Source organism: Theropithecus gelada, chromosome 1, assembly GCF_003255815.1.
Source record: "Theropithecus gelada isolate Dixy chromosome 1, Tgel_1.0, whole genome shotgun sequence".
Lineage (NCBI taxonomy): Eukaryota > Metazoa > Chordata > Mammalia > Primates > Cercopithecidae > Theropithecus > Theropithecus gelada.
In genome coordinates, this window is record NC_037668.1 from 164,504,240 (window position 1) to 164,575,421 (window position 71,182).

General features: G+C 49.6%; 1 protein-coding gene across 1 annotated transcript; it reads right to left on the reverse strand.

Annotated features, from left to right (window-relative positions):
- Nucleotides 1-24,714: 24,714 nt before the first annotated feature.
- IGFN1 (immunoglobulin-like and fibronectin type III domain containing 1) lies at nt 24,715-60,007 on the reverse strand. Its single transcript, XM_025397102.1, has 23 exons — nt 59,875-60,007; nt 57,671-57,790; nt 55,615-55,754; nt 54,272-54,371; nt 52,192-52,236; nt 51,918-51,963; nt 51,169-51,343; nt 49,698-49,811; nt 47,485-47,653; nt 46,026-46,298; nt 39,587-45,265; nt 38,918-39,033; nt 38,063-38,204; nt 37,405-37,704; nt 36,516-36,815; nt 35,799-35,972; nt 34,624-34,752; nt 31,637-31,939; nt 30,559-30,647; nt 28,522-28,717; nt 27,493-27,792; nt 26,383-26,709; nt 24,715-25,192 (listed from the first exon to the last, which is right to left on the reverse strand). The coding sequence occupies exons 1-23, from the start codon at nt 60,005-60,007 to the stop codon at nt 25,179-25,181; spliced, it is 9,384 nt and encodes a 3,127-aa protein (XP_025252887.1). The 3' UTR covers nt 24,715-25,178.
- Between the last annotated feature and the right edge of the window lie 11,175 nt (nt 60,008-71,182).

Genomic DNA, 71,182 nt, shown 5'->3' on the forward strand with positions numbered 1-71,182 from the left:
GAAAGAGCCTGAGACCTGGAGATCTTCAGGGAGGCCTGGAGAGCTCCTCCTTGACCAAAGAGCAGCTCCCAACTGCTCAGGCCCCCGTCCTCTGCTCCCCACCTGCCACTCCGGATGTCCTCAGTCCACTGATGCCCTGATTTTCACCACATCCCATCATTCCCATTCCCCCTCCGCTATCCCCTCTCCCGGCCACTCTCAGGCCCCACCAGGAAAGCTGGCCTGCCTGGTCACAGAGTTCCTGAAAGAAGATAAGCTCCCTCCTGCTGTCCTGAGGGTGGCAAAGCACAACAGTCAGGCTTCCTGGTGACAACAGCTGCTGGACAAAGACTACCCCTTCCTACCATGACACAGACTCCTCACCTCATGCCTGGCATGCTTGCTGAGTGACTGTTGGGTAATGTAAACCTCCCAACTCAACACAGACGCCCATCCAGACCAGGATTCACCCACTCTCCTGGTCTCCTCACCGCAACCTGATATTCTTAGAGGGCGCGGGGTTTCTGCTACTAGCCAGTTGCATAATCCCAGGTGCGTTCCTCTCTCCTCTCTCAGTGTACATCCTCATCTATAAAATGGGGTGGTAACCCCTGCTTTTGGGATGGTTGTGAGAATGAACTTAGGTCATAAAGACTCATGGCACACGGTGAACGCTCCATGCTGGGGAGAGCCTACCCGCCATCACCCCCTTGCTCACAGGGACAGGTCTTTTGGGGTGCCTGGCAGAGCCTGGGATCCATCCAAGGCTCCACGACCAGGAACTGCAGAGTATGCATCGTAGAACCCAAGGATCTCACTGGAGCTACTGGTGGAAGAGAGAGAAGGTTGCTCCTGGTGGGTGGGGTTCTGGACCCTTCTTGCCTAATTCGGAGTGGCTTCACTTTTGTCTGCTTTATGTATTCAGGTTCCAAATAGCGTTGTTTGAAATTTCTGACACCTTGAGAGTTTGAGGTCACTTCTTTCTAACTTCATCATTTTATATATTGGGGAAATGGAAGCCTTGCCCAAGATCATGGAGAGAAGGAGGTGCAGAGCCTAGCAATGGAGCCAGAGCTCTGTGGCTACAAGCGGGTTCACTCCAGTGCTGTGGGAAGGGGGCTGCTAACTACTGCCCCACAGCTTCCCTGGGCGGAGTTCAGACTCAGCTATCAACACCCCTGGCTCAGGCAGGGCACTCAGCTCCCGGCTCCTTACCTTCCCGGATTCTGTGGGCACAGGGAGGCATCTCAGTCAAGGGTGAGTACGTATAGAGCTCAGAGGCAGGGAGCGCCAAGATCACGGGGAGTGGATTCAGCCTGGACTCTCCAAGTGCAGTGGGGTTGTCCTACGCTCACGGAAGTCTCTGGACACAAGCCTGAGTACCCAGAGATCCCCTCTAATAGGAAGAGAGTGTGAGCTGCTCTTTGGGCTCTTGGCCTCCAATCAAGAAAAGAGTCTCCATGCACAGACTGGTGCCCGGTGCCAGGTGCTGGCGGGATGCAAAGGTGATCACAACACAAGTCACTATTTACAGAGAAGGGCTTTCAGGGTATGGGAGTGTGCTGTATTTTGATTTTTATACATTCATCAAAATTCATCAAGACATACACTTACAGTCTGAGCATTTTATTGTATGTAAAATGTACGTCAATGACTTAAAAAATCACCTGAGGGAGACACTAGGAAAGAGGAAAATTTGAGTGGGGCCACCAGGTAGGTATGTGCCTCCTGCACAAAAGCCAGAGAAGAAAGGACTCCATCACACCGCCCAGAGATGGGTGTGGCTGCCCGCCCCAGCAGGGGGCCCCTGGAGTGCCCGGATGGGTTCTGTGTCAGGAAGCCCAGGTCAGACGCGCCCATCTGCGTGTGCACATTTTTACCAGAACCCTCCCTCCGCACAGGCCTCTCTTCAGTGTGGAGTACACACCAAGACCTGCCCCCAGGCTGGGCGCAGGCCAGTTAGCTCTTGGTCCCTTTCCCGTCCTCAGCCACACCCTCAGGGTTTGGGGAAGAGGCTGGGAGAATTCGCCCCTGACTTGGAGGAGGAGGATCTGTCAGCCTGCAGCTTCATTTCCCTCCAGTCCACCAATGGACCTCCCTCTTGCAGAGGGAAATTGGGGCAGGCACAGGCCATTTGCAGAGAGGGGCTCTGGGAGCACTCTGCGGAGCTGCCGCAGATGACAGGGTGTGAGCCGCCAGCGGCTTGGGGTGGCTGACTGGGAGCCGTGTCTCATCGCTTGGGAAGCCAGGTGCAAGCGCCAACAGCTCCCCTGACGCGGGAGGTGGGGGTGGGGGGCAGGTGCTGCTGCAGAGAAACAGCAGCCCCCACTCCGCCAGTCTTTCAGTCCGGCAGCAAGTCCCCCATTAAGCATCCCACGCACCTGGCGCATTTTCCCTGGGGGCCCACACCCTGGTGGAGCCCGTACCTGGCCTCCTGGTGGGGAAGGGGCAGCCCTTCCTGGCTCCGGAGCAGGAGGTTCCCGGAAGAGGGCGACTCTCTGGGCGAGGCCAGGCCTGGGGGAGGGGCGGATCCACCACCGCAGCCCCCAAACAACCAGGCCACACCCCTCTTACTATAACAGGTGAGAGCTCCCCACCCAGGCCTCCCTGGCCAAACTCGCCTTCTGCCCTCTCTAACCTTGTAACTGCCACGAGGAGGCATGACTGGCCCCTGCCATCTTCCCCTGCTGAGCTGTCCTGGTAACGTTCCCAAGCCCAGCCTTTCCCAGCTGCAGGAGGGAGGCTGACGCTGTCGACCTCTATGGGGAAAGCCACCAGAGAAGGAGGAGAGTGGCCCAAGGCAGTACCCAGCTCCTGCGGCTGCTGAGGATTCGGCAGTGCCTGTGATACTGCCAGGTCGAGCCAACACAGACCAACTCATTGATTTTTTTTTAATCATTTAAAAAAAACAAAAAAAACCTTCCTCCAATGGTCAGGAAGGAGTTTGAAAACTGTAAGCTCAGCAGAACTGGGGGCCTTTCCTCTTCCCAGTGTCAGGGAGTGGCAAGTCTAGAAAGAGGAGAGGGTTGGCCCGGAGCCTCTAGGGCCATCTTTGTGCTGTGCAGTGCCCTGCCACCGCCACTGCCCCCACTGCAGCCCTGCATCCCTCCAGCTCTGCCCCCACACCTTGCCCAGTGCCCACTGCTCCCAGGCCAACACACACGTTTTTCCAGCTTTTGGGTTACGAGTGGACTGCACCGGCTGAAGCCAACATCAGAGACGAATGGGATAGCAGAGCAGTGGTGGGTACTCAGCCCCAGGTGGAGGTGCCCAAAGTCCACTGCACTGTGGATGGTAGAACTGCTCCTCAGCCAATATACAAGTGGCCCTCAGAACAGAGAAGTAGCCAAGGAGGGTGGGCTTCTGCCTTAGGATCTGTCTCCTCCACAGCCCAGCCATGAGCTATAAGGGTGCCCTGGAGACCTCAAGACTGAGGAACAGGTCCCTGGGTCTGTGAAACACTCATGGATTGAGAAGAGGACGGGAACAGAGGGTCAGGGCTGAGCTTCCTGGGTAAGGGGGGATGTCCACACAGGGACAACAGCTCTATAGAGAACTATTGGGGGTGGGAGTGCAGGCTGGCAGGGCTTGGCTTTGCTGTAGGGGTCGGGGCTTTGCTGGGCACCCTACTCCCCAAAAGTGGAGATTGGAGACAGCAGGCAGCAGCCTGAGGGGGTGAGACAAGCACTCCTCACTCCATCTCCATCACTCCATCACTCCATCACTCCATCTCACTCCATCACTCCATCACTCCATCACTCCATCTCACTCCATCTCACTCCATCACTCCATCACTCCATCACTCCATCACTCTATCTCACTCCATCACTCCACTCCATCTCACTCTATCACTCCATCCATTTCACTCCATCACTCCTTGATCACTCCATCTCACTCCATCTCTCAGGGTTCGGAGTAGCCCTCCCCAGCAGCTGGATGCTGGTCTCTTCCAGCCTGGCGGCTTCTGCAGCATTAGCGGCTGCCAACTGCTGAGAAGAGTGCCTGTCCCTTCCCTCGGGGCCTCTCAGTGAGCCTGTGCCCCACATCCCAGGCGCCTCACCCAGTACACATGTCCTAATAGTGCGACAGCGCTGTCAGCAGCCGGGGCCGCGCCCCTGAGGCCGCTTGCCTCTCTCCTGGCCACCCCCACAGGCTCCCCTGTTGAGAGCTGCAGGGTGGAGGGAAAGGGTCCAACACCATCTTCCAGGGAGCGTCTTGCCAGCGAGCCCAGTGCCGGCTCCTGGCCTCAGTGTCCTCTGTTCCAGCCCCTGTCCCTTGATTGGACGCTCTGCAGTTCTGTCCAGGTCATCTGAGCCATGTCCCATGCTCTCCTTGACTCTCAGGGAGACTCCCAGCTGTGCATGCTGGGAAGAAGAGGTGAGGCCTGATGTGTGGGCCCGGCCTCTGTTCCACCCGCTCTGTCCCCAGGGTCCCCCAGGGTCCCGCAGGGGCCGAGGAGGAGGGAGTCTAGAGGAGGAGGGAGTCTAGAATCCCGCCAGCATACCTGAGGGGAGGAAGTGGAAAGAGGGGCGGCTGCGCGGCGGTGGGTAGGGAGAGTGGGGTAAGGAGGCCAAGCGGGCCAGGGGCACGGGAGAGAGCGGGTGGCGCCAGGCTGGGGCACCGAGGGCCAGTTAGCCCCTCCCTCACACACACCTCGGGGCTTCCCAGGGCCCGCGCCACCGACCTCCACCATGCAGACCCTCTGTGATGCCCAGAGTCTGAGTCCTGACCTCCAGAAGACCCCAGGCTGAGGACCATGCAGGACAGTGAGGAGGCGAAGGTGGCACCCCTCACCTGGGGCCAGGTGCAGGCCTCCTGGGGACAGCATGCTGTCTTCCCCAGAGAGACCTGGCCTACCGGCGCCCACCACTCCAGCCCCAGCCCACTTTCCACCCCACTCACCTGTTCCCTGCCCCCAGGTTGTCCCCAGAGGTCTCAAAGGGCCCACTGTCCTCGCCCAGGCTCCAGCCCCGCCGCAAAGCCTGTGGTGCCACCTGGTGGTCATGTCTGGGATGGCAGGCTGACTCCAGGGACTTGGGAAGGGGTCCAGGCCTCTCCTGCTCCCTCCAGCTCTGTCCAACCACTCAACCCCTGCTTTGCTCTCCTTGGGACTTTTGGTCCTTATGTTCCTGGCCCCACTGATTCAGCCGCAGCGTTCACAGCTGCTTATTGGGTGTGCCGGAGAGCCACGCCATGCTGACCTCACCTGGGGTGTGAGAAGAGATCTGGAAATAACAGCAGCCCCCTGATGTGGAGTGACTTTGAACCCTCACAGCACTCTGGGGGAGGGCCTACTATTATCTCCATTTTACAGACGAGGAGCTGGCCTCCAGATGTTAAGTCACTTGCCCAAGGCTACGCAACTAGTAAACATGGCACCGCGTTGAACCACACACCCAGGAAGCCCAGAGCTTCCCACAGCAGAGGCCAGTGGAGTCCACGCCTCCATCCCAGCACAAGCGCTAGCCTCGGATGGGGAGAGTGGAGAGAACGTAAACTAGGAGTTTGGTTTTAAACCCAGATCTAGCACTAACTCACTGTGGGACTCAGGGCAACGCCCTTTCTCTGTGGGGCCTCCTCTACCCTGAGGGAGTCACACCAGGCAATCCCATGTATTCCTGAGCCGTAGCTGGGCCCCGGGCTCAGAGGTCCAGGCTGCTGCCTGCAGGGCTGGGCTTGGCTGGGTGGCTGCAGCTCCCACAGGAAGGTATTAAGTGAAACTCTGAGTTCTGACGGTGGTGTCTGAAATGGGCCCTCACAGACTGCGGGTCAAGGCTCCATGACACCTTCTTTGTGCCCCACCTCTCCTCCTTCCAGGAAGCACCTCCGCCAATTCCTGAAAGCCCCTGGCTTCCCCCTTGGAAGGCAGCCTTCAAAACCCTCCTCTCACTCCCCATGCACCGTGGGCTCCAGTCCCCTCGAGCTTCTTTCGGGCTGTCAGAGGTGCTCTCCCGGGCCTCCCACTGCACAGGCCTCTCCGCCCTGGAATGCTCTCCCCTCACCACTTAGCCTGGAAGCCTCTGCCCCGCCAGGCCTCAGTCCAGGCCTGCTCGGGTCCCTGTGTTATATGGCCCAACGGCACCCAGCACTTTCTGTGGAATATGTACTACTTTGACTGGTACAGTCAGTCCTCTGGGAAGCCTCGCCGGGAGCATGTTGCCGCACCCTGGGTCCGGTGCTGCACACGGCATGCAGCAGATGCTCCAGATGCTTAAGCACTTCAGTGTGCAGCCTGCTGCAACTCTCCATCGCCACCTGCTCGTGGCATCTGGCCCCACACTTATTTTCACCCATTTTGTACCCCCTGCACGCCCTGTCCACCTACAGGAGCTCTGCCTCTCCTGCCTCCCATAGAGGAGGGGAGAGGCTGCTGCTTGGGGTCCTCCTCCAGCCCTGGCTTCAGCCCGCTGTTATGCACATCACAGGCATCCTGGGAAGGTGACTGACACATTGCCACCCCCAGCCCAGGCCGTGCTCTCCTCTCCTGGGCAACAGAGTGCACACCTGGGGAGTGGACACATGTAGAATGCCAGGAGGAGGGAGGAGGCCCAGCCCCACTGTGGCCAGAGAGTGTCAGCAGCACAGGACAAGCAGGAAGGAAGCCTGGGGTTGCCTAGGCCAGCCTTCTCATGCACAGAGAAGTGACCAGAGGCAAGATGAGGTGGGGACTTGCCAGCCTCTCAGAGCTGAGGTTGGAGGTCAGGTGTCCTGGCCCAGGGTTCTTGCACTGTCTGTGGTCCTGGGTGCTACAGGAAAGGTCCCCATGGAGGCAGGAGAGTCCCTGACCCACCTCCCAGCATAGTTGGGTCCTTTGAGACACAGCGCTGTCACTTACCTGGTAGGGTAGGACTGAAGGACTGGATTCCTCCAGCCAAGAGACAGGAGCAAAGCCCTCCTCCCGCTTGGGTTCTGTTCTCCAAGACCAACACCTTGCTCCCTGGGAAATTTAAATTCCTAGCAACCTGGCATTGAAGCCTGTTATTACTGCTATTATAAATAGCCTGATACTAATAGCCTGTTAGTAGCCTGACAGCAATTGAATGCCTGCTAGATACTAAGCACTTCCCACACATATTTCCTCATTTAATCCCAACAACTCCAAGATACAGGTATTATTACCTCATTCAACAGATGAGGACAATGCGGTGTGGGTGACGAAGGGGCCATGAGAAATTGGCTGCCTGCTGCTGTTCCCTCCCTGCAGCCCCTTCAGACTTCTCTCCCTGCCTGGCTTCCTCACCGTCCCTTCCCTGTCTCTCCATCCTAGCAGCACCCCCAACCTGTGTCAGGCAGCACACAGGATGGTTGGAGAGGTCTCCAGGATGATGGCCCTGCTGCCCGGCTGTGCACTCTGCACCCAGTGGCCCTGCGGGGCAAGCTGTGTCTGCTGCTCCCGGGCCGGCTTATTGGCCTACAGCTTCTGTAGCAGGGGCCTGGGAGCTGGAGGGCATGGGGCTCTGTGGGCTGGGCCCACCAGCAGCCACTTCCTCCCGAGGTCTGCCCTTGTGGGCAGAGTCTCCAGTGCCCCGAGGAAACAGTACCATCTCCCCCATGCTTTGGCTTTCACGCCTCCTTCTCTGCCCAGAACGTCTCACTCAGTTCTGCACATCCTCCCACCTTGGCACTCCATGATGTCCCTCCCACCAGCCTTGCTGCTTGGCCCCTGGCTGCTTCTGAACCCTCTGTCCACCTTGGAGCCCACCGTCAGCTCACCCCATTCTCAGTCAGCACCCTATCCTGGGGCGACCTCAACCCCTCCCACATGCTCCTAACTAAAGGGATGGTGATGTCTCCCAAATGCACATCTCCAACCGCAACCCCCCGACTCAACTTCCCACCAGTAAGCATGCCGTGTTTAAAATGACCTCATCTCTACCTTTCCCATCTCTCAGGGAGTGGCACTTCTCAGCTGACAGCCAATCACAAAGAACCATGAACTTTACCTCCTTCTCTCCCAGAACACCCACTTCTCAATGGCTTTTCTATCTTGAACTTCCTCCTTGCCTTTATGACGCTCTAATTTCTGATTTGTCCTTTGGGATGCTGCTCAGGTGCCACTTCCTCCATGAAGGCTTCCTTGATTCCTCTAGGCTGAGTTGGGTATCCCACTGAAGCACCCCCATGGCACCCTGTGCTTATCTAAGCTAGGATTGACCTGCTAATAATGCAACTGCCTGGCCGCTGGCCAGTGTCCCCTAAACTGCGGCTACTCTAGGTCATATTGTGTTCTCTTAGCACCCAGATGATCCCTGGCGCATAGTAAGCACTCCATCACTACTGAATGAGGGAATGGATACATTAATAAGAATAATACTTGGGAAACCCTGAGGCTTTGGGGCTCAGAAAACATCCATAAGGGAAGAAGTGAGACAGTAGGGTCTCCTCTACCCCATCAATACTCCTCCCTACAAAACCCAGGGGCCTGCTGGCATTCGCCAGTATTAGCAGGACAACAAAGGAGATCCAGCAGGAGCCGGTTACACATCCCCCGGTATTAGGAATGCTCGAAGCAAGTTCATCCTCAGGACCTTGCGAAGCAGGCAGGACAGCATCTCATCTCATTTAAGGAAAGCCTAGGGCTCAGGGTGGCTAAGTGAGGTGCCCAAGGCCTCCCCACAGAGCAGGGCTACCCTTCTGACTCTCCATGCAGTCCGACTGACCACCCCTGTTCTCACCAGATGTTCTCTAGCTGCTACACCCCAGAGCCTCCACTTGTCAGCTCTGCCATACTCTCACCTCCCTCAGCTCCTGCTGGTTCCTGTCCAGCTGTAGCTGCAGAGCTTGGGAGAGCGGCTCACCTGGTCCACACCCTCTCCACCTGCAAGGTGCTCTGGGCTACATCCCCCAGCCTCTGCCCCAGCTGGCTCCTGTGCCTCCTATACTCCTCTCTCCAGGGCTTGGAGCATCTCCTGGGTCTCCCGGAGGCTCATGGCCAGGGTCTAAACAAGGCACACAAGACAGGAGCCTGATGCCCAGTCCAGTCCTCGGCTGAGCAGCCTCAGGCCCTTGCCCCAGGCAGGCCTGTCTCTCCTGCAGCGTGGCCAGCTGGCCCTGCACCTCCACCTTGCCCCACAGTGCCTAGGCAAATCTCTCTCGGGCTTTGGCCAGTGCCTGCTTGGGCACCCCTGTTTCTCGGAGCTTCAGCTTCAGCTGGGCCTGCACCATCCAAAGCTCATCCGGTTCCTGCTCCAGGACTCTCAGGCCAGGGCCCTGTAACCCAACAAAGCAGGGGTCACTCTCCCACTTGAGAAGCATCCTGGACCATTGCTGCATTCCTAATCATTTATAGTCACAACAGGCTCACCTCACATTCTCCTGCCAGCCCCGATGGGAGGCATTTTACATACCTTTATTTCTCACAACTCTGAAAGGAGTGCTGTTTTGTCCTCATTTTGCTGATAAGGAAGGTGAGGTTCAGAGAGGTTAAGGCACTTGCTCAATATCACATATCCGGTCAGTTTATTGAGTTGAGACATTAGTCTAACTCCAAAGCCCATAACTGAATTACAGCCCACGATGGTTTGAATGTTTGTCCCTTCCAAGACTTATATTGAAACTTAATCCCCAATGTGGCAGTATGGAGAAGTGAGGCCTGTGAGAGGTGGCCGGGTCATGACGACTCTGCCCTCATGCATGGGTTAGCCCATTCATAGGTTGGTGGGTGAATGGGTTATCACGGGAGCAGGGCTGGTGGCTTTATAAGAAAAGGAGGAGAGACCTGAGCTAGGATGCTCAGTCCCCTTGCCATGGGATGCCCTGGGCCCAGGACTCTGCTGAGGACCCACCAGCAATAAGGCCCTCACCAGATGCAGCCCCTTGACCATGGGCTTCTCAGCCTCTGTAATTGTAAGAAATAAGTTTTCTTTCTTATAAATTACCCAGTTTCAGGCATTCGATTGTAAGCAACAGAAAACAGACTAAAACACTACCTTGTTCATTATTTATCAAGTCTTTGAGTATTGGTTTTGTGCCAGGTACTATTTTAGCCCTGGAAATAGAGTAGTGAACCTAAAAAAAAAAAAAAAAAACAAGTCTGTAAAAAAGCAAGTGGCAGGTAAGGAATCTTACATTCTCATAGGAGTGATACAGATATAAGGCAAACCAATAAAATCAACGTGTCATATAGTGATATTGTGCTTTGGAGAAAGATAAAGCAAGGAAAATGGACAGACATTGATGACAGGGAGGGAGGTTGCCATCTTAGATAAGGTGGTCAGAAAAGGCCTCATGGAGAAGGTGCTTGAAGGAGGCGTGGGAGTGAGCCCTGCAGGTATCTGGAGGAAGAATGTTCCAGGGAGAGGGACAATAAGGAGACCATTGAGGCTGGAACAAAGGTGACCAAGACCACTCGCTGGGCTCAGAGAGGTACAGGCGCGCCAGGAACAGCTTCCCTAAGACAATGAGACTGGATACGGTACCCAAGCGTAATGAAAGATGTCAATTCTTTGAAATACCCAGAAGTTTACCCAGCTGTGGGTGGTTTGACACCAGGTTTCTCATTCACTCCACATCCACCAAGTCACTTCATCGACCCAACAGTGGCAAGTGGCAGGTAAGGGAGGGATGGCCCAATCTTACAGGAGGAGAACATTGACGCCCGGAGTGGTTCCTTGTCCAAAGAAAACAGTGACTTCCCCACAAGGAGGATCTGTTCTTTGTGTCTTTAGGGTTTGGAGGGTGAGGGAGAGAGAGGACAGAGATGACGGTGATCCTCTTTCTTGTTTGCACAGGGGCAGAGGGATACGCTAGTCTGGAGCCAGAAACTACATCCTCCCCAATCAGTGCTCCCCACAACACCAAGCTCCAGGAACCTAAGGCGCAGGCACCCCACACCCGGCCTTGGTGAGCCCAAGCTGTGAAGCCTCAGAAGGAGGCGTGAGGGTCCTCAGAACAACCGGCTTCTGGTTAGCTGCTGCCAGGCTCCACTGGCCAATGAAAGGAAAGAGAGGGAAGGCTGGGCTTGCGCCCTCCGGGTAGAGATGAAGTGGGCGGAGCCAGGAGGGCGAGCGAGGCGGTGCGCATCGGATGATGTAGGGTCATCATTGTTCACCACCGCAGACGGTTCCCAATAATGCAATATTATCTTTTATATGTCAGTGCAGGTGTAACAACTTTTATCCTGTGCAGAGTCTAAAATTAGGAACAGAAAACACATCACTCGAATACATCTGCAATCAAATCCAGTAAATTTAGGTTTGGAATCTAAATTAATACACTCAACAGCACTCTTTCAACTATCATATATTATATATCTAATTCAGTTAAGGGGAGTCAGGAGAGGTGAAGAGAGAAAGAAGAGGGAGGGAGAGAAATGTTTTGTGCAATCGTTTATACTTTTACTTATTTTATTGTTAAATATATCATCCCTATGAGAATTTTTAACAAGTATTTTTTTGGCTTAAAAATGATCATAAACTCCATGTTGTATTACCCATATTAAGAAATAGACCATTACCAGTTCCCTAAAGGCCTCCCCTTAGTTCCTTGCCTATCTTTCCCCCTCAGGAGCAACCACTATCCTGACACCTACCTTAATTACTCATTTGCTTTTCTTTATAGCTGTACCGCCTATGCATGCATCCATCCTGCATGTATGGTTTTACTATGTTTAGTTTTACTTAGTTTTGACCTTTATGTAATGGGCTTGGACTGTTTGTAGTTTATGTTATTTGTTTCTCTCAATCAAGTTGTTTTTGTGATACATTCACATTGATGAATAAAGCAGTTGCTCATTCTTTTTCAGAACTTTATTACATTTCATGTTTTTATCTATCCTACCATGGAGGGTATTGGGTTATTTCTAGCTTGTGGCTATTGAATATCCACAGTGCTGTTATGAACATTCTTTTACACAGGACACATATGCAAAAGTTTATCATCTAGCTTATATAGACATATAATCGGAGTTGCTGGGTCAAAAGACATAATTCCTGGCCGGGCACAGTGGCTCACGCTTGTAATTCTAGCACTTTGGGAAGCCAAGGCAGGTGAATCATGAGGTCAGGAGTTCGAGAACAGCCTGGCCAACACTGTGAAACCCCATCTCTACTAAAAATACAGAAATCAGCTGGGCATGGTGGTGGGCGCCTGTAATCCCAGCTACTTGGGAGGCTAAGGCAGGAGAATCACTTGAACCTGGGAGGTGGAGGTTGCAGTGAGCCGAGATTGAGCCACTGCACTCCAGCCTGGGTGACAGAGCTAGACTCCGTTAAAAAAAAAAAAAAAAGACATAACTCCCATGGTCAACCTGATCAGGTAACGGCAGACTTTCTCCAATTTACACTCCTATCAGCACTCCTATCAGTGGGTGAGAGTTCTCATTTTTTCACAGTTTTACCAAAACTTGTAACAGACTATTAAGTTTTGCCAATGGAATAGAGATGAAATATTACACAATTGTAGCTTAAATATGCACTTCTAGAGTTACAAATGATGCTAAGTATCTTTTCACAAGTTTATGGGCCAATATTTGTATTATCTCGTTTGAAATGTCTTTATTTTTTGCCAGTTTTTTTCTTGAGATTTTTTTTCTCAATGATTTGAAGGATTTCTCATGAATCTTAATTATGTACAATAATTTGACAGATATTTCTGTGGCAAATATTTCTGTTGCCCTGTGGCATATCCTTTGACATTCTTTATTGTCTTTTGATGAAAATACATGTCTAATTTTAACATAGTCAAATTTATAATCTCCTTTATGGCTTTGCTTTTGGAATCTTGTTCAGAAATCCTTCTCTAACCTGAGAAGAACAGAGATATTTTCCTATAGCATCTTCTAAGATTTATAGTTTTGCCACCTGTATATAAACGTTTAGTGCATCTGGAATTCATTTTTGTGTATGGTGTAAGGCAGCGATTCAATTTCACTTGGATAACCAATTGTCCCAGAATAATGTATTAAACAGTTTATCCTTAAACTATTGACCTGTAATAATCACTGTGTCATAAATTAAGCTTCCAAATAGGCATGGGTTTATTGTTTTCTACTATTCTATGTGTCTATTGATACACCAATATCATACTGTTTTAATTACTATAGAGATAATAAGTCTCGATATCTAATAGGGCACATTTTCTCCCTTCCTTTTTCTTCTTCAGCAATGTCTTCCCTATTTTTGATTCTTGGCTCATTCACATCAATTTTATAATCACTTTGTCAATTTGCATGAAAAACCCTGTTGGGATTTTTATTGAAATGCATTGCATCTACAGACTCAATTAACATCTTTGAAATATTATCTTCCTATCCTGGAACATAGCATGTGCATTTATTTATGCCTTTTAAAATTTGTTTCAATAAAATTTCATAATTTCTTCATGGAGTTTTTGCACACTTTTTCTTAGATCTATTTCTGGGTGTTCCATATGTTTGTTGCTATCCAAAACGATATTTGTTTAAAGTAACATTTTCTAATTGACCATAGCTGTTCATGGAAATACAAATAATTTTTTAATGTAGATTATTTTATTCAAAACTTTTGTTAAATTCTTTTATTAATTTTCATAATTTGTAGATTATTTGGCAGTTTTATGTTGGCAATTATATCATCTGCAGTAACGCCAGCTTTGCTTCTCTCTTTCCAATTCTTACGTGTTCATTGCACTGACTAGTAGCCCCAGTACAATGATAATTTCTGTAAATGATGACAGTAACAATTTGTCTTGCTTCTGATTTTAAAGTGAATGTTTTCAACGTTCCAACATTAATTATGACGTTTCCTGCAGGTCTTTCTAGATGCTCTTTCCAGGGTTATGGATGTTTCCTTCTTTTTCTAGTTACCTAACAGTTTTTAAACATCACAAATGTAAACACAAACATGTATTACCAGAAAAGATTGTTCTAAATGGTTTACATATGTAAATTATTTTAATCCTTACAACTTCGTAGATAATAACTACGAAGAAGTTATTATTAATCTTATCTTGTTATTTTTAACAATAATAATTTTTATCTTGTTAATAATAACAAGATAAAATTCTTCTTGTACAGACAAGAAACGAAACTGAAGCTCAGAGAGATTAAATAGCTTGCTGAAGGTTATAAAGTTTCTTAATAGTACAATCAGCATTCAAAACCAGGCAGTTTGGCTCCAGAGTCCCTCTTATAACACTCTACTACCTCTCACTGAATGTTGAATTTTATTGAATCCTTTACTACATCTACTGAGGTGACTGTATGGTTTTTTCCCTTTATCAATGTGGTGAATTATATTAATCATTTTTCCAATATTAACCCCATTTTGCAACTCTGGTCTAAATCTATCTTGGTCATAATGTTAAACATGTTTCCTTCTTGCTGAATTCAATTCACTGACATTTGTTAAGAATTTTGTTAAAGATTTTGCATCTATGTTACTAAATTAGATTAGCCTGTAAATTTCCTCCTTTGTGCTCTCCTTGTGATTCTAGTGTCAATACTAGGCTAATTTCATTTAATAAATTGAGGAGTATATTAGTCAGCTCAGGCTGCCACAACAAAATATTGTAGATTGGGTGGCTTCAACAACAGAAATTTATCTTGGTTCTTGGCCAGGAAGTCCAAGATCAAGGTGCCAGCTGATTCCACTCCCAGTCAAGGCCCTCCTGGCTTGCAGATGGCACGCTTCCTGCTGTGTACTCACCTGGCTTTTCCTTGGTGTGTGCACATGGAGAGGGAGAGAAAGCTCTCTAGTGTCTCTTCTTATAAGGACATTAATCCCAACATGAGGGGCCCACCCTCATTACCTCCCAAAGGCCTCAACTCCAAATACCATCGCACTGAGGGTTAGGGCTTCAACATGTATATTTTGGCAGGACATAAACATTCAGTCCATAACAGGAACTGAATAGACTGGAAAAGTTTGTAAAGATTGTAAATGTTCCTCAAACATTTGGAAGAACTTTCCACCTATCAGATTTTTGGGCTGTGTTTTCTTTGTGAGAAAATGCTTAACTACCAATGGGATTTATCTGATAATAAATTCGGGTTTTCTATCTTTTCTTGAATCTGTTTTGGTAAATGATGTTTTTTCTAGAAATTTACACATGCCATTGACCTTTTCAATTGCATTAACCTGTTGTTTTAAATAGTATCTTTTATCTCTTCTGAATCTGTAAGGGTCCTCTTTTTCATTCTTAATAATATTTGACGTCTCTTTTTTCTTCGATTAATCATGGCACATTTGTTAATATTAATAGCCACTTCAAAAAGACAATATTGAGTTTGATTATCCACTCTGTAATGTGTTTAAAAATCATTAATTGCTGCTCTTTATTGTTTTCTTCTAAGTTCTTTTAAATTTATTTTGCTTTTTTTCATTTTTAAAAAGTTATTTTCTATGTTAGTCAGAATAGGCTAATTGCTGTAACAACCTCCAAATCTCAGTAGCCTAATACAGTTAAAGTTTATTTCTCATATCTCAGTCCAGTGTAGGCTGCCATGGAGGACCTTGCTCCACCCAAAGTCGCTCAGGAACTGGAGACACTTTCATCAATTGGCTCCGCTATAGTCTGGGTTGCAGAGTCTTACAAAAGATGCTTTGCATTCAGCTGGTAGCTGAAGGAGGAGAGAAAGAATGGATGCTTGTACAGGAAGTAGCGTTATTCACATTGCTTCTGCCCTTATCCCTTGACCAGAGCTTGGTCACATGATCACAGCAGACTGTGGGAGTCTGGACAATTGTCTCTGACATGGATCCTTATCTTATTAATATTGAACCTTTCCATTCTTTTTCAGAGTAAGCATATAAGCTACTGATTTTCTTCTACATTTTATTTTCACTGGATTCTATAAATTTTCATATGTAGCTTTAAACATTATTATTTAGTTCTATATATTTTCTTCTTTTTTATTATGATTTTTTCTTCGTGTAATTAATTGTTCAATGGCGTGCTTTTGAATTTCCAAATGTATGGACATTTTATATATCTTTTTTATTTTAAAATATCTATACTGATCATTCTTTCTTCTTTCTCAGAGCTTATCGCTAGAATCATTTTTCTTCCATCTGAAGCTAATGAGTGAAAATTATTCAGTTTATTGGTTAATTCTCTCAGCTCTGTTTTCTAAAACAGTCTCTATTTTGCCCTCATAATTAATACATTCAGAGAAGTTAAATTATTGGATTACCAAGAGATCTCTACATGATAAGGCTTTTGGTATATATTAACTAATTTTCCTGCAGAGATAGTCTATTAATTTATAGGACAGCAGTACATGAAAGTTTATATTGTGATACTCTGAAAAATTAGTTATTATAATTCTTTAACTCTTGCTAAACTGATGGGAGACAAGTGGCACATAATTGCAATACACTGCTTCATAATTTTTTTTTTTTTTTTTTTTTTTTTTTTTTTTTTGAGATGGAGTCTTTTTTTGTCACCCAGGCTGGAGTGCAGTGGCCGGATCTCGGCTCACTGCAAGCTCCGCCTCCCGGGTTCACGCCATTCTCCTGCCTCAGCCTCCCGAGTAGCTGGGACTACAGGCGCCCGCCACCTCGCCCGGCTAGTTTTTTGTATTTTTAGTAGAGACGGGGTTTCACCGTGTTAGCCAGGATGGTCTCGATCTCCTGACCTCGTGATCCGCCCGTCTCGGCCTCCCAAAGTGCTGGGATTACAGGCTTGAGCCACCGCGCCCGGCCTGCTTCATAATTTTTATAAACTCCATGATTCCTTTTTGTACAATTGTCTATTACAGTGTTGTCCTTTTCTTATTGATTTATAACTCTTTATTTATTATCAAAATTTGACTGCTATATATGCTGTAAAAATTTTAAACCAATTTTTCATTTGCCTTTTAACTTTGTTTATGGTCGTTTTAAAATTCAAAAGTTATTTTGTTACGTAGTCAACTCTACAAAAAGTTTTCCTCTTTGGTGTAAAGGGCTCAGAAAGCCCTTTCCCAGCACCAAATGAAATAAATAATAACTTACATTTTTTCTTTTACTTTTATATGTGCATGTTTTATGACTCTCTTTAATCCATTTGAAATGTATTATGGTGTATGGTATGAGGTAAGCATCCAATTAATTTTTTCCCAACTAGTTGATCAATTATCCAAGTACCATTTCCCTCCTTACTCAAAAACCATCATTATTTTACCTTTAAACTAAGCATTTTATTTTTTATTTGTTTGAATGAAGTCTCTCCATCCATATGGCATTTGGTAGATTTCCTCAGCCAAATATGACTGAAAATGGCACTTACATCAAACATTTATTTCACTTTCTGTACATTTGCCTCGTAGTCTCTCTGTAAACCCTCTCTCCTTTTTATAAATTGGAGCCAAGAGAGGGTAAGATATGTGAGTAATGCTGTCTCTGCATGTGGGCCTTTTGAGAGATTTGGAGGGATCATATCTTGAGAAGTAATAAAAAATATTTGAGCTTAGTATATGCCAGGGACTGAGCAAAAAGTTGAGATGCCAAGAACAAATAAGATCCAGTACCTACTCTCACGGAACTAATGTTCTAGTTGGAGAGACAGACAAAGATGCAGAAAAGACAAATAATGAAACGGTAGATACATTCCTTTAACATGGTAAATGATACAGGGATGCCTGTTATCCATGCAACAGTTCAATAGAGTGTTGGAAGCAGTAGTCAATGCAACAGGTGAAGAAAATTAGGGTGTAAAAAACAGGAAGAGAAGAAATAAAACTGCATTATTTGCAGATGATATGATAAAATATTTAGACACTGAAAAGATTTAACAAACTATTATAATGAATAAGTCCAGCAAAATTGGTGAATATAAGATTAACTTTTAAAAAATCAATGTCATTGTTTTACACCATCAATAACCAATTAAAAAATAGAGTAGACAGTAGAATGTCATTCATAGTGGTTACAAAAGCTACAAAGTAGCTAGGAATGACTCTAACAAAGGATGCACATCACATTCTTAGGGAAAATGTAAAATTTAATAAAGGCATTTAATAAAAGGCATTTAATAAAGTCTTTTTAAATACTTGAATAAGTGAAAAGGTTAAATCTCACTCATCAGTAGAATAACTGAATATTGTAAATTTGTCCATTATCCCCTTTGATTAATCTCAATGAAAATTCCAGCAGTATTTTTTAAAACCTAAACTTATGCTAAAGTCTATATTGAAAAATAAAGTTCTACAAATAGCCATGCTAATTTTGTAAAAGAAAATCCAAAAGAGGGATCTAATCCACCAGATATGAAGTCATACTAAAAATTACACCACTATGCTACTGATGTGGAAACAGGAAATGGACCAAATAACAGAATACAGAGACCAGAAACATACAAAATTATATACTAGAACTTTCCCCGGTGGCAAAAGAAGAGACTATGGAATAGCATTAGGAAAACTAGATCACTAAACGGAGAGAAAGAAAGATAGCTTCTACTTCAATCCATTTATGAAGGTGAACGAATGAATTAAAGACCTAAATGTCAAGGTAAAACAGCCAACTGAAGGAAATGTAGTGGGATATCTTTGTGACTTTTGGCTTGGGAAGAAGTTCTTAAACTAAACTCCCCCGCAACACACACACACACACACACACACACACACACTTACACACACACACACACACTATAAAGAAAAGAATAATGGATTTTGCTACATCCAAATTAATGTTTCTTGTTTACTAAAAAGCACCACAGGTCAAGTTAAAAAACATGATAGGTTAGGAGCCTTCTATTTCTAGCAATATAATGGAAAAAAAAATCCTGAATACCCAGTGCTGCAAAACACCTAAAAATGCTAGATAAAATATTTTTAAACATAATTTTAAATGCATAGCTGAGATTACAAGAAAGAAAGGAAAATCCTCAGAGGCTAAAAATGAACTGGTAGCACAAATCCTGAGTGTCAAGTGAGTGTTGTGCCATCATCAACACTTTCGAATTTGTCAATTTTAATGTAAGGGGTAGAGGGACACAAAATAGGACCTTTGGTGAAATAAGCCTTAAAAGGGATAAACTGATTCCAAGAAGCTTAACTGTGTGCCAGAACACAGACCAACTCTAGAACTTCTAGAGATTTAAAGGATACAATATCTGAAATGAAAAACATACAAAACGAGATCACCAGTAGTTTAGACACTGCAGAAGAAAAAAATTCAATGAACTTCAATACATAGCTATTGAAGCACGGAGAAAAATAGAATGAAAAACAAACAAACAAAAAGAATAGAGCCCTAATGAGCTGTGTTCAAATGTCAAGCATTCTAACATAAGTGAAATTGGAGCCACAAAATTAGAGGTACAGAAAAATATTTGGATAAATAATAGCCAAACATTTCTAAATTTGATGAAAATTACAACCCACAAATCCTTCCCACAAAGAAAACTCCAGGTCCAGTGGTTTATCAGTAAATTCTACCAAGCATTTAAGGAAGATATAACATAACTCTATACAAACTTTTCCAGAAAATAGAAGAAGAGTAAGTAATAAAGATTCTAAAAGTAGACCCACACGTATGGTCAATTGACTTAACCCCTAAGTTGAATAATCATAAAGAAAATCCCTCCAAGATATATTGTAATTAAATTGTTGATAAGGAGAAAATATTAAAAGCAGAGAAAAGCGTTCTTCGTACCTAACAACAAAGATAAGAATGCTGGCAGACTTTTCAACAAAAATTACAAGTCAAAAGATAATTAAGTGAGGAAAGATAATGAGGTAACAGATTAAGAATAAAAAGAAGACACACGTTTCTACTGTGAAGAATGAAAGAGGATATCACTAGAGAGCCTACAGATAGCAAAATGACTATAAGGGAATATTATAAACAACTTTGTACCAACAAATTCAACAATGTAGATGAAATTGACAAATTCTTTAAAAGTCGCAAATTATCAAAGGTCATTCAGGAAGTCATTGATAGCTTGGATAGCCCTATATATTTGCTAAAAAAATTGAGTCTGAGGGCAAATCCTTCCCACAAACAAAACTCCATGTCCAGCGGCTTTATTGGTGAATTCTACCAAACATTTAATGAAAATGTAACATCAACTCTATACAAACATTTCCAGAAAATAGAAGAGGAATAAGTAATAGTCTAAAAGTCGACCCACTAATATATGGTTAATTGACTTTCAGCAAGCATTCCAAGGTAATTCAATGGAGAAAAAGAAACTCTAAGAAAAAAACACAGCTTGACTCTTAATACCTCACACCACATACAAAAATTAACTTAAAATGCATAGAATGAAATGCAAGAAGTAAAACCATAACACTTCTAGAAGAAAACAGGAGAAAAATCTTTGTGACCTTGGATTAGGCAACTGTTATTCTTAATTTACAAATGAGGAATGAGACATAAATAGGTTAAAGATCTTGCACAACTAGTTAGCAGTGGAACTAGTCTTTAAACCCTTAAACATATGCTCAGATTCTTTTTTTTATTTTTAGTTATACTTTAAGTTCTAGGGTACATGTGCACAACATGCAGGTTTGTTACATAGGTATACATGTGCCATGTTGGTTTGCTGCACCCATCAACTCGTCATTTACATTAGATATTTCTCCTAATGTTATCCCTCCCCCAGTCCCCCACTCCCCAACAGGCCTCAGTGCGTGATGTTCCCCACCGTGTGTCCAAGTGTTCTCATTGTTCAATTCCTACCTGTGAGTGAGAACATGCAGTGTTTGGTTTTCTGTGTCCTTGTGATAGTTTGCTGAGAATGATGGTTTCCAGCTTCATCCATGTCCCTGCAAAGGACATGGACTTATCCTTTTTTATGGCTGTATAGTATTCCATAGTGTGTATGTGCCACATTTTCTTAATCCAGTCTATTATTGATGGATATTTGGGTTGGTTCCAAGTCTTTGCTATTGTGAACAGTGCTGTATGTGTCTTTATAGTAGCATGACTTATAATCCTTTGGGTATATACCCAGTAATGGGATCACTGGGTCAAATGGTATTTCTAGTTCTAGATCTTTGAGGAATCACCGCACACTGTCTTCCACAATGGTGAAACTAATTTACACTCCCACCAACAGTGTAAAAGCATTCCAATTTATCCACATCCTCTCCAGCATCTGTTGTTTCCTGACTTTGTAATTATTGCCATTCTAACCAGTATGAAATGGTATCTCATTGTGGTTTCAATTTGCATTTCTCTGATGACCAGTGATGATGAGCATTTTTTTCATGTGTCTGTTGGCTGCATGAATGTCTTCTTTTGAGAAGTGTCTGTTCATATCCTTTGCCCACTTTTTGATGGGCTTGCTTGTTTTTTTCTCGTAAATTTAAGTTCTTTGTAGATTGTGGATATTAGCCCTTTGTCAGATGGGTAGATTGCAAAAATTTCCTCCCATTCTATAGTTTGCCCCTTCACTCTGATGGTAGTTTCTTTTGCTGTGCTGAAGCTCTTTAGTTTAATTAGATCCCATTTGTCTACTTTGGCTTTTGTTGCCATTGCTTTTGGTGTTTTAGTCATGAAATCTTTGCCCATGCCTATGTCCTGAATGGTATTGCCTAGGTTTTCTTCCAGGGTTTTTTGGTTTTAGGTCTAACATTTAAGTCTTTAATCCATCTTGAATTCATTTTTGTATAAGGTGTAAGGAACGGATCCAGTTTCAGCTTTCTACATTTGGCTAGCCAGTTTTCCCAGCACCATTTATTAAATAGGGAATCCTTTCCCTATTTCTTGTTTTTGTCAGGTTTGTCAAGGATCAGATGGTTGTAGATGCGTGGTGCTATTTCTGAGGCCTCTGTTCTGTTCCATTGGTCTGTATGTCTGTTTTGGTACCAGTACCATGCTGTTTTGGTTACTGTAGCCTTGTAGTATAGTTTGAAGTCAGGTAACATTATTCTTCCAGCTCTGTTCTTTTTGCTTAGCATTGTCTTGGATATTCGGGCTCTTTTTTGGTTCCATATGAACTTTAAAGTATTTTTTTCCAATTCTATGAAGAAAGTCATTGATAGCTTGATGGGGATGGTGTTGAATTTATAAATTACCTTGGGCAGTACGGTCATTTTCATGATAATGACTCTTCCTATCCATGAGCAGTGTCGTCTTTTGACGTCCATGAGCAGTTTGTGTCATCTTTTATTTCATTGAGCAGTGGTTTGTAGTTCTCCTTGAAGATGTCCTTCACATCCTTTGTAAGTTGGATTCCTAGGTATTTTATTCTCTTTGAAGCGATTGTGAATGGGAGTTCTGTCATGATTTGGCTCTCTGTCTATTATTGGTGTGTAGGAATGCTTGTGATTTTTGCACATTGATTTTGTATCCTGAGACTTTGCTGAAGTTGCTTATCAGCTTAAGGAGATTTTGGACTGAGACAATGGGGTTTTCTAAATATACAATCATGTCATCTGCAAACAGGGACAATTTGACTTCCTCTTTGCCTAATTGAATACCCTTTATTTCTTTCTCTTGCCTGATTGCCCTGGCCAGAACTTCCAACACTATGTTGAATAGGAGTGGTGAGAGAGGGCATCCTTGTCTTGTGCCGGTTTTCAAAGGGAATGCTTCCAGTTTTTGCCCATTCAGTATGATATTGGCTGTGGGTTTGTCATAAATAGCTCTTAATATTTTGAGATACACTCAGATTCTATACTTGACTGGCAAGGACTTTTTTTGGCTTTGTGTGGGAATGAATGAAAGTGCCATGACTGTTCCTTTTGCCTTCATATCCCACCCTAGTTACAGAAGTATGCTAGCCCCTCCCAGGGACACCTAACCTGGCCTGCCCCAGGATATTGGTATTCTGCTGTCCACTGCCAAAAAAGACCACTGCTTTCCACTGTCCCAGTTCTGTGAGAGTAGGAACTCTGCCTCCATCATGGTTGGTGCCCAGAGCACACACACACCTGTAAATTTGGTCCAGGAATGTTTCTCTTTGGCATTAGACCAAAGGGCTGTGATAGCTACATAGGTCACCCTAAGTTGTCCAAACTGAACCACTTCCCAGTCCTTTAACCCAATTTTTGCTTCACACCTCCTTGCTTTTGCTCATGGTGTTCTCCACCCCGATACACCCTTGCCCATTCCTGCCTGTCCAGTTGCTACTTTTCCCTCAAGTATGTTACCACTTTAGGTAGCCCTCCTTGAGGTTCTCAGCCTGCAACATCTCTCCTCCTCTGAACTCCTCTGGACTTTGGTGCATTTCTTAGAGTATGCATCACCGGCTACCTTGGATAATGGTTCTTGGTATACAAGTCTTGCCTCCCTGCCATGGGTCCCTTGGCGATAGGACTCATATCTGAGTCACCTTCATCTCTGCCTCCACAATGCCTGATCCAGGCTCATCAAACAAATGAAAGTGTCTCATGAAGCCATCATGGGTTATAGTCTTTTGTTCTTATATTGCTTCGAAAGGTCAGTTCCTTGTACCCCACCCTTAGAGGTGCAGAAAGGTCTCTCTTCTCATCCTTAATATGAGTGTCTTCTCAGAGCTAGGCATGCCACAGGCACTGGGTCACCCTCTCTGTGCAAACGACTTCTCTGCATTTCTGAAACCACAGACTATTGGCCTGAGGCCCTGCCCTCCTTCAACTCCAGGACTGCGCAGCATGGAAAGCACTCATGAGAATAGCCCCACACAGGCTGAGGTGTCCAGCCACTGCCTCTCAGTTTCTAATCACTTCCTTCTTTTCCCATGGCCATGCTGTTGGCCTGCTGTGATAGCAAGGTAGAGATAACAAGAGAAATTCCAAGGAAAACAGCTTATGCAGGTTTCTTTGGTGGGGGAAGGAATGAGCTGTAAAAGGTCATCTGGTCTGTGCCCCTGCCTCTGGGGGACACTCTTGGTCTATTTTGGGTGAACAGTTCTCTCTCTGGTTCAGAGAACCTTCCCTTGGTCACATATTCTCACTCTTCAGAAACGGATTTTTGGCATTAACCCCTCCTCCCGTGATTCACCCTCCTTCCTTCATGCTTCTGACCTGCAGTTGGTGGCAAAGGGAGACTGAGGGAAGCAGAAGCCAGGATCTGAGCAGAGGGAATGAAGGGCAGACAGTGTTCTAGCTCATCGGGTCACCTGCTGGTGACCTCAGAGCTGATGTCCTGGGAGAGTGGGGCTCAGCCTTCCCCGGGGCTCCTTCCTTTCTTTTGGCTCCTGGAAACTCTTGAATATTTCTGGGGAGCCTGAGAGATAGGGGTCATGTCTTCAGGATAATGGAGTGCAAGGCTTCTGGGGGCAGTGGTGGGGTGACCCACCTGGGAAAGGGAGTCATCCCATCCCTCCTGTGACATGGGGCAGTGGGGGCTGTGAAGAAGGTGAGGAGGCCCATGCAGCCTTGAGTGAGTCACACCGTCATGCACTTGATGGCCTCTTTCTTCCCCTTCTAACAGGGGCTCAGATCCTGGGGTAGGATTCTCCCCAACTCAGACTCTTTCTAGTCCGAGGGAGTGACAGACATAGGACAGCCCTAGGTAACTCCAGCCCGCCCTGTGGTCTCCACACATATAACACCTGGGGAGGCCTCCAGCCCTGCTGCTCACAGGATTCCTGCCAGTCAGAGGAGTGCAGGAAACACGGGCCAGGAGGAAGAGAAGCATCTCCATTACCCTCTAACCTTTCTTGGCTTTCTCACCCTTGCAATCAACTATGCAGGCCTGGGCTGCAGAAGAGTCCAATTCTGAGCCCATTCTCCCCTCCGTCCAGAACCCACCCATCCTCCCAACTGAAGCCTGGAATAAAGGCTCTGCTTTGGAAATCTTTCCTCCAACACACCCACCCCAAGTAAATTTGCAAATGATCTGCCTGTATTAGCCTAACGTTTTAATGAAGAAATGTACAGAAAGCACATGCCGTACCCCTGCCCCCCCCACACACACACACCCTTGATGCCCTAGTCCTCACCCAGGTCCTCTGACCTCCTCTCCTCTTCCCTCCCTGTGGTCACAGAAGGCCCAGCTGTGCCCACCCTCCCTCCGAGGGGCTCAGCCCAGGAAAATGAGAAGCTGGCCCATCCTGCAGGCAGGTGCCCTCTGGATCTCCTGAAGCGAAGAATAAAGTAACCCATAAGGTGAGGGTCCAGGAGGTTCACTGTCATTCCGTTGAGTGACTTAGCTTGGAGCCAGGAGGCAGAATGGCCTCCTCCCTTGTTTTTCTTCCCCAAGGACTTCATGTCCTCCTGGCCAAAACCTCACCAGGAGTCTTCTCACTCCTGTCTTCCTGGGGCTCTGGGCACAGCCTCCATCCTTGGGATTGGCCTCCCAGGCCACTGCAGGTGTCAGAAGTGAAGCTTCAAGGGTCCAGGACCATCCCAGGGTGAGGTGAGGCTAGGCGCTGGGTTCTGCAAGACACAGGATATTCCAGTTGGTCCAGAGGGGCAGCCACCCTGCCCCGCACCTGTTCAGTGGTGAAGAAAACTCAGCATGGTGCTTAGGCTACAGACTCTGCTGTCAAGGGGTGTGGATTCAAATCCGGAGCCACCATGTGCTCTCTGAGCTTGGGCAAAACCCTTTGCTGGCCCCTCGGGGAACCATAGCCACACCCAATGCCAGCTTTGTTCCGGGACTACATGTGTACACGAGCTGCGGTGCTTCGAGAGTGGCTTCCTAATGCCTAAGCATGGGCGCTGCAGAGAGGAGAGATACCCTGCTCCAGTGCAGAGGGGTTGTTTTTCCACAAAGGTCACCTGAGGCTTGCCTTTTATTACTATTCAAAATATAAGGTGTTTTAAGTACTATTGAAGGAAAAACTTTATTAACATATATTATCTGCAGTACTGAAAAGGAGACTACCAATGAGAGAATCAGCATGGCTTTCTAGGCACTAAATGTCCATATCTCGACATATTTAAGAAAGAACAATATGGACGCCTGTTCATTTCTCAGCCTGTGATGTGTCGTGTGGCCCCACTGGGAAGCTCAGGTGGGCAGTACACAGCCTTTCAATCAAGAGTTGCTCACCAAGTTCAAATACCTCAGTTTAAAAGTGGACAAATCGGCCAGGCACAGTGGCTCACGCCTGTAATCCTAGCTCTTTGGGAGGCTGAGACAGGTGGATCACCTGAAGTCAGGAGTTTGAGACCAGCCTGGCCAACATGGCGAAAACCTGCTTCTACTAAAAATACAAAAAAATTAGCCGGGTGTGGTGGCGGATGCCTGTAATCCCAGCTACTCGGGAGGCTGAGGCAGGAGAATATTCTGAACCCAGAAAGTGGAGGCTGCAGTGAGCCGAGATCACGCCATTGCACTCCAACCTGGGCAACAAGAGCAAAACTCCATCTCAATAATAATAATAATGATAATAATAACAATAACAATAATTTTTTTTAAAAAAGTGGGCAAATCGAGACCACATGTGGGCTTGTGTTGGTAGGTTAAATAGCTGAAAGTTCATAGAGTCAGGCAGAGAGTCCTGGTCTCCTGACTCCCCGCTGAATCCCTCTAGGCGCCCCCTGGAGGCTCCCTGAAGGCAGGCAGGTGACTGCTCTCCTGGCTCTCCTTCCTGTCCCACTGCCAGGGCAGCCACCATTACCTATGACAATGAGGGTGGCAGTACTGACTGCCTGGCCCAGCGTGTTCTCGGCCACAGCCTTGTACTCGCCGCTGTCCTTCAGGGATACGCTGGGGATGGTGAGGGAGCACACGCCCATCAGGTCAGTGCTGTACACTGCGGGGTTTCCTTCCAGGCTGCAGTCGTTCTTGAACCAGGTGACGTGGGGCCGGGGCGAGCCCTGCACGGCGCAGCTCATGCAGCACTCGCAGCCTTGGGGCAGGAGATGGGACCGCAGGCCCACCAGGAACCGGGGCTTCTGGCTCAGGTTGGGCTCCCGGTAGCTCTGAGCCTTCACTGTGAACCTGTCTGTGGTGAAAACCGGGGTGAGAGGAAGGAGGGTGAGAAAGTGAGGAAGGCCTGGCTGAGACTCAAGTCTGGGTAGAGAGCTCAAGACACTACCATGTAGGCCTTACCTGGGATTTCCTGCCACATCTTGCCTGCAAATTTGGACCCCAAGGCTTGCCTCATTCTATCCTTTTCCCAAAATTCTTTATGGATTTTTTTTTTTTTTTTACTTTATGGATTTTTTGGTAGCTAACACACATTCACTGTGGACAATGAGAATACACCGAGAATCAAAGGAGAAAGAATAAAAACCAGTCATAATGTCACTACCTGTAGATGACCATAGCTGACATTTTGGTGTAGAGCTTTCCTGACATTTTTGTATTTTATGAAAAAGAAACCTTCATTTGATTTTATAGCCTGCTCTTCTAGTGACTGATCTTAAGGTCCACATCTACCTTGCTGTAAAATACACTTTGTTTTCAGAGAAATGTTAACCTCTATTTGCCTTATTGTCTGTGACTGCTTTTGAAAATCCTCCCAAAGGCACCTCAGACACCCAAACACCCACACCAATCTCATTCTCCCCACAGAGGTCAGGGGTGCAGAGGATGTCAGTACAGGTAGGTGTGAGGCAGGAGAGGGAGGAGCAGTAGCTCAGGGATGCTGGCTGTTATTTGGCATGCTCCAGGCCATCTCTGCCACAGTCCCTATCCTGTGCACCTGCCATGCTTGGGTGCATCCCGCTGCACTGCAGAGTGCAACCCCCACCCTGCCTCCTCCTCCCTCTCAGGGGCTGCTTACCACGCTGCCGGGGGATGCACCAGGGCTGGCTGGTGTACGAGGGTTTGCTGGCCCCCAGCTCATTCTTGGCCACCACCCTGAAGTGGTACTCGTGGCCAGGGAGGACGCCCAGGAGGGTGAAGCGGTTGGTGTGGATGCGGTCGGCTGCCTCGCGCCAGGGGCCATGTGCCGAGGAGCGTGTGAACACTGTATAGTGTAGCGGGACACCCCGGGCCTCGTCCGGAGAGGGCTCCCACTCAGCCGTCACTGTCCCAGGCACGTTCTCCTGCAGGTGGATGGGCCCAGGTGCCTGTGGACATACTTCAAGAGAGACGGCAGAGGGAGGTCACGTGGAGGGGACCCAGCAGGGTTGCTGCCAGCCCCCTCCAGGTCCCAAGTCTTCTAAGGGTCCTGGGGAATGCAGTCTTGCCACACAGGTAGCTGGGGCCAGAGTGAGTTTGGCCAGATGTCCACAGTTATCTCTAGAGGGTAGAAAATCTCCCCAAAAGAGTAATTATAATTCACTTCAGTTTTTAAGTAAAATGACACAGGACAAGACATGCATTTTTGGACAGAGGCAGGGCTCTCATGAGGCCGCATTACAGAGCCCCCACTGTTAGTCTATTTGATCATTTCTGGACATCCAGAAGCTCCTCCAGGGCAGGGGCTGTGTGGAGCCACAGCTGGGGGGGAAAGCCTTTATTCTGTGCAACGGCTGCAACAACAATTTTGTCCCCTGGGTCTTTGGAGTGATGTAACAGTGGTGACTGCCTCTGCTCACTGACTCAAAGGGAAGGATAACTGAGGTTGGAGAGGAGACATGATATGACTGTCTCTAGGCTCCTGAGGCAGGACAATGGAAGTACCCAGGGAGCTTCCGGGGTCCTTTCTACTTTGTATCATCAAGCACAGAGGAAAGGTGGAGCATGGTCACCTTGCATACCTAGCCCTGGTAGAGTGGCTGAGACCTATGACCAGACCCGTGGACATCTCCTTGCCTTGGTGAGTGGCCAAGCCAGCGTCCAGAGCCCAGAGCCAGGCCTGCCTCACCTGCCACCCTGATACGGAAGCTGTGGGCAACCTCCTTCCCCTGCAGGGTCCTCAGCACTACAGTGTAGAGACCACTGTCCGAGAGGCCAGCCACAGGGATCAGAAGCTGGGTGAGGCCATCCTTAGTGACGGTCACACTTCTTTTGGGCAAGGGCAAGCCGTCCTTCAGCCAGATCACCTCAGGCATGGGCACGGCCTGAGAAAGGAGAGGAAGGAAAAGTTGAGAAGGGCAGCTGGCAGTTTCATGGAGCTGATGGCATTTAAGCTAGGCTGAAGGTAGAAGTGGTGAGAAGAGCCTTGTACAAGGAGAAAGTTGGCAAGAAAATGCAGAACGTAGACAAGAAAACACAGGTGGGAAAGAGGGGTGGTGATAAAGTGTGAGGTTGGCAGATGGGGATGGTAGGGGGGCAGTGAAACAGGAAAGGAAGTTGGATGAGGAGATTTGGCAAAAATGCAAAGTGCCCTCCACGTCACACCTGTACAGACATCTGGATGTTATCCTGTAAGCCAGGAGCCACTGCTGTCAGATTCTGAGCAGGAAAGCATAATGAGTTCTGGATCCACATGGCAGGGGGTGGGATGGGAATGAGAAGGGATGTGTGGGGAGGGGAGTGTTAACTACCCTGGCACCCACATAGGAGATAATTTGGCAAAAGTCTAGGAGGAAGATTTCGGTGTCCTGGCCTTGAACTGTGGTGACCCTGAGCAGGGTGGGAAGGCCAGCCCAGCTGCTTGGTGACTGTGCCGCCAGTTCCCTATGGGGCCCTCAGTACAGGGCACGGTGGGTACCAGAGTCAAATGAAGACACTGATAGTAACTAACTGAACTTACAGGATTGTTCTGAGAATTTAAAGTGTTAATAATAAATACATGGAAAGCAGAGAGAACAAGACCTAGTACATGATAATTACTCAATGTGCATTAAATATTTTTGTCATCATTATCACTATCATTATTGTGGTTAAGAACAAGTCATTTAGAGTAAGATAGACTGGTTTGAATCTGGCTCTGTGTGCTATGAGCTTCCTACACAGATGATGATGATTTTAAACAATAATAATATTAAAACATATTGGGTGCTGCCATATGCCAGGCCCTACATATACACTTTCAATATATTAATTCCTTGAACCCTCAGACTTTTGAGATAGGTTACTATTATTATCCCATTTTGACAGATGAGGAAGGTGAAACACAGAGATGTTAAGATATTTGTCCTGGCTGGGCACAGTGGCTCACACTTGTAATCCCAGCACTTTGCGAGGCCGAGGCAAGTGGATCACCTGAGGTCAGGAGTTCAAGACCAGCCTGGCCAACATGGCGAAACCCCAGCTCTACTAAAAATACAAAAATTAGCCAGGTGTGACGGCGGGCGCATGTAATCCCAGCAACTCCGGAGGCTGAAGCAGGAGAATCGCTTGAACCCAGGAGATGGAGGTTGCAGTAAGCCGAGATCTCGCCACTGCACTCCAGACTGGGCGACAGAATGAGACTCCATCTCTAAATAAATAAATAAATAAATAAATAATATTTGTCCAAAGTCAAACGGCTGTGAGTGATGACGTCAAAAATTTGAACCCAGGCAGTTTGTACTTTTAGCCACCACCCTAATGTTATAAAGTCAGGTGGTGTTAGTGTTGGTTAAGGATCACCCCGAGTCAAATGTAGGTCATGTGATTGCACAAAAATACATTGCGAAGCCAAAGGGGACCATCGGCACGGCCGGCTTTCTGAATTCCCAAACTAGGAGAGGTGGAGAACCGGAAGAGCCTTAATTTGGAGGTGCAGTAGCAGAAGCTACCACTAGAGGGATTTGCAGGCCTGGAGCAGAATGGCCACCCAGTGGCCAAGTGAGGGCGGTACCTTCAAGGAGGACCTGAATCCTTCCTTCCTCATGTCTCTCGCCTGATTTCCACAAGCCCAGGACACTGACTAGGGGCCAAAAAGGAATAGAGAAGAAAAGAGAGCCACAGGGCTGAGTCTGGCCCCCTTGGCCTCTCTGGGCTTCCCTCCCCACACCCCTGTAGGTACACTCACTTCAAAGGAGATGGGCACACGAACAGTGTCCCCGACCTTGACCGTCAGCAAGTTCTTGGTGCTGGAGTCCACAAGGAACTTAGGACAGACTGAAACACACAAGAGGACTGGTTACCTCCCTTCTGCCTCCCAGTTGGACCCCAGCCCCAGGTCCCCAGCAAGGCAGGGCTGGAGGGGAAGAATGGGCCAGTTGGGATGCTGAGATCCCAACACGTTGGGGCCTCTAAAGGACTGGAGTGCAGCTGGGAGCAGAATCTTCAGGGGGCACCCCAGGGGCTGGTGGGGAGATGCTAGCAGGGGAGGGACAGGAGCTGAGAAAGGGACCCCGCAGGGAGAGGGGTGGACTAGGCTGGAACAGAGGAAGATGCTGATATGTGGCAGAGCACTTATGTTTTGCAGATGAGATAGACACCAATCTAAGACAGGAAGTGACTTGCCTGAGGTCACACTTTGTTCGGGAGAAAGCCAGGACAAGATTCTGGGACTCTGGACTCCATGTGCTGTGTTTGTGTCTCCCTACTGTCACAGTGATGACTAGGGTCAGCTGGGGTGGCCCAGTGTCAGCTTGGGTCAAAGGCAGGTCAGGTGCTTGTAGTGGTTAAAGCCCAAAGGGAAAGACAATCCTCTTTTCAATAATAATGGGGACCTGGGCATGTCCCATTCTGAACGTGAACCACAGGAGCTGAGCTGCACTTAGGCCTTCTAAGGCCATGTGCAGGAAGCAGCCACTCTCTCTCCTAGATAACATCAACTTTGGAGTCTCCAGGTTTAAATCCTGGCTCTACCACATACCATTGGTGACAACGTGGGCAAAGTACCTTGAACCTCGGTTTCCTTCTCTGTAACTTCAGAATAGAAACATTAATGTTGTAGTATAGTTATGAGTCGTAATGAGAAAACATTTCTAAGAAGGGACTGCCTAGCCCAGTGCCTAGCACCTAGTAGGTGCTCAATAAATGTTACTTCCTGAAACTGAGGGTGGAGATCCTGGCTTAGCAAGTGCATGGTGGCTACTCAGGGGCTCCCTCTCAGGAGGGGCTTGCAGGGCTCAGAGGTCGGGGAAGGAGGCAGCACTCACCAGTAACAGGCATGGCTTGCACTAATGTGTCCAGGGCAGTGGGCTGGCTCTGACCTCCTTCATTAACTGCTGTCACCCGCACAAAGTAGCCCTCTCCAGGCCGAAGGCCCTTGGCCGTGTAGGTGGTGACTGGCACGGTGCCTGCATGGCACGGGAGCCACTGGAGACTGTCTGAGCCACACAGCTCCACCACATACCCCTGGGCTTCGTCCCCGTCCTTGGTGTCTGGCCCAGCCCAGCTCAGAGTGATGCTGGTGTTCGATGTGTCTGTGACTTGGAGATTCCTCACCGGCCCAGGGGGTCCTGCCAGGCAGCATGGGAGCGTCAGGAATGGCGTCTCCTGAGGGAGGCCACTCAGTGTGGATATTGATTAGCCTTCCTCGTGGGAGACTGGGAAGTTTTTCCACTTAGCAATTCTGCCTTTAGATTCTTCCTGAAGCACCTACCTTGTTCCAAATTCTTACTGTAACCAGCACTTTGTCTCCGTTATGCACACAGATTCCAGGCCACCTCTCCCAGGAAGCCTCCCCCAACTCATTTCCCTCATTCATTCACCAACCTGCCAAATGCCTTCTCCTAACTATCCTTCTGTAATTCCAGAAAACCGAGATTTTAGTTGATGACCTCTTGGGTTCCATTATCCCGTAAGACTGGACTTCTACATGTTTTTATTCTGGACTCTAAACTCTTATTAGAGTCAAGACTCTGCCTTTTGGGCACTCAGTGCAGGCTTCTTGTTCTCCACTTGTTACATGAGAACAATAATAATAGCCCCACCTACCCACAGAGGTTTTAGAACAAGCAAAAAGCACAATGAGCGTGGAATCACCTGGTGAGCTTAAAAATACTGGCACCTAGATGCCACCTCAGAGATTCTGATTTAATTAGTCTGGGGTGCAGTCTAGGCATCAACATTTTTAAGAGTTTTCCGCGTGTTTCTAAATATGCAATGAAGTTTGAAAACCACTAGGCTAGGGCTGTACTTCTCAAACTTTAATTAGTATAGAAGTTACCTGGGGATTTTGGTAAAAAATACAGACCCTTATTCAGTAGGTCTGGGGTGAGGCCTGAGATTCAGCATTTCTCATAAATTCTAATAAGATGATGTTGCTGGGCCATAGGCCTTGCTTAGCAGCAAGAATCCAGAAAATGTAGTGATTGCCGTGGCTGCTATTAGACACTGCTTATTCTATCCATTGTCTCTACTTCCCACCACTGATAGGAGAGATGAATAGGCTGTGGGTCCATGGCTCATGCCTGTAATCACAGCACTTTAGGAGGCCAAGGCAGGAGGATAGCTTGAGACCAGGAGTTCAAGACCAGCGAGACCCTGTCTCTACAAAAACATAAATTAACAGGGTGTGGTGGCACATGCTCATAGTTCCAGCTGCTTAGGAGGCTGAGGCAGGAGGATTGCTTGAGGCCAGGAGTTCAAGGCTACAATGAGCCAAGATTGCATCACTGCACTCTAGCCTAAGTAAAAGAGTGAGATCCTGTCAGAGAGAAAGAAAGAAGGAAAGAAAGAAAGAAAGAAAGAAAGAAAGAAAGGAAGGAAGAAAGAAAGAAAGAAAGAAAAGAAAGAGAGAGAGAGAGAGAAAGAAAGAGAGAGAGAGAGAAAGAAAGAAAGAGAGAGAGAGAGAAAGAGAGAGAGAGTGTGAAAGAGACAAAGAAAGAAAGAAAGAAAGAGAGAAAGAAGAGAGAGAGAGAAAGAAAAGAAAAGAAAAGAACAGAGAAGAAAAAGAAAAGAAAGAGAAAAGATAGGACAGCCTTTGTCCATTTGCAAGGAGTAAGTTGCAAGGGCCAGCTTTCCTCCCTGATCCCTCCATTCCACACCCTGCCCTTCCTAGGACTAAAACTCAGATACGACTTGAACAATGAAACTTACAGAATGTTCCGGTCTTGTTGAGTTCATTCAAACAGCCTGAACACCTGCAATGGGCTAGGCTCTGTGGGGCACAGACATGCTCTCCAGGTGTTGACCACCTGGCCCATCCAGCAAGTGCCAGAAATGTGCTGCTCCCCAGAGGACCTGGTGTAGGCAAGCTCATTAGGGGATGAGAAATACAGAGCAGCATTTTCTAAGCTGTATGCCTTGGAGTGACACTTTTAATAGGTATTTTGTGAAAAAGCTAGATTTGGATCAAGGTTAGACAGGTTTTTTTTCCCCTGCAGGAAACATCATAGGCTCACATCATACACATCTTTGATCACAGACATTTTTTGCTGTTCCTGTTCTTCGCAGAATGTCTGTTGGCATCTCTCGATACACTCCATGTTCTCAAGACCACAGGTCTCAGATAGGAAATGCTATCTCAGACTGTAAGTTTCTCAAGAGCAGAGACCAGGATCGATTCACCTACTTCCTGGCACAATGCTGGCCATTTAGTAGGTGATGGGCAAATATTCATTGGATAGAGAATTGACGCTGAGCTTCCCCCGTCACCTGCTCTCCGCCCTGCCTGATGGGCACACACGGGTGAGTGGATGCTTATGGGACTAGAGCAGGTGGGCCAGACTGGGGGCTGGCCTGCCTAGAGGCCAAAGAGTGAGTGAAGTGATCCTGAAAAGAACTCCCCCTTTTTATTTTGTTTTATTATTATTTTTTTGAGACAGGGTCTCCCTCTGTCATGCAGGCTGGAGTGCAGTGGTGCAATCACAGTTCACTACAGCCTCCAACTCCCGGGCTCAAGCAATCCTCCTGCCTCTGCTTCCCAAAGTGCTAGGATTACAAGTATGAACCATTACGCTTAACAGGGAAGGAATCTTCTAATCCCACTGCCTGGCTTCTGGGCCTATTTGATCTCAATATAGGGGCCCTAAGATGTGGCTCACCCGAGAGGCCTTTTGATTTTTATATCTCAGCCCTCCTGACCATGTCCTTCAGGACTGCCCCGACCTGTGACCTGTGATCTCCCGTCAAGTCCCACCGGGCTTCAGGGCTATCCCTTCCTCACCCCACCCCCATCCTGGGTTGGTTCCCTACTTACTCATGGGGTCCCGAGCAAAGACAGCATCTGATGGGGGTCCAGGCTCTCCAGGGCCTGAGGGAGCCACAGCTGTGACCCGGAACTCGTACTGACAGCCCTGCCGCAGGTCCGCCACCGTCCACCTCCTCTCTGTGAAGAGCCCGCTCATGTGAGTCCCACCCGGATGGGGCTGGCCATGGGGAGATAGCTTGGGTGCCTCCAAGTTCTGAAGGAGACCAAGCCTGGGGTCCTAACACATTCCTCCCTACAGCCCTCCACCCGCTGTGACTCAGTTCCCTCCAAAGTGGAAAGAGCACTGCTCAGGGCATCAGGGGCCTCGGGTCCCTGTCTGGTTCCACCACTAACTTGCTGGATGTTCTTGGGCAAGTACCTTAGTCTCCCTGGTTGTCTCTGCCTTACAGAGTTGCTGTCGTATTTAAATAAAGCAGGATAACTAAATAGTGAAATTGTAAGGCTGCCCTTTGTTCATCTCTCTTTCCAGAGATAAGGAAACTGAAGCCCTGACAGGCCTCAGCTTCTAAGTAGCAGAGCCATGACCTGAACCCAGGTCTCCTGGCAAGCTGTTCTGAACCCGTTCTTCCCTCCTCAAACCTGGACTTCTGCAGCACGCACGCAGAGCAAAGAAATGCTAAGGGCTACCAGAAGACCCCTTGCATCTGCCCAGCCCGTTGGCTTTTCCAAGTTCTTTCTGATCTCAGAATGCAGTTTGTTTCTTAGGAAACTACTTAGTGGGGCAGGGGACCCTCCTCTCCACTTCATGGATGTGGAAATTCAGATCTAGAGAGGAAGTGAACTGTCCAAGGTCAAGGCAAGAAGTGGAGGGGCCAGGGCTAACAGCTTCATCTCTGGCTCCCAGCTGGGATTTCTGAATCAGGGCTTCTTGACCTTAGCATGATTGACATTTTTTTTTTGCCAGATATTTCTTTGGGATTTTTGAGAGGAGGGGTGGGTTCTGTCCTGTGTACTGTAGGATGTTTAACAGCATACCTGACCTCTTTATACTAGATGCCAGTAACATCTACCCTTCACCCAGTTGTGACCATGAAAAATATCTCCAGATACTGCCAAACCACCCTAGATAAGAACCACTGTATTAAACCAATCTGAACTGACATCCTGGCATCCTGGAGCCAGGAGCGGTCTAAGGAAGCTCTGGAAGCCAGGACACTGCTCACCAGGCACCAGCTGGTCGTTCACTGCTGTCCAGGTGTTGCTCCCCTTCTTACGCCTCTCGATCAGGTAGCCCAGGATGTGGGCGCTGCCAGGGCCCCTAGGTGCCGTCCATGTCAGCGTGATGCCCTGGCTGGAGGCTGACAGGATGGCTGGCGCGGAAGGGGCCTTGGGGAGAGCTGGGGGCAAGGAAGATTCCAGTCAGCCAGAGGCCTTGAAAGGTGCCGGCTCACGGGGAGCCCCTGGGGGTAGGAGGCACGGGCATCTGGGGCAGGCCACACTCCTCCCAGTCCTGGCGAGTGTCGGGGCTGAGCCAGCCTACTCTAGGTCAGTGTTCCAGCTATTCAAGGGAAGGAATGAAAAGACAGAGAAGGCACCGTGGCCTAGAGCCTGGCTCGGAGCCTAGAGCCAGCCCTGAGGCCCCTCCGCCTCGGGTCCCCTGATAGGATGTTGGAGGTGGATGCCCCTCTCTCCCTGGGGCGTGAGACAGTAGGCTTTGCTGGCCCATACCCTCACTCCCGGAGACTCTGTAAAACACTTCCTCATCTGGGTGCCAGATCCCAAATGCAGCTGAGGGAAGGAGTCTCCAGAGTGCTATAGAAGGGCCTCCGAAGCCCTGAGCACAGGCTGGTGTCATTCAGCCTCTGGGACAGCCTGCCGTCCTTGGCACAGCGGGGAGCCCAGGAGTGTCCTCCACCCCCAGCCCCAGCCTTTTCTCTCACCCTCAGGAGCCACCAATGTCTCCTCAGACTCCAGGGCCTCGCCAGCCCCCTCCGAGGTCACAGCCCGCACTCGGAAGGCATACTTCCTGCCTGGCTCCACATGGGCATCCGTGAAGGTGGTGCTGTCAGCGGGGGCCTCGCCCACCTTCAGCCAAGTGCTCCTGCCAGCCTGCCGTCTCTCCACCATGTAGCACTCTACAGGCTGGCCCCCATCATCCCTTGGGGGCCGCCAGCGGAGGCAGACACCAGCCCTCTGGCAATCCTGAACCTCCATGGGGCCTTGTGGGGGATCAGGCTTGTCTGGGGACCCACAGAGAAGAGCAGGAAGAGGAGGGGTCAGAGGAGCTAGATGGGAACGGCGCTGCTCCCCGCCCCCCTTCGCCACTCATCAGTGGATAAGCCTGCAATGGGGCAGACTGTCCAGAGAGCCTTGGGCATTACCCAGAGGGCCACACATTCTTGAGTCGTCCCTATCCCCAACACATATGTGCACCCAGGGATGTGCCATGGAATGCACCAGCCCCTCCCAGCTCCACCGTCCAGGGGCTGGTATGGGCACCTGCTCGGCCCACAGCAGTCCTACCTTGCTGGCACTGCTCAGGGCTGGGGACCGCCATCCTACCCAGCAGCTTCCTGAGGGCCCAGTGCATTGGGGTCAGAGAAGCATAATCGGCTCCCCCCTGCCCAGCAGGAGCCCGGCACTGTGTTGATCTCAACTGCTTCTTCCTAAGCAGTCTGAGCAGAATTAGGGGTAGGTCTGGATCTTAAACAGCATGCAAATGAGGATCAGAGCCACAGTGATCACACCCCAGGCCTGCCCTTGATGACAGGGAGGGCCCAGAACCCTGGGAACTCTCAGGCCTTGGTTGGGGGAAGATGGGGTTGGTACCTATGACTTTCAGGGTGAGCTCGGCCTGCACAGAGCCTCCCTCACTCCTCAGCGTCACACTGTACTGGCCACTGTCCTTCCTGCCTGTGCTGGGGAGGCACAGCCGCGTGTAGCCGTCCCCCAGGTCCACCTGGGCCTCCTTGTCACCACTGCCCACCACCTTGGCCCCGTCCTTTCTCCAGGCAGCCTGAACGGGGAGGTGGCTCTGGAAGGGGATCTTCACTGTCACCGGCTTCCCAGCCTTGACCACCAGTGGCTCTCTCAGTTTCTCTGTCACATCTGGAGCAATGGTAGGGGAATCTGGAAATAAAACAAGAGAGTCAAAGACCAGAGCACTCGGCACTGGGGAATGCAGAAAGGAGGACGCAGAGAAGGAAGTCTGGGGGAAGATTAAGGAATCCCCTGCCCTGCCACAAAGGGAAGGGGCTTCATCTGCAGCGGGAGAGACCAGGCTTAGACCTCATCAAGGACTTCCTGACAAGGAAAGAGCTAAGATGCTGGAATAGGCAGAGTATGAGTTGGCTTTTTAAATCATCTTCTCTGGGGATGAGATTAGATACTGGCTGCAGAGTAGCCACAAATTCAGGTGTTTTAAAGCAAGGCATATCACCTGGTACAAAGAGACTGTGGGACAGGGCAGGGCAGGGCTAGGCCTTACCCTGGACGGTCAGAGTGGCCTCGCTCTGCTGGTCACCAGCTACAAAGGTGTACCTCCCGGCTTGGGTCCCCTGCACGCGCGCGATGAAGAGGCTGTGCACGAGACCATCTTGCTTAAAGATGACTCCATCCTGGGCGGTGAGCTGGAGACAGGGCCACAGCAGGAGAAGGTCACCCCATTCCCATCCCAGCTCCTCCAGGCCAGCTAACCAGAGCCCTTTACAGATGCCGGGATCCTGATAACAGCTGTGTGAATGGAATGCTTACTGTGTGCCAATGCTCTCTGTGCTTAGCACCTTATTTAATTGTCTAACAATCTTATGAAGTAAGTGCTATTATTAGTCCCACTTCATAGATGAGGAAGCCAGACTGTTCGCCAGCTTGCTTGAGGTCACATAACTGGTGGTGGCAGAGCCGGGATCTGAAGCCAGACCTAGCTGATACTGAGCCCCATGCCCTGAGTCACTTTGATGTTTCTCTTGGGGTGACAGCTTTAATGGAGGACAGGGAGGTTGTGCAGGGAGACGAGGGCCCCCTTCTGGTAGGCATGAGAAGATGGCATTTATACAAGCCCTTGAAGGATGGGTAGGATTCAGCAGGTATGGGTATAGAAGAGGCGTTTTGGATGGTGGAAGAACAAGGGGTGTGCTGCAGGGCGTAGGATACACATCATTTAAAAATCCAATTTTATTTTAAACGCACCAAGTTATTGGCTATTTAAACTTCTCCTGAGGTGGATACATTAGTAAAATGAAGAATGAAAAATCTTTCTTTCAAAGCCTCTACCCTCTTTTTGTTCTCTGCTTTACCTCTGTCCCTCCTGCTGGTAAAGAGAAGCTGTGAGGGGAGGCAGTACCTTGACGCCATCCTTAAACCAGGTGCCGGGTCCCAGGTCACTGGTGAGGATACAGGAGAGTGTGGCAGCCTCCCCCTGCTGCACCTTCATGTCAGCCAGGCCCTGGGAGAAGTGGCCTATGGGGCCGGAAGAGACACAGAGGGGGTCGCCAGAGCTGAGCCTCCCAGGCCATGGCCTGCGCTGTGCCCTGCAAGGCCACCATGGTCCTGCCAACTGGGCACAGCTGGTGTCAGCAGGGCTGGTTCCCAGCATCTATGCTGCCTTGGTGCCAATGCCCTGGTCTTCCTAGACAGGAGCCCAAGCATTGCTGCTTTTCTCAGCAGGAGCTAGGCTGGTCCAGGAGACCTGGGGTGTAAGGTATACGAAGGCCCCCTTCCTCCCGCCGCTGCAAGTCACCCAGGTGAGAAGTCTGGTAACCCACAGACAGTTGGGTCAACAACTCTGGTGCTGTGGACATAAGGTTTCAAGAGCAAAGAGGTCTCCTAGGAGAACACTGAGCCTCTCACAGGCTGGACCCCATGTTCATAAAGAGGAAGAGGTTGCTTCCTAAATTTGCAAAAGGTTCCTGAGAATGGGGAGTACTGGCAGGGACAAAATCCTGGGGCTGGGGGCAGAACTGGGACAGACCCAAGCATCCCAGTGGCCAGGGAGCTCCCCACTGTCTCTAGCCCATGGGAGCCAGCTCAGCACAGAAGCACCTACCTCGGGCCTCCTTGGAGAAACTGCCAGTGCCAGGCTTATATCTGGATGTGGAACTCTGGGTAGCATCTCTCCTCTCTCCATAGATGTCCAACCTGCCATCTTTGCCACCTCTCCTGCTACCAAGGTGACCGGGGGGCTCCCGGCTCTGATCTTCATTCAGCATCTCCTCCAGGCACCCCCGGTTCTCCCCCATAGACTGCCATCCCATGCTTCCAGCCTCATCCGCTCCCCTTCTCTTTCCTCCTCCCACCTCAGCCCCTGACTGTGCCTGAGACCTGCTCCTAAGTGAGCCAGGCCTCCTGCCTGACCTCCCAGCCTCTTCCACTCCCTGTACCTCATCCTCCTTTAGGGCCCCAGGATCCTGGACCTCACCATCCTCAGCCTCCAGGGACCCCTGCTCCCCGAGGGACCTCTTTCCTCCTCTCTGTCCCTTGCCTAGCTGAGAGCTCAGGTCCTGGGCCCCTCCTGACCTATCTCCAGAGGCTCTTCTGCCAAAGGGACCATCTAAGCCATTCCAGGCTCCCTGAGGTCCTGACTCCCCAGGTTTTGGGATGACAGCATTTCCCCGCTCAGTAGAATTCCCCTTGCCCAGGATACCTGAGTCCTCTGCACCACCAGAACTGCCCTTTCCACGACTTGAACCTTTGCTATCCAGGGACCATGGGCTTCGGCATCCACCAGCCACCTCTTGGCCTGGTGTACCCTCCCTGCCCTTAAAGCCCCCTGGCCCTTCATGGATCCCACCAAAAGCGGCATCTTTTTCCTGCAGAGAACCGGAAGCTCTGGAGCCTGCGGGCTGCTTCCCAGCACCTATGCTGCCTCGGCTAAACCCCTGGTTTTCCCAGTCAGGAGCCCAGGCATTGCTCATTCCTAGTCCATCAGCAGGCCCTGATGTTGACTTGCCCCTTTCCCCAGGCATAGAGCTGCTGTCCAGATCCTGGCCTGTCCCCGCTGAGCTCCCTGAGCCTATCCTTCTGCCTCCCAAAAGTGAGTCCCCGCCTCCCTGAGATGCCAATCTCCCCTGGCCAGCAACTCTACCCCTGTCTGTCATTCCTGGGCCTGCTTTCCAGATGTCCTGTTCATGTCCAGACCCCAGAGCAGCCATTCCTGCCCAGGTTTCACCTTCTACTGCCCCCTTGCCATCAAGAAACCCAGAAGACCCCATAATCCCTGCTTGGTCTGGAGACCTATCCTTTGCCCTGGGAGCCCCTCTGTCCCTAGAAGACCCTGGAGTCCCAGAACTATCTTGCCATTCTTTGACATCTGGTTTTCCCTTGGCACCAGCAGCCTCCAAGGCCTCAGGGATCCCTGAGGTTCCATAGCCCCCAAGATCTTTGGTGGAGCCTCTCTCATCTGAAAGAGTCTGTGGCCCTCCCTGAGACCCCAGCACCCCTGGGCCCCTGGGGCTGTCTCTCTGTGCCATGCCACCTGCAGTGCCCAGCATTCCAGCCATCCCAGGTTCCACCCCAGGTCCTGCCCCATCCACAAGCCCTGTTTCCCTGGCTCGCTCTGGACCATCCTTGCAGCTCGTGCCACCCTCTGATGCTACCCAATATCCTGACCTGTGCCCCATGGCTTTGTGGCCTCTGGGTCCAGCCTCAGGTCCTATTCCAGCTAGTGAGCCTAGTACTCCAAGCCTCCCTGAACCATCTCCATAACGCATCTCACCCTCTGGCCCCATTTCTCCAGATCCTCCTGAGCCTCCCCTATAACTGACCTCACTCCCTGACCCCATGCCACCAGTTCCCCCAAAGCCTTGCCCACAACCTGCCTCACTCCTTGACAAAATGTACCCAGAATCCTCCAAACTACCCCTAGAACCTGCCTCACTCCCTAATGGGATCCTCCCAGAACCCCCTAAAACATTCTTATAACCTGCCTCACCTCCTGAACTAATTTTTCCAGAACCGCCTAAACCATTCCTGTAATCTGTATAACTCCCTGAATCCATTCCCTCAGGAGCTCCCAAATCCTTTCTATAACCTGCCTCATCCACTGACCCCATTTCCCCAGAATCCCCTAAACCATCCCTAAAACCTGCCTTACTCCCTGAACCCATTCCCTTAGGAGCCCCCAAATCCTTCCTGTAGCCTGCCTCATCCACTGACCCCATTTCCCCAGAACCCCCTAAACCATCCCTAAAACCAAAACCTGCCTTACTCCCTGAACCCATTCCCTTAGGAGCCCCCAAATCCTTCCTGTAGCCTGCCTCATCCACTGACCCCATTTCCCCAGAACCCCCTAAACCATCCCTAAAACCTGCCTTACTCCCTGAACCCATTCCCTTAGGAGCCCCCAAATCCTTCCTGTAACCTGCCTCATCCACTGACCCCATTTCCCCAGAACCCCCTAAACCATCCCTAAAACCAAAACCTGCCTTACTCCCTGAACCCACTCCCTCAGAAACCCCTAAATCTTTCCTAGAGCCTGCCTCATCAATTAACCCCATTTTCCCAGAACCCCTTAAACCACCCCTGTAACCTGCCTTGCTCCCTGAATCCATTCCCTCAGGAGCTCCCAAATTTTTCCTATAACCTGCCTCATCCATTGACCTCATTTCTCCAGAACTCCTTAAGCCATCGCTATAACCTGCCTTGCTCCCTGTGCCCATTCCCTCAGGAGCCCCCACATCCTCCCTATAACCCGACCCCATTTCCCCATAACCTCCAGTCCCATTCCTATGACCTGGTTCATCCACTGACCCCATCTCCCCAGGACCCCTTAAGCCACCCCTATAATCTGCACCCATTCCCTCAGGAACCCCCAAATCTTTCCTATAATCTGCTTCATCCATTGGCCCCATTTCCCTGGAACCCTTTAAACCACCCCTATAATCTGCCTTGCTCCCTGAACTTATTCCTTCAGGAGCCCCTAAATCTTTCCTATAATCTGCTTCATCCATTGACCCCATTGCCCCAGAACCCCCTACACCATCCCTATAAGCAGCCTTGCTCCCCGAACCCATATTCTCAGGAGTCCCCAAATCTTCCCTGTAACCTTCCTTATCCACTGACCCCATTTCCCCCGAACTCCCAATACCCTTCCTACAACCCGGCCCATCTGCTGATCCCATTCCTTGGAGGTCCCCTGACCTCTCTCTAAAGGCTGCCTCACCCCCTGGTCCTGTACTCCTAGGCCCAAGGCCCCTTGACCCTCCTCCATAGGCTGTTCTGACCCCAGTTCCCTGAGGCCCTGGAAGTTCTGATCTATCCTCATAACCCAGCACATTTACAGCCCCATAAGCCCACTGGCTCTCAGAAGCAGCCCCAGTGTGAGGTGCGAGTGCCTCAGGGTGCCTGGTATCATTCCTGTAACCAGCTCCAGCTCCAGAGGCCCTAGCACCAGGGCATCTTGTCCCATCCCCCTCACCCACTTTGCTCCCTGCCCTCAGAGACCCTGGTTCCATGGCTTCTGGACCCCCAGAGCCATCTTCATAGCCTCCTTCTCCAAAGGCCTCCAGGGCCTCTGAGGCTCTGAAGCCAGTCTGACTCCAAGGCCTTATTCTTCCAGAGCTCTCTGGTTCTGCTTCCACACATCCCATTCCAACAGTCTCCACTACTCCAGGGGCCTTGAGACCACCTCTACCCGCAGACCCCATCATCTCAGGACTCCCTAGGCTGCCATCTGAATGGTGCCCTCCCCTAGGGCCCATGCTGCCCTGGCGTGCAGAGGCCCAATTCCTGATGTCATCCACGGGTGCTCCATCAGGACCACCTGAGCCATTCTTAAGACTGGCAACTCTCCCAGACCCTCCTCCTGCAGGGCCAGAATCTTCGTTTCCTGACCACACTCCACCAGGCACCCCAGAGCCATTCCTGTATGTACCCCCTTCCTCAGACTCCATTCCCGCAGGTGCCCTAGGGGAAACTCTACAACCAGCACCATGGCCAGACCCCATTTCTCCTGGAACCCCTGAGCCATAGCTGTAACCAGCCCCGCTTTTAGGGCCTATTCCCCTAGAATATCCTAAGCCACCCTTGTACCTAGATTCCATTCTCCCAGGACCTTCCAAGTCATCCTTATAGCCTCTGGGTCCTTTTACTCTGGAGCTCCCTGACCCATTCCAGAAATCTGGTTCAGACCCTATTGACCCAGGACCTCTTAATCCTTCTGTATCTCCTAGTATCCCCCCAGATCCCTGAGCACCCAGGCCTGGAGACCTACTTAGCCCACAGCTTCTGGCATCCACCCCCTGACCAGACTCTGTCAGTCCAGCCACCTGGGTACCACCCATACCCTCTTGCCCTCCACTGGGTCCCAGCACTGTAGACCCATAGTGGGCTCCAGTTTTTCTGAGGCTAGATGGTGTGTCATCCCAAGGACTTGTGCCCTTAGATTCTATTCTGCCAACACCCCCTGCTGCTCTGTGACCTGCTGTCCACTCCTGGGAAGACTGAAAGCTTCTGGGGTCATCCCCTATCTCACCTGAGGCCCAAGCTGTTTCCTGGTCATCCCTTCCCCTGAGCTTCTGTAGGCCACCTTCGCAGCCTCTGGGGTCTCCTGGGCCTCCAGGGCCAGTTTTGTAGACACTTCCTCCAACTACAGATTCCCCCCTGCACAGACCATCTGCCTCCTGCAGTGAGTCCTCAGCTTTGATCTCAGGACTCCCATCTCCCAGAAGGAATTTTCTACCACCTGATATTGATGGTTCCTGGAAGTCCTTGCCTCCAAGTGTCTGTCCTAGAAACTCTCCTGACCCCCAGTAGCCCCAGGCTTCCCCATAGTCAGTATGTCTACCTCCCTGAGAATCCCAGGATTCAGGGCCCATACCTGCCTTGGAGCCAGAACTTCTTCCTCCAGTAAACTCCAGGGTGCCAGGACCTCCCGCCCCATTGCTGTCTCCAGCTTCTCCCAGGCCAGTCCCACTACCCCACACTACTACTCCTCTCCTTCTTTCCCTATTTGGAGCATCCCCTCTGTCCATCTCAGCCAAGCTGTCACCCTGTGAAATCTTTATCTGCTTTCCTCTTGGCCAGGACCCTACAGAATCAGACTCGTAGCCCTGCATGTCACTCTTTCCTCTCCCAGGTCTCAGTTGAGCATCCCACAGTTGCTCTGGGGCGTGCCTATCCAGTTGTCTTCCACTATCCCCTCTGTGCTCCTTTCCTTCCCTGCTGCTCCCCAGTCCTCCAGCCTGAAGCGGACTGGACCCAGCCTCCCAGCCTCCTGCTGTCCTCCAGCATTCATCACCATTGCTGTCTCTGCCACGATCTTGCTGTCGTTTTTCTGGGAGGCCCAACCCTGATTCTGAGCTCTCTCCCTGTAGATAGGGCCTCTCTGCAAGGCTTTCAGCCCAGCCTCCCTCTCTGCCAGATTGACTTTCCCTGGAAAGAGTGACTCCACTTCCCTCTGTTTCTAGAAAGCCTTCGCCTTCCTGTCCAGGGCCCCAGGCTGAGTCAGCTGCCCCCTTGTCCTCCATCAAGGAGTAGCCATGTCTGCCAAGGCCATCCCTGTCTGGGCTGGCTATGTGCTGGAACCCAGAAGCCATCCCTGCCCCCTCAAGCGAGCCCCCACTGGGGTCCTGCTCTCTGAATTTCTCTCCCTGGCTGTTGATGCTCCCAGACTCTTCTGCTCCTGAGGCCTGGGCTCCTTGCCTCTGTAGCTGGTGGTCAGCACTTGTGGACTGAAGGTCTTTATCCTTCCCAGCTTCGGTGAGTGTTTATTCATATGGAAGATCAGTGCCCACATGGAGAGACAAGAGAAAGTACCAAAACTCCTGTTAAATCTGGCCAAAGCACCTGCCTGAGCCCAACTGCTTGCCTGACCTACGCTTCCCCAGGAGAGAAGCAAGCTGACCACCTGGCAAGGCAGCCAGGGTGTTCCAGGGATGGATGGGTGAATCCCATCACCACCTCCCCCAGTCCCATACCCACAGGCCACCCTGCTACAGGCTTCTTGAGGATTTTGGAGAAAATGCATAAGCCAAAAGTCATTTGTTTATCAAACTGCCGCAGCAGGTGCATGGTTTTTAAAATATCAACTTGCTCTATCACCTGCCTTACTTATGTCCAATTTACACTTTCCTGGGAACATCTTGAACCCAAATTTCAATCCCCAGGGAGGTTTGAGAGTGCGCTCTGGTCTGGTGCAGGGCCTTCTCACCCAGACTGAACCTGGGCCACTGTCCCAAGGCTGCCTAGGACCCTAGAGCCATCTGTGCCCCAGAGTAATTCCAAGAGACCCAGTGGAGCAGACACAGCTGAGAAGGGTTGGGTTGGCCATGAAAGTCTGCACAGCAATGGGTGGAGAATAATCTAAGGAGCCTTCCTTATTCTCTCTGAGCAAGGGAATCGTTCCAGAGCAAATGGCTGACCAGAGGAAATCCCACTGCCTCACCTTCCTCATGCCTCCGCAGCCCCGAGGTCTTCCCTGGAGGCAAAGAAAGACAGAGATGTGAAGCACTCACCTTCAACCACCAGCCAGGCGCTGGAAGTGTAGAGCCCAGTGCCCAGCGAGTAGGGGCCCATGTCTGAGAAACGGGCGCCCCTCACCACCAGCCGGTGGGTCAGCCCGTCGGGGGACACAAACACTTCATATTTGTCACTGGGGTGGAGTAGCCGGTGCCGGAAATGCCAGGCTGCACTAGGGCAGGGGCTGGAGAAGGTACATTCGAAGACTGCGTCACCGTGCTCCTCACAGTGGGTCTCCGCCAGTGGGACCACCACTCTTGGGGGTATGGCTGCCAGGGAAGCAGGAATGGGGATATCAGCTTGATGGTATGACACAGTGTGACCTGAGGCGGCAAGGCTGGCCGTTCAGAAATCCTGGCTTAGACCAGCTCAGCCACAAACTCCCTGTGTTACCTGGGATAGGTCGCCTCTGGACCTCAGGTATCAATTTCCCCTACATAAAATGAGGGGTTAGAATTATGAGCAATAAGGCTTATTTTCAACTCTAGGATTCCATACTTCTAAACCCAAAAGTTCTATTTGGGGACAAGGTGGATGCATGAAGAAAACCACTATGCTAAGAGCCAGTACTTTATCTTATTCATCCTTTATCTTATTCATCCAAGTAATAATTGCTTACCCCCAGGTAAGTATTATTAATTTCTTCTTACAGGTGAGAAAACTGAGGCTTAAAAAGTTAAATAACTTGCTCCAGTCTTATGCAGTTAAGAGAAACCAAGATTCACACCAGGGTCTGGCTGACTCCCAAACCCGCACTCCTTTTCCCAAACTGCACTGTTTTCAGGCTTCTCAAAGTCCCATCTGGGCACCTCCCCACTGCTGGGACACATAACCCCCTTCTCTCTCCCCCAACCTCGATTTAGCCATGTTCTTAGGACATGCTCCCTTCCCCAGGCCTCTCCTTGTCCTTTCAAGAACCCCCTTGAGCTGGCAGGTTGCTCTGAGAGTGATATGGACACAGGTACTCATGGGGATGGCACAGAGTTTGATGAAGGAGGAGTGGCAGTTCCTAGATAGGGAAGGAATACAGGAAGCAGAAAAGGAAAGGTCTGTATGGAGCGCAAGGATGCCTAACCCAGAGATTCTTGCTAGGGCTTTGTGGGAGATGAGGACATGCAACAGAAAGGAGTTCTAGAGGCTATGCAATTAGTCTGGATCTGATCTGAAAATAATTGGTGGCTGCAGAAGGTCTGAGCAGAGGCATGACACATATGTTCTGTGTCTGTGACGGTAATTCAGTAGAACCCAGCTCAGCACCAGGAGAGATAACTTGCACCGAGGCTTTGGAAAACAGAAAGCATCAAAATTTGGCCATCTAGGTATGTGTCCGTCTCCCAGTTGTCTTTGCAGCTGGGGCCACATCACATTTACCCCCCGACACACACATTGCACCAACATGGACTCCACTTCTCACAGATCTCCCCGACTCCAACTTCGGCAGTGTAGACCACTCACCACTGGCCTCCAGTTCTGTGGAGAAGACCACAGCATCCTCCACCTTGACCTGGTAAATGCCAGAGTCCTCAGGCCTCAAGTCTTGGATCTGGAACTCATAACGCTTTCCCAGCCGGCGCAGACAGTGCTTGGTCTGGTTGTTGAAGCCATAGGGGATCATCTCACCATCCTAAGGCCGGAAAAGGAAGAGGAGGTGGGCCTCAGCGGGTCCTCAGTGCTTCCTGCCCCAGTCCCATTCTGGCTATAACCAGCAGTTTTCTCCCACAGGCCCAATCACCAGACAACAGATTCCTGGAACCATAGAGGAGCTGGGATGGGGTGGACAGCAGGGCCTGGAGGACATGGGAACAGGGATTGTGAGCTGGATGGGAATCCATGCTCTAGGAATGTCCATGGAGTGAAAAGTCTGCAAGTGTTATACAAAGGGGCACCTGAAGTTGCTGACATTCCAGCTCAGGCTATGAGTAGAGTTACTCCCCAGCAGCCCTGCGAGGATAGCAGGGGAGGCTGGACATGACACCAATGGCCCACGGGCCCTAGCTCAACTTATTCACCAACAGGAACTTGCAGAGAATACCATCAGATATCCATAAGGCTCTACAAACCCAGTAATCTATATGCATACCTACTTTAAGCCCTAGATAGGTTTGCTACTTGCTGAATATTAACAACAGCTAATACTTATTAGGGGCCCACTGTGTGCCAGGCACTGTTTTAAGTACTTAGGACACATCAATGCCTAAAAAAAGATTCCTGCTCTCACTAGCTAAAATCCTATGGGGGAAAAATATAAATAATAAATGTCATAAATAAGTAAATAATTTATGTTAGAAAGAAATAGAACTGGCCGGGCGTGATGGCTCATGCATGTAATCCCAGCACTTTGGGAGGCTGAGGCGGGTGAATCACTTGAGGTCAGGAGTTCAAGACCAGCCTGGAAAACATGGTGAAACCCCATCTGTACTGAAAATATGAAAAATTAGCTGGGTGTGGTGGCAAACACCTGTAATCCCAGCTACTCGGGAGTCCGAGGCAGGAGAATTGATTGAACCTGGGAGGGAGAGGTTTCAGTGAGCTGAGATTGCACCACTGCACTCCAGCCTGGGCAACAGAGTAAGACCCTGTAGAAGGAAAGAAAGAGAGAGAAAGAGATGGAAGAAAGAAAGAAAGAAAGAAAGAAAGAAAGAAAGAAAGAAAGAAAGAAAGAAAGAAAGAAAGAAAGAAAGAAAGAAAAGGAAAGGAAAGGAAGAAAGGAAGGGAAAGAAAGAAAGAAAAGGGAAAAAAGGAAGCAAGGAAGGAAAGAAGGAAGAGAGAGAGAGAAAAGGAAAAAAGGAAAGAAGGAAGAGAGAGAGAGAAATAAAGAGAAGAGAGAACCAGGGAACAAAAAGGTAGATATGGGTCCAGGGCTCCTGAGTGCTAGGACGGGGCTGGAGGGACATAGTGGAATCACACAGAGTGGCCAAGGGAAGGCTCTCTGCCATGAAGGAATGAGCCCTGTTGATATCAGGGATGAGCATGCCAAGCAGAGGGAACAGCTGGGGCAAAGGAACAGGGATGAGGCCAGTGGGGCAGGAACAGAGGGACAAGGGGAAGAGAAGCAGGAATGAGCAGAGAGGTGAGGGGAGGGGCAAGTCACGCATGATGTCATTTAGCGCTGCAGTACACCGTGAGGCGAGTCCTATATTATCCCCAGTTCACAAATGAGGAAACTGAGGCACGGGGAAGATAAGTATCTTGTCTGAGGTCACACAGCTTATAAGTGATGAAGCTGGATGAGTCTGGCTACAGAACTAGCCAAATTTTACCAGCACCTCCCCACCTGCCGCTGCCCCCATCTGGTTGGCAGGTAACTACTCCTAGAGCCCAGGTAGGGATGTATGAAGTCTCTGGAAAGAAAGCTCAGATGGAAAGGGGCGCACTTTCTCAGAACCCTCTTTTCACCCCCATGCTCTGGTGTTAGACACAATTTACAGAGAGTCACAAGCCCAGCTGGAGAGACTGGTTGCTCAGTGTGAGATAAGAAGTCCTTGTGGATGGATGGTCTACACCAGGGTTTGGCCCAACTCCAACCAGGAACTCCATGGGATGAGGGGCTCACCATTTGTGTGCTCTGGTTGTTCCCATGGAGGAATTCAGGGTACCCACAGTTCTCTCCCCACTAGTCCTGCAGCATCCCTGCCAGATCCCCCCACTCATAGCCCCTCCAGCCTCACCTTATACAGGTAAATCTTGCTCTGAGAATCCTTGAGATCCAGCTCCAGGTCAAACTTTGCAATCCCATCCTTGGTGACCCTGATGTGTCTTAAGCTGGAGATGGCGTTGATGTACTACAAAGCAGACAAACCCACCAGGAGAGTTCATGAAGTTCTCTCTTCGGGGCACTCCAAACCCTCATAGGTCCTGGTACCATCCCAGGCCCACGGCGTCCCAGATGAGCATGCATTGGCCCCTTTTACAAGTGGGGAAAAGTAAGCCCCTCAAGGAAGGAAATTCTCCAAGATGAGAGATCAGATCAAGAAGACAACCAAGAAAAGAACCCAGGTGCCCAGGTGCTAGAACTCAGTAGGGCATTTCAATTCATCTGTACTTCTAACAAACATTAGTTGAACACCTACTGTGTGCAAAGCTCTGTGCTAGGTCCTGTGTCAAAGCCAATGAGAAAGCTTTGAGGAGAGAAGGTTGAGACCCTAGGTGTAAGGAAACTTATCCTTCAAGGGGATAAGATACTATTTTCAGGATAATGAAAACGAGTTGTTTTCTATTTTCAGAAGAAAAATTAGACTTATGTTATAGTTAAGTTAGACACAGGGAAGAAATTCCTGTACAGCTGATAAGATTCTGGGATCAGAGTGCTAATGGGAACTGTAAAATTCCTTTCCATGAAAGCCTTTAGAAATAAACCAGGTAGGTGGGCGTGGTGGCTCATGCCTGTAATCCCAGCACTTTGGGAGGCCGAGGCGGGCAGATCACGAGTTCAGGAGATTGAGACCATCCTGGCTAACACGGTGAAACCCCATCTCTACTAAAAATACAAAAAGTTAGCTGGGCGTGGTGGCAGGCGCCTGTAGTCCCAGCTACTCAGAAGGCTGAGGCAGGAGAATGGCATGAACCCAGGAGGCGGAGCTTGCAGTGAGCCAAGATTGTGCTACTGCACTCCAGCCTGGGCAACAGAGTGAGACTCCATCTCAAAAAAAAAAAAAAAAAAGGAGAAATAAACCAACGAGGTACCGCCCCCCCCAATCTGGTGACAATGGTAATGATAGCAAAAATCAAGCCCTTACCATGTATCAGGCACTAAGCTAAGTACTTTAAGTACATTCTCTCATTATCCTCCCAATAACCCTGCGAGGTAGGCATGACTATAATTCCCATTTTACAGATGAAGAATCCAAGATACAGAGGCCCTAACTCTTCCAAAGCTCCAGAGTTTAGTAAGTATCAGAACCAGGTTGCAAAGGCAGGACACCAACCTGGGATCCCAAGGCCTTAGCCAGATACCCCATTGGGGACTAGATGGAGACAGGCCCCTCGATCATACTTGGTTTCCTAAGTTCTGCCTCCAAGCCCACCTCCAGGTGTGAGGCACCTATGGTCCAGATGTGAGGGGTGGGCATGGGGTGAGGCACCTGTGGTTCAGGTGTGTGGGGTGGGCATGGAGTGAGGGGTGGCCATGGAGTGAGGCACCTGTGCCATCTTGTCCTCCTGCTCCTTCTTCATCTCCTGTAGCTTGCGCAGCATGCCACGGTAGTCGACGATGCCGTACTTCATGCAGATCTGTTCGTAGTCCTTCCTGTCTGCCGTCATCAGCAGCTGCCATACCTGCTCAAGGTCTATCTTTTTCTCAGGGGCTGGTGGGGCCCTGGGGAGCAAGGCCAGCCGGTCAGAGGCCAGAGGAACCCCTGCTCCTTTGTTGGCCACCTGGCTCTGGTGCCCCAAGTAGTTCTAGGAAGCTGCTCTATCTGCACTCAAGGAAATACAGAGCCTGGAATCTCTGGGACTGACCACTTTTGGGGCCAGAAGGATTCAGAGATGGGTGGGGCGAGCCTCAGCCTCACCCCACAACTTTCAGGAGAAATGCTTCTAACAACCTGTATTGTAGATTTCTAAGTAAGATGTCTGGGGAAAGTGGGTGTTGCATTGTTCTGTTGCTTTAAAAACAAAGTTACATCATTGTTCCAGTGGACCACCACATTTTGCAAAGGAGGAAATCAGAGGAGAGATGATTAACTCAAGGATATAGAGCTTTGAAATGGCAGAGCTAGATCCAGAATTCCCAGTTCAGTCCCCTTCCCATCCTCCCATCTGCTACAGGCAGTCTAGCTCCCTGCTGTGTTGGGTGGAGGTGCGGCCCAAGCCCAGCTTACTTATGGAAATAGTAGGGAGTGAATACTATGGGAGGCTCCAAAATCCCTCATGGACAGGCCCAAACCCACCTCTTTTTCAGCAACTTCCGGAAGTCCATCAGCTCCTTCCTGAGGTCTGGAAAAGGAGCAGGAATGAGGCCTCAGTCCCAGGTGGGATGCCTGAGGGTTGATGCAGGGCTTTTCTGTGTGCCCATGCTGACAACCAAGCCTTTGGAAGGGGCTCTCCTGAAGACTGGTGGTGACCCACAAGGTGTGCATGGTGGCTCAACCAGGCAGGGAACACCAGGAAAGGAGTAGTCTATCTCCCACAGGCCCCAAGGAGATTTCTGACAAATCTGCCTACCTTCCTGTGGTTCCTTGTGTCTCTTCCGATTCTTCCGAAAGCCAACTGGATCATCCAGGGAGGAGAGGAAGGAGTCGATGTGGACAAGCAGGGAGAGAAGTAAGACACATTGACGGTCTTCCTGAGAAACTGATGGAGTCCCAGAGCCCTGCTCTCCCCACTGTCCTCTAAGGCGTGGATGATCCCAGCAAGAGGGATGGAGCAGGATGGAGGGTCTGTCCATCATAAGCTTTTTTACCCCAGAGCCTTACCCATGACCAAGGGGACCAACCTAAGCATCATCTCATGCAGAGGAGGCCCAGTCATGTGTCCACAGGGGCCAGGGAGGTGGCAGAAATGCGTGAAGCAGACATTGGCAACCACAACAAACTCAAGAGTATCTAAAGGGGCAGCTGCTCTTTCACTCCACCTGGGAGCTGCCGTATCAGGGTATAAGCCCAATATTACCAAATAGGTCAGACACTGCTGTTTGGCTAATCCTGCAGCCATTTGTAATCCTCATCATCTGCTTCCACTAGAGAGGCTGAAAAAGCTAAACACTCGCCTTCCCAGCTTCCCTTGCAACTAGCAGTGCTCATGTGACACCGTCCTGACCAATGAGCTCCAGGAATTTCTGAGAAAGCCTTTGCTTCCTCTATAAAAAAGGTGGATGGGCTGGTCATGGTGTTTCATGCCTATAATCCCAGCACTTTGGGAGGCCAAAGTGGGAGGATAGCTTGAGCCCAAGAGTTCCAGACCAGCCTGGGCAACATAGGGAGACCCCACCGCTGCAGAAAAAAAAAAAAAATCAAAAAATTAGCTGGGTGTGATGACGCATGCATGTAGTCCCAGTTACTTGGGAGGCTGAGGTGGGAGGATCACTTGGTCCTGGGAGGTCAAGTCTGCAGTGAGCCATAATCATACCACTGCACTCCAGCCTGGGCAACAGGTCTCAAAAAATAAAAAATAAAAGGCCAGGCACAGTGGCTCATGCCTATAATCCCAGCACTTTGGCAGGCTGAGGTGGGCGGGTCACCTGAGGTCAGAAGTTTGAGAACAGCCTAGCCAATATGGTGAAACCCTGTTTCAATTAAAAATACAAAAATTAGCCAGGCGTGGTGGCGCACACCTGTAATCCCAGCTACTCAGGGGGCTGAGGCTGGAGAGTGGCTTGAACCTGGGAGGCAGAGGTTGCAGTGAGCCAAGATTGCGCCACTGCACTCCAGCCTGTGTGATGGAGCGAGACTCCATCTCAAAAATATAAAAATAAAAATAAGAGAGGCAGATGGACCTGAGCCACCTCTTCCACCTTCCTACCTTGAACATGGATTAGGTTTGGATCTGCCATGGCCCTCTTATGGCCATGAGGTGATAAGCCAATCTGCTAAGGATGGCAGAGCAGTGGGACCAAAGGAATCAGCTGTCTGATGGCAGCCGTGAGCTGTGGTATGAGCCCTGGACACCATTTGCAAAACTTCTTATATGAAGGAATGAAATATCTTTATTTCTTAGGCTACTCTTAGTAGGATTTTCTGTTACTTGTAGGCAGATCAATTGTAAGCATAATCAATGGCGGGACTAGACCTGCTTCCTCAAGAAATATTTTAATTACTACCTTTTAATTACTACAGGTTGACAATTTTTAAAATTTCAAATACCACGCACGCCCAAATACACGTCTGAGGGAGAATTTGGCCTTTGCATGACCTGTTTGTTAACTCTGGCATAGGCCTGTCCAAAATATACAAATATCCTTTGCACGGTGGAGAAACTGAGACCCAGAGAGGAAAATAAAGCCCATTCAATGAGTTAGCAGAAGCTCTAGGACTAGAAGCCAGCTTTCAGGTCCTGCTCATTTACTGGGCCAAGAGAATATCCTTCAGAGCATCTGCCAAGGTGTGCCTTTTTAAACACATGCAGACTTCAGTGTGCATGTGGATGAAGCCGGGGGCCCAGCACAAGCGGGGGCTGCAGCAGCGGCGGCAGCCTCAGTGGGCCTCCCTCCCCTCTGCTCCCCTCCCTCACTAGCCACGGGGCCTCTGATTCCTCTGTGGGCTCTCTGCCCTGTGCACTGATGAGACAAGCTCAGGGAAAAGCCCACCTTCAATGACGGTGAGTCTCGCTGAGCACGTGGCCTCTCCGTACATATTTACTGCTGTGCAGCGGTACAGATCCGTGTCCTCACCTGTCAGCTTGTTGATCTGCAGAAAGGCCAAGGGCAGAGGAGCAGGGCTACCATGTCCCCTTCCTCCATTTACTAGACACGGCTATGTGTTGGGGGTATAAAGTGATTAAGACATGGTGCTAGTCCTTATGGAGCTCATAGTCTTTATCAGGAAAGACAGATCTCAAAACAAAAACCTGGTTCGGGACAGAGGGTGGATGTACCGATTCTTTGCCATCAGAGACAATGTAGCATAGTAGAAAGAGTGTGATTTTGGGGTCAGATGGATCTGGGCCTGAAAACAGTCTCTGTCCTGTATTACTGGCTGTGGGACCTTGAGCAAGTTATCTAACTTCTCTCAACTTCAGTTTCTTCATTTATAAGATGGGAATATAATTCCTCAAAAAAGTGGTGAATGATTAGAATTAAATATATAATCTATGTCAAATGTTTAGCCCCTGGGACATAGTAGGGCCTGGCACATAGTAGGTATCCCATAGTTAGTATTTATAGTATTGCTCAGATTAGCCAAGATTGATTGAGTACTCACTATAGGCCAGGCACTAGCTAGACACTTTACATAAAACTTTCATCCTCATAGCAGCTCCTGGCCAGGCACAGTGGCTCATTCTGTAATCCCAGCACTTTGGGAGGCCGAGGCAGACAGATCACCGTTGGTCAGGAGTTCAAGGCTAGCCTGGCCAACATGGTGAAACCCCTTCTCTACTAAAAATACAAAAATCAGCTGGGCGTGAAGGCGCATGCCTATGATCCCAGCTACTTGGGAGGCCGAAGCAGGAGAATCGCTTGAACCCGGGAGGCGGAGGTTGCAGTGAGCCGAGATCATGCCATTGCACTCCAGCCTGGGCAACAGAGCGAGATCTGTCTCAACAACAACAACAACTCATAACAACTCCTTAAAGCAGGTCCTGTTATTACCCCATTTTTACAAATGAGGAGACAGAGATAGAAAGAGTAAAGTGACTTTCCAAAGCCAAGGTGGTGGGCCTGGGATTGTAACCCCAGCAGTCTGACTTCAGAGCTTGAGCTCTTAAGCTCCAATCTACATCACCTTCCCGGTTATCAGCAGAGGTATCTGAGAGCCTGCCAGATCCATTCTTGGCTCAGTCAACTTTGAGTCACAAGATGGAGTTGAATGGATTCAACTTCAACAAGGAGTATGTCTTACTCCTTTAGGGCCTGAAGGCTGCCAAAGAGATCTTCAACGGGATGGGAAAAGATGAATAGACCCTGGTCGGGGGAAGAGCTATGGTTATTACCTGCAGCACATGCTCCTTGCTGCCAGGGCTGGAGGAGATCTTGTACTTGCTGGAGTCACTGAGGTCACCTTTGGAGTTCTGCCAATGCACCTCGGGCCTGGGCTCCCCACAGACCACAGCCCGAAAGATAGCATTTTTCCCTGCAGCAGGAAGAGACGAGCAGGAAGACTGACAACTTGGGAGAAGGTGACTGTATACTTTATTTAAATTCTAATTTACATCATCTTCCTCATCTAGGTATTTCAACAGCCCCTTCCAAAAAGGGTGCCAGGCCTGGGTCCCCTTGACTCAGCACTTGGAACAGGCAGGTAGAAAGCAGCAGATTCCAGGCACCCAGAGGGCAGTCCTTCCTCTTTCTGTATTGCGGAAGCTTGGGCTGCTTGAGGGAAAGAGATAGGTGGACTGACCCTGGTGAAAGGGGAGGCCAGCAGGGCTTTAGGGGAGAGGGGCTTTTCTTGAGAGTGGGTGAGCAAGGAGTCTGAAGGCTCTGCCAAGACTGGGAAGGGAATGAGATTTTGTGAGTTCCGGCCGGGCACAGGGGCTTACGCCTGTAATCCCAGCACTTTGGGAGGCCAAGGTGGGCAGATCGCCTGAAGTCAGGAGTTCGAGAGCAGTCTGGCCAACATGGTGAAACCCCATCTCTACTAAAAACACAAAAATTAGCCAGGCGTGGTGGTGCGTGCCTGTAATCCCATCTACTTGGGAGGCTGAGGCAGGAAAATTGCTTGAACCCTGGAAGCAGAGGTTGTAGTGAGCAGAGATCACACCACTGCACTCCAACCTAGGTGACAGAGTGAGATACCATCTCAAAAAAAAGAGAGATTTTTGTGGGTTCCCTTCCCATTCCTACTCTCTAGAGGGAAGAGGAATCACAACCACGGGAAAGAATGGCTATTTGGTGCCCAAAGGAGCTGGTGCTGAGACATAGGTTCCAACCTCAGAAAAGACCCCAAGCTCCATGTCTGGCATGGAGACCTGGGAAATGCCTGCCCTCAAAGAATCCCTCAGCCTCCCACCAGGAACATCTTAGTAGAGAGCAATATAGACTAAAGGCCCAAGGGCCCGTCCCAATTTCTCATTACCTTGTTCCAGATTTAGAAAAATAAGATACCATTCTTTGGCCAGGTGCGGTGGCTCACGCCTGTAATCCCAGCACTTTGGGAGGCCAAGGCAGGTGGATTAGCTGAGGTCGGGAGTTTGCGACCAGCCTGACCAACATGGAGAAACCCTGTCTCTACTAAAAATACCAAAAAATTAGCCAGACATGGTGGCCCATGCCTATAATCCCAGCTACTTGGGAGGCCAAGGCAGGAGAATCTCTTAAACCCAGGAGGCGGAGGTTGCAGTGAGCTGAGATCGAGCTATTGCACTCCAGCCTGGGCAACAAGAGCAAAACTCCGTCTCAAATACTAATACTAATACTAATACTAACACTAATACTAATAGAAAAAAGAAAAATAAAATACCATTCTTTTTCTTATTACGAGGATGCTATTAACTAAAATTTATTGCAGGGATGTGTGTTGGGGAAAGAACACCAATTTCCACTTTTTCCCCAATAAGCCTTTGTTCCCACCACTTTTCTGGGCACTTTCTTATGTGGCCTTCTAGAAGGGCCTTCCTGAGCCCAGCCTGTGAGCCACTGCGGGTGCTGCTGCCTGGAAGCGAGGATTGGGAGGAATCACATTAACTGTATTAACAGTGCCTATCTGCAGCGGTGGCTTTGAGGAGAGGAGAGAGGGACCAGAAAACACCACAACCTTTCCCTGCTCCCCAATTTAGCATTTTTCCATCCTTGCCCCCCAGATATTTCTCACACTGGAATAGCATGTTGTCTCTTCATTCTCTTTATCCACTCTTTTCCCCAGGTCCCTTGTCACTTCTAGGGTTCCAGGTAAGCACGTACCCCCTTAAGGATAGGAGGGAGCCAGGCTATGGTCTGGTGATGGATGTAGGGCCTGGGTGTCCAGGAAGGTGTGTGCCCTAGTCCTCTCCCCTGGGAGGTAGGACAGCAGAAATCTTGCTTCCCCTCCACAGCTCCCCTCTGGGCTCTCACCCTCTGGCAGAGCCAAGGTGACGGGCTTCTGCTCAAAGTCCGGCGTGCTGCAGCCTTCAGGGATCTCCTCCACCAGCTGCCAGATGCTTACCCCAGGGATATGGGACTTCCGGAACTTTCCTGAAGAATGCAGGAGAGAGGGAGGTGGGCCTTCCACCTTCTCCCTATTGGGTGACCCTTCAACAGAATGGGCATCCATCCACTCGCCCAAGGAGCAAGAAGCCCCTTCTCGCTCCTACTGTTGGGGCAGGATTTTTGTCCTACCTCCCGCCTGTGCACAGTGCTTTTTAATTCTCTAATGGGAATCTGGTGGCACCCCTCAGGTAATGTGAATGGAGCCTCTAGGAAGTGGGTGGGGCACCCTGGGAAGACCCTGAGTGTGTCACTGGAGAAAAGCTTGGAAGAGAGAGTGGGAAAGGGCTCCTTTTCAGGAAGCGGGAGCTCATGTGGGGGCTCTGCACCCCTTATTCAGGAAAACAAATTGAAATCCAAAGCCAAGACTCTTAAAAAAAAAAAAAAAAAAAAAGGCCCAGCACAATGGCTCATGCCTGTAATCCCAGCACTTTGGGAGGCCAAGGCGGGCAGATTGCGTGAGATCCGGTGTTTGAGACCAGCCTGGCCAACATGGTGAAACCCCATCTCTACTAAAAATACAAAAATTAGCCAGGCATGGTGGCACATGCTTATAATCCCAGCTACTCGGGAGACTGAGGCAGGAGAATCACCTGAACCCAGGAGGCGGAGGTTCCAGTGAGCCAAGATTGTGCCACTGCACTCCAGCTTGGGCAACAGAGTGAGGCTCTGTCTCAAAATCAGCAGCAACAACAACAACAACAAACAAGATGGGCACGTCCCAGAAATCTCTGATCCCTACCACTTCTCTCCTCTCTGTCCTGGTAAGGATTGCCAGGGAGGGTTGGGGAGGGGAGGTTTGTTCTCTTACCTGCCATAGTTCTGCCTCCTCTTTGACTCCTCTCAGGGTAGAAGTTCTATTTTCCTGAGAACAGAAATGGAATTGCTTTTGAGAGATCCAGCCTGGTCTCACCCCACCCCTCCCACACCATCAGTGCATAAGCCAATGTCTGGGGTAGGAGCTGGAAAAAGCTGCTGCCCCCAAGAGCTTTTCTAACCCACTAATGGCACTGATTGGTTTCCTGCAATTCCCTGTCCCCTGCAAAACCAATTTCCCAGAGACCAGGGAGTGGGTAGGATGCTACCCAGTTGGTAACATTCCCAGGTAAAGGGAACCATAGGCTGAGCCTGCACACTGTGCTGGTGGCCTGGCCTCCTGGTGGGACCCCACGCCTGATGACCCTGCCCAGAGGGTGAGACACAACCTTCCCAAACCTGAGGAAATCAGATCCATTCAGGATCCTTCCAGCTGTGTAACAGCTTGCCCCATTGACTTTGGAATGAGAATTCTCCAAGGACATTCTTTGGGACTCCTGGCTCCTTCCCCAACTCTGAAATTTTCTGGCAGGACCCCAAAGTCCTCTACCTCCCACATTCATAGAATCCTTCCGGTCACAAGGTCTGCAGGGGAGAGTCCTCAACTTTGCTGCTCTTAAGTTCTTCTTGGCCCAGGCCCATAGGATCCCCATAAATCCATCTGCTCCCCTCTGAAGCCAGTGAATTATAGTGTCAGGTGAACAGGAGTATTTTCCATTCTGTCACCACCACCATCTCTCCCGATTTCCTCTTAATTGCATCCATCTGTTATGGTCAATGGGGAGTCCCACACAGGAGAGGAAGGGGGTTGGCTCTGGGATGGGATGAGAGTCATAAATTGGGGTGGGGAGATGTTTTGAAAGAGTTCTCCAGCAGTCCCACCCTCTGTGCGATTGGCCCACGGCCAAGCGGTTCCATTTTGGGGACTCCATTTTCTGCCCAAAAAGCCCTGTCATTAATATAGAATCACACATGACAGAGCGAATTCCTCTCTCCCATGGAGATCGTTCCATTTCGCAATGGCCCACCCACTGGCACTTCTGGCCCCTGGCGGCCCCTCACCAGCCCAGCCGCTGCACACTAGTGTGCCGGAATGCCATGGTACGCCAACTGCGTTCTGGAGTGGTCACAGGTGCCACAGGCGTTATGCCGAAGGGAGTCACGAGGAAGGGTGGGAGGGAGGACAGTCACCAACGGATGAGGACCCAGCTGGCCATGGCCAGGGGGAGGGCTGTATGGGCCCCCGTCCCACCCACCCCTCAGTGCAGCCTCCTGGCAAGTGCGCTGGCAGCAGTCGGAGACCCCACACTGGAGTAGTCTGAGTTCAACACAGCTATCTGAGTCATCATCCCCATCGTCACACACATCATCACCATGAGCAGCTATCATCCTGTTACTCAGCTATTGGTAACACATGAAGAAGGATAACGATGATACCACTCTTCTCCCTCCAGCCTCCTGCCTACAGCTCCCAGCTGAGGAGGGCAAAAGAAGCAAAACCCTTGGGGGATCTTAGGGGTGTGACATTAAGCCATCCACTTCTGGTGCTCCACCATCTTCTAAAATAAGCCAGATTTGGTACAAAGTCAATGACATGGGGGAAGAGATCTGTTGAGTTGGAGACTAGAGGGATGTGGTCTCAGTTGGAAGAAATGAGAAAGGAAGTGAATTCTCTCCTCCATAATTCATTCCCACATTTAAGAAGTCCAATTGTTCCCAAAAGCAAATGTCAGCTTGTGTCCTTACTTCAGCTGTCCCAGCAACACTCTCAGCACTGGATCCGGGGGCAGTGTCTCCCTGGCTCCTCTCCAGGATCTATGGCTCCCTACCCTTTTTCCCTACCCTCCCTGGATCCATCCTGCAGATCCAGGTCCCTGTTACCTCCAGCTGGTCCCTGCTACCTCTCAACTGGTAGAAATGGAGGCAGGAAGAGCCAAATGGGGTTCTCTCAACTGCTTTGACCATGTTACTAACCAAAATATAACAAGTCCCAGCCTGAGGTCCTTATTCTGGACTGCTAGTGATATTTTTAATCTGGTCATCGTATCACACTCAAAGTCAAGCCATGTCCAGAAAATTAGAGCCGGGACAGAACCACCCAGACAGGACACACTGAAATTCTCTCTTCCAGATATCCTGGAGTCGCCTAGAGGGGATACAGGTGCACTCCAGCGTGTGAACGGCCAGCCAGGGAATGTTCACCAGGCAGATGTCCTACCCACTGCCTGCCCCTTCCTGCATAGAAAAACTGGACAGCAGGTTAGTGTCTCCATCCGGCCCTATCCTGGCCTAGGTGGGCAGCCAGGTGTGAGTGCCCACTTACCTGGGTGTACAGCTGGCCTCCCGCTTCCTGTCTGCTCCCTCTTCCCCGTTTCCAGCTGCTGCTTGCTGGAGGCTCTGGATCGACTGGTAGTAGACAGGCAGGGCTGGAGCAGGTGTCAGTTGCTGCAGGCGCCTCTGCTCTCTCCGCCCCTCCCACTCACCCCGCCTCCTCCTCCTCCTCCAGTCCAGGCTTGGCAGGGTAAGGCCCCCCAGGGCTAACACTCTAGCTCAGAGGAGGTCAGAGATGGAAGGGTCCTGTGACATCAGTCCATCCAACTCCTCGCTTTGCAGAGCTTTAAGCTCTTAACCAGACTGGCTTAGTATAAATTTGCCCCATGATGCCTTTTTAGCAAGAACATTTTCATCATCCAAACCCTTAACTTTTCAGCTAAGCTGGTCCCTTGGGACCTTGGACACCATAAGTCACACAGATACATAAAGCCGCTGCCCTCTTGGGAATCACATCTCAAAGTGGTACCAAAGAGGCAGCAAACTTTGAGAGTGGGAGGGAAGGCAGTCACTAATGGAGTCACAGACACAGAGTCCACCGAGTGACCAGGAAGGAGGAGACCCTGGGAATTGTGTAGTCAGGAGGCCTGCTGGAGAAGGTGAGCTTGCTCAGGAGCTTTTCAAGGAATAGAAGGGGTGACCTGACCAGCAGGGTTGGGGGCTGAAGTTGGCAGGGCAGATGGTTGGCAGATGGATGGCAAGTGGAAATTGGAAATACAAGGCTGGTAACAGATTTTCTTAGGGAGAGTGGAGGGTAGGTGAGGCCCAGGAGATAAGGCCACTTGGTGTGCTTTTAAAGAGCCACATTCTGTCTCCTTAAGGACAGAGAACTGCTTTGTTGCCACCCATAAGCAAGGCTGATCCAGGATTCAGGTGAAGTAGAAGGGAAATGGGGTGAATGTCCTCCAAGGGAGGACACTGAATATTTACACGTATTCATTAGCATCTTGCCGATTTCTACAGGCACTACCTCTGGATGTGCTCCTAGAGGGGACGTGTTTGACGTCTTTTGCGCAAGTGTGTGTATATGTGTCCGTGCATGCACACACACATGCATTTGTGTGTCCTCCCTGTGTGTTTCTGAGTGTCAGGGCTGGTCTTTCATTTGTTCAACAAATGTGTGTTGAACACCTACCCTGGGTTGAGCCCTGGCTCTGGCACTGTGTTAAGCCCTGGGAATACAAACGTAAGCAAATGACAGGGCCCTCCCATCATGAAGTTTGCAGTCTAATGGGGCAGGCAGACGTGGGGGCTCTGAAGGAGACAATGGAGAGTGTGAGGGGAGGGCTGGACCTTGGACAGCAAGGGAAAGAGTGGCAGTGAGAGTTGAGTTTGGGCAGGTAGGCTTTGGGGGCCATTGAAGAGTTTTGATCTCTCTTGTAAGGGTTACTAAGGTTTGTTTAAGGTGGAGAGGTGACAGAATCCAATCTGCCTTTTAAAAGAACTCATTCTGGCTGCAGAGACGCAAGGGATTGGAGGAAGGAGGAAGTGAGAAGCAGGAGTCTATGTCCCAGGAGTACGGTCCCAGGAGAACACCCCAGGGTGTTCTTTCTCATGGTGGAGCCCTGAGCTCCAGGGGCCTCCTGAGCTGCAATGCTGTATCATCCCAGGAGCGGGAAGGAGGAGGCTGTGAACATGGCCCAATGCAGAACCCGACCGCATTTCAGGTGCCTCTATTGCCCCCGTAGATAGCCCATGTGCGCTTCCCTGAAGTCTGGGGACGGCCTGCAGATCCACGAGTCAAGGTGTGCCCTGCTACCTGGCCTCCATTTTCCATGTTGTTGTTGTTGTTATTGTTGTTTTCTAAATAGAGATAAGATCTTGCCATGTTGCCCAGGCTGGTCTCAAACTCCTGGGCTCAAATGATCCTCCCGCATCGGCCTCCCAAAGTGCTGGAATGGCAAGTGTAAGCCACTACATCCACCCCATTTTCCATGTTTTAACAGCAGCCCACATTAGGGGACCCACTCCTCTCTGTGCTGTGTCATACTTGGATCCGTATCACTGCAATAAAATGGAAATTTCATGACTCCAAGGAACTGAGATGAGTTACGCAGTTTTTACCACTCTCCCCGCTTTATCCTCCATCAAATGTAATGTCCAATAATATTTAGCTATGTCTGGATCTCTAGCCATTCACCACCACCACCACCACTTCCCAGGGTATAATCTTATTACACCTCCTGATAGACATTTCCTTTCCTTTGGGAGATAAAGAGACAAGACCTGGCCGGGCGCAATGACTGAGGCCTGTAATCCCACCACTTTGGGAGGATGAGGCAGGTGGATCACAAGGTCAGGAGATTGAGACCATCCTGGCCAACATGGTGAAACCCCGTCTCTACTAAAGATACAAAAATCAACTGGCTGTGGTGGCACACGCCTGTAGTCTTAGCTACTTGGGAGGCTGAGGCAGGAGAATCACTTGAACCCAGGAGGCGGAGATTGCAGTGAGCCAAGATTGTGTCACTGCACGCCAGCCTGGCAACAGAGCGGGACTCTGTTTCAAAAAAAAAAAAAAAAAGAGAGAGAGACAAGACCTTACCTTCATCGATTAAGGGAATATCCACATCAAAAGAACTCTGGACAGTGAATTTGTGTGCATTATTCATTGTTCCTCAATGCCTTGTGGAAAGGGCTCAGGGACTTTGGGTAGGGATAGGGTCACAATTCATTAATGCTCTCCTGCCCCCACAAGAATGAAATGCATTATATGGCAGGTACCAAGAGGCTCGAGTCCCATAAAGGCCTCTCTTGGGACCCTTTTACTCCTGATGGCATGGGTCGGATAAGATAGTCTCTGAGATCCTGGCCAACTTGAACCTTCCACAGTCCTCTGACTGAATGGGCAAGACCCTGTAGACTTGAAGAGCAGTCCATGTGACCCAGGAGAGAGTTTAATTCATTCACAGGCGTCCATTGCCTCTGGGCTTGGTGTAAAACCGGTTCTGTCCCAGCTGGGTGAGTCACTAAGGGTGCTCTCCAGAGGAGGGTGTCCTCTCTCACACCCGATGGGGTCCATGTAGATGAGTTAGCAGAGGAGGGTTCTAACCAAAGACATGCAAACATGCTCACACACACACATACACATACACCACACAACACCCACAGAGCGAGTCTTTGTGAAAGGTAGACGACTACGAGCTGCCCTGTGGAGATGGCTTCAGAGCCTACGGGCCTTCTCTAGGCCTGGAGCTAGGGCATAAGATTCTATTTCACCACAGTCCCTACCCAGGAAGATGGAGCTGGGAGGACCAGTGGACAAACGACACCCCTCCTGTGCTTCCCACCATCCTCCTTGTCCACTGTCACGGCTGCCCTCCAGTCCACCTGCTCCCTTGAACCATCTACTCTGTCCCCCAGCTGCCTACCTGGCCAGTATTCCTCCCTATCTCCAGTCCAGCCCATGTGTCAGCCTTAGTTCATGTCTTTCTCACCCCACCTGCAGTATAATGAATCTCATGTAGCCTCATGGGAAAGAAGACCTTGGAGACCCCAAGGGAAATTTCATGCTTTCAAAGCTGGCTTTCAGTGACAGAGAAACGAGTCAGGAGCCAATCCCTAATCCAGAAGGGGCTAGTCCAGCAGGCTCAGCTAGCCCAAGGGCTATAGGAGGGGGTCCTTTGGACCCTCAACAAGGAGAGGCTGGGGAGAAGTTCCCACTCCACTTTCCAGGAATGGTTGAGCCACAACAGGCTTCAGTCTATTGAGGCAGCGTAGACTCTCACAGAATATCAGAGCTGGACAGGATCATTGAGGACATCTAATAACAACAATAAAATGATAGCAATAGCAACAATAGTATTTAAACCTGATAGAGTTCTTGCTACATGCCAGATATTCTTTTGAATCTTTAAGTATATTAACTCATTTAATCCCTCACAACAAATCCAAAAGGCAGAATCGCTCACTAAGCCCATTTTACAGAAGGGGAAACTGAGATACAGAGAGATTATGTAACTTGCTCAAGGTCACACAGCCGGTGAGTGGCAGAGCCAGGCTGTGGACCAAGTCTGTCCAGTGCCAAGTCTACTCTCTTAACGACTAATGTCCTGTGGACATTAACCACTAATGTCCTGTGGATCAGGACATTAGTGGATCCAATCCAACTCCCTTCTTTTCAGATACAGACACTGGGGCCTGGAAAGAAGTGATTTCCTCCTGGAAGGCACACAGTGAAGTGCTTTGCAGCCAGACTCGCCTCCTGGTGGGAATGAAGCACCAAACCCTCAGTCATTCCAGAAAGCTGCTCCCTTCAAATCTCTATCAGGTGGTGAGGAGGTAAATAAACTACTCCAGCTAAACAGATGCAAACCCACTCAGCTTTCTAACGTTGCATTTTCATTTTGCAGGGACACTTGCCTATTTTCATATAATCAAGTAAATCACAGCACTCACTGGCCCCCAACTTACTGTGTGATGTTTTCTACATGGGTTATTTCATCTAGCCCACATAACACCCTATGACGTAGAAACATATCCCCATTTTAAAGAGAAGGAAGTTGAAGCTAAGAGCAACTAAATAATGTTTCCACTGTTACACAGCTAGTAAGTGATTGAGTAAAGATGTAAACCAGACCATCTGATTCTACTACACTTCTGCCTCCTGCCCCAGATATCGGATTCTTTAAAAATAGACATAGTCTCACATTTTGTAGGCTTCATGGCTATATTCTTTTAATCATCAATGTTATCCTCAAAAGATCTAACAGGGCCTATCAGAAGTTGAGAAGGACTTGGCCACTTGCAATTTTTGAGTCTTCTAGTATTTTTGTAAAAGAAGAAAATAGGACTAGAAATAATGGGTAGTACATTTAAAATATTTACATTAAACCACTTAAAACTTTTACAAATCCTGTAATAATCTATGAAAAGCATGATTACATTGCAAGGCATTTTGTGTCTATGAGTTAAAATAGTTCATTCCTGATGCCCTACCAGTAGGGCAATAGTGTTTACCAGGAAAAAGCACAATTTGTGGTAAAAGGTATAAAATGAGTATTCTCTTCTTTCATTCCATCTATGACCATGTGGATAACTCATTTGTATATAGTGTTGGGGCTCTTCAAGGAGCACCCCCTCCCCATTCCCATGACAGGCCCTGTCTAGGGCGGGAGCCCAGCAAGGGAGGCAGGTCTGCAGGAGGTTAGAGGAGGCTCTGCCTCACCCCTTCCAGGCCCTGGCTCTCTCCGCACAGCGGCTCCAGCTCACAATGGCTTGGAAAACTGGCCTAGTGACTGGCAGAGAGGAAGGAGGTAGCTGGGAAAAAGGTACCCTTCTACCCATCTCTCCCAAGAGCCGTGAGGAGGCTGGGGCTGCTGCCCCACAACTCAGAGCAGCCGTGCCGTGTGCCTCTGACAACCACCAGCTGCCGCTTCTCCTAGTGGCCCCGGGCCTCGCAGCAAGAGGCTCTATGCTGGTAGGAGATGGGGAGGGGTGGGACTGCAGAACCCACCTGGGCAGTCCCCTGGAATCCTTACTTGGCTCTCAGTTAAGTCACCACCCCGAGCAAATCCGAGAACCCAGGACTGAAAACTGTTTCTGGTGCAGAAACAGAGTCCAGAAGGAGCTAGCATGCTGCGTAAGTAGCAGTGAGGCAGTTTGGAGGAGCCAACCACCTTGAGTTGGGAGACCCTGAGGCAGACTGGGGCAGGGGAGCCAGGAGACCCGAGTCCTGAAACTGTCTCCTGGAAGCCCCAAGCTGGACAGCCTAACGTAGACTCATTTTAGAAACAGACTCCGTTGGGCTGGATTTGGAGTGGCGTCGCTCTTCCCTGCTGAAGAGGGCACTCTCCTGCCCATGCATGGAGGCTGGCTTATGACAAATCTGAACTCTTCCCGGCATCCAGAACATTTCACCAGCCAACACCCTCGCCACTGACCTCCCAGCGTGTTCCCTCCAACTCAGGCAGGCTGCCCTCTCGTCCCCACTGCGTTCTCCCTCCTGCCTGGAGTGCTGACCTCCCTGCCCTCCTGTGATCACCATATTAAGTGGCATTTCCATGTGACTGCATTAATTCACCTCCGTTTTCAGGTCTCAGTCTGTCTTGCAGACACACTCTGTCTTCTTCTGAGTCCTGGGAATTTCCCAAGAGCCAGAATTGCCTCTCCTTGTATTTCACCTTTCCACAGCCCACCACACCCCAAGACACGGCTCTGACCACAGAAGCTTTATGACAGGGCAGTTTCTCCTGAGCCTCGAGTCGGGAGATGCTCAGAAGCTGAATCGGCCCTTTCCCATCCCCACCCTGCAAGGACGAGTTCCCTTTAAGTAAAAGAGACTCCTGGCTAAACATGTGTTTAGCAGATTCCCAAAAACAAGCTTCAAGCAGGTCAAATTTCTTGACATGCCAGGAAAGAGCCCATTACCAACAGGACTGCCCACATCCAGGCAAGCCGTAAAGTGTCATTTGTACTTTGCTATGGAGTTTGGCATTTATTTTGGAGTGGATGAGGAGTCATGGGAGGCTCTCAGGCAGAGAAATAATGTATTTGTATTCTAGAAAGAGCCCATGGGTAGTATGCATTGGTTGGATTGGAGAAGAAAAAATTCTGAAGTCAAGACCCGTCTCTCCCAAGTGTGGGGCCCCATATCTCCTACATCAGACTGGGGGCTCCCAAGGGCAGGGACGGGGACTCCCAACCCCTGTGCTCAAGCCTGGGCACGCGCTCAGGGAAAGCTTAATGCCTGTGGACTGATTTACCTGAGGTGGAAATTGAGGCTGATGGGGACATAACTTATCTCCAGGAACCCTCACTCTCCCTGGCCAGCCCAGAAAGGGACCCTGGAGATGCAACAATGTGACACAATCCCCCTGACTCCAGCGTGGCTCCTTCCCTGGATCATCTGTCCTCTTTCTGGCACCAATTTCCCAAATTCCCAGCAGCCCAGCCACACACAGCTGGTGGTAAAGATCAGCCTGAAACCCCATCCCTGCCCAGTGGCTTGGCCGTGGAAGCAGAACACCACGGGCAGAACAGGCTGAGGGCTGGGCAGGGAGTGGCTGGGACTTGCTTGGCACCTCAAGTCCTTGGGAAGCCCAGCCATGGGGAGGAAAGGTGGCTGACACTCCCCTGCCTAAGAAACATGGGGACAGGACCCTCCCCTGAGGGCTAGTAAGGAGACAGTTCCTGCCCACAGGAGGCTTAGCCTCAGGCTTCCACCTAGGATGGCAGAGGCAAAACCTCAGTCCTCTGATTGAGGAGACACCATCTCCACTATCAGGTCACCATTAAGTTGTATCTGTCGTTGCTATGGTTGGCTCCGACAGCCAGTCCTATCTATGACAAGCAGAAATGGAAGCTCACAGGTATCATGCATCTACAGCGGGTGACTGTGCAAGGCACTTGGCACTGTGCAATTCTCTCTTTAATTATCTCACTCCATTTTACTATTTCCACTGTGGATTGTAGAGAGGTGTTTGTGCATGCTATAGCTTCTGCCTAGCTGACTCATCTTCAGATTGGTTTAATGTGACCTTTGTCCAATGCAAAGTAACTAGCACTTACTGTCATTGCAATTATCTCATCCATCTTTAGGGCATGTATTGGTTTATGGGCTCTCTCCCCACGTAAAATGCAATTTAGATTGCAAGCCCCATGAGAGGAGTTCTGTCTTGTTCACTGACTTTGAGAATAGTGCTTGGCATTCATTTATTAAATGAACAAGGCCTGAGAGAATCTGCAAATAGTTTACCTGACTCTAATTTAAGAGGGAGTAGGGGAGGGCAAGGAAGAATAGATTCTTTACCACCACAACTTGATTTTAAGTCTGGAGATATTTGGAGACTCTTCTGTAACTGTAACTATGAGAGGGGAGAAGATGTCTATTAAGGCTTTGTATAATAAAACTGGAAGACACGGAAGAGAGAGGTTCCACATAAAAGAGAACAATGAGATTCTGAGTGAGAATGGAATTACACACTTTAGAAGCCAAGTTAGAAATGTGGCTGAGCTGGGCTCAGTGGCTCATGCCTGTAATCCCAGCACTTTGGGAGGCCAAGGCGGGTGGATCACCTGAGGCCGGGAGTTCGAGACCAACCTAGCCAACATGGTGAAACCTCGTCTCCACTAAAAATACAAAATTACCAAGTCATGGTGGTGGGTGCCTGTAATCCCAGCTACTTGGGAGACTGAGGCAGGAGAATCACTTGAACCCGGAAGGTGGAGGTTGCAGTGAGCCTAGATCATGCCACTGTGTGACAGAGCAAGACTCCATCTAAAACAAACAAACAAACAGAAAAACCATGGCTGGTCCTTAAAGCTAGGGGCTGAGAGTTGGGTCATGATGTAGGATTAATAAAGAAACTCTCTCTTTCCTCAGCTCTGACTTTTGCATTACCACAGTGTTTTACAGTCACCAAATGGCTTACGAAAGTTGTCCACCCTCCCAATTCCTGAACAGCAATGGAGAATTGGTTAACAACTGAAGACTTAAAGGGCTCCACGGTAGAAAGCCAAACTCACTTCTCTATTGACTTTCGTTTGAAAAGAACAACTGGTGCTTCAAGGATTCAATCAGAATTTGTGATGCAAAGTGTTAAAACTTCCTCAAATATTTAAACATTTCCAAACACAAGTACAAAAGAGCAGCAAAAGGAAATAACCATTGAGTGCTGGAGTAACATCAGTCACTTTAAAGTTAGAACCAGGATTTGGGGTGTGTTTGGTGATACGCAAGGCATTTGGCTCTATGCAATGTGGAAAACCTTGCTCCGTGAGGTCTTTCTGTTTTAAATTTGCATCTTTTTTTGACTTCCCAAATGTTTTTACCACAATTAATCCCTACTCATTTAATTTCTCAAACATCGCCCCAAATAAATATGGAGTTTTTTTTCTAAAGATTAAATCCCATGTTCTGGAAGGTTTGTGCCACTGTCAGAATCCAGTGAATGACAGAGTTCAGGTGAACATGAAGCCCTTTACCAGGGCTTTATGCCCTGGCTAAGTGCCAGGTGCCATGCTGGGCTTTTAATTGTATGGAGACCTTCAATCCCACAACCCCTCTGTAAGGTGGGATTCTTATCCCTGCTTTACACATAGGAAACCTGGGACATGAGAGGTAAAGTAAGTTTAGGTGACAGAGTAAGCCCTGATGAATGCAGTGGCGGATCTGGAAATGGAACTGGCACACAAGTCTCCTGGCCTCTCAAAATTTGGGCTCCTCGAAGATGGCCGAATAGGAGCAGCTCCAGTCTTCAACTCCCAGCGCCAGCGACACAGAAGACCGGTGATTTCGGCATTTTCAACTGAGGTACTGGGTTCATCTCACTGGGGAGTGCCGGACGATCGGTACTGGTCAGCTGCTGCAGCCCGACCAGCGAGAGCTGAAGCAGGGCGAGGCATTGCCTCACCTGAGAAGCGCAAGGGGGAAGGGAATCCCTTTTCCTAGCCAGGGGAACTGAGACACACAACACCTGGAGAATCGGGTAACTCCCACCCCAATACTGCGCTTTGAGCAAACAGGCACACCAGGAGATCATATCCCACACCTGGCCGGGAGGGTCCCACACCCACGGAGCCTCCCTCATTGCTATTACAGCAGTCTGTGATCTACCGGCAAGGCAGCAGCGAGGCTGGGGGAGGGGCGCCCGCCATTGCTGAGGCTTAAGTAGGTAAACAAAGCTGCTGGGAAGCTCGAACTGGGTGGAGCTCACAGCAGCTCAAGGAAACCTGCCTGTCTCTGTAGACTCCACCTCTGGGGGCAGGGCACAGAAAACAATAACAAAGCAGCAGACACCTCTGCAGACGCAAACGACTCTGTCTGACAGCTTTGAAGAGAGCAGTGGATCTCCCAACACGGAGGTTGAGATCTGAGAAGGGACAGACTCCCTGCTCAAGCGGGTCCCTGACCCCTGAGTAGCCTAACTGGGAGACATCCCCCACTAGGGGCAGTCTGACACCCCACACCTCACAGGGTGGAGTACACCCCTGAGAGGAAGCTTCCAAAGCAAGAATCAGACAGGTACACTTGCTGTTCAGAAATATTCTATCTTCTGCAGCCTCTGCTGCTGATACCCAGGCAAACAGGGTCTGGAGTGGACCTCAAGCAATCTCCAACAGACCTACAGCTGAGGGTCCTGACTGTTAGAAGGAAAACTATCAAACAGGAAGGACACCTACACCAAAACCCCATCAGTACATCACCATCATCAAAGACCAGAGGCAGATAAAACCACAAAGATGGGGAAAAAGCAGGGCAGAAAAGCTGGAAATTCAAAAAACAAGAGCGCA

Bases quoted from the DNA above. Each gene is read 5' to 3' on its own strand.
- IGFN1 (XM_025397102.1), bottom strand. From the start codon at position 60,007: ATGATAGCTGCTCATGGTGATGATGTGTGTGACGATGGGGATGATGAC. The intron at 55,755-57,670 runs GTGAGAGCCCAG...TTCCTGCTGCAG, and splicing joins CACCTTGGCTCTGCCAGAGG to GGAAAAATGCTATCTTTCGG. The intron at 27,793-28,521 runs GTGAGGCAGGCC...TCTCTCTTGAAG, and splicing joins CTTCCGTATCAGGGTGGCAG to TATGTCCACAGGCACCTGGG.